The 62,830-nt window shown below is 42.7% G+C and overlaps 3 protein-coding genes across 7 annotated transcripts; 2 read left to right on the top strand and 1 right to left on the bottom strand.

The window, feature by feature from the left end:
• The first annotated feature begins 2,126 nt into the window (after positions 1 to 2,126).
• si:dkey-206d17.12 (uncharacterized protein LOC563108 homolog) lies at positions 2,127 to 10,572 on the top strand. Its single transcript, XM_041054107.1, has 6 exons — positions 2,127 to 2,255; positions 3,328 to 3,908; positions 6,679 to 6,818; positions 7,890 to 8,124; positions 8,273 to 8,373; positions 8,593 to 10,572. The coding sequence occupies exons 2-6, from the start codon at positions 3,373 to 3,375 to the stop codon at positions 9,588 to 9,590; spliced, it is 2,010 nt and encodes a 669-aa protein (XP_040910041.1). The 5' UTR covers positions 2,127 to 2,255; positions 3,328 to 3,372; the 3' UTR covers positions 9,591 to 10,572.
• Positions 10,573 to 14,089: 3,517 nt separating this feature from the next.
• On the top strand, positions 14,090 to 18,236 carry smim13 (small integral membrane protein 13). Its single transcript, XM_041054041.1, has 2 exons — positions 14,090 to 14,584; positions 16,907 to 18,236. The coding sequence occupies exons 1-2, from the start codon at positions 14,509 to 14,511 to the stop codon at positions 17,095 to 17,097; spliced, it is 267 nt and encodes an 88-aa protein (XP_040909975.1). The 5' UTR covers positions 14,090 to 14,508; the 3' UTR covers positions 17,098 to 18,236.
• A 7,301-nt stretch (positions 18,237 to 25,537) lies between these two features.
• On the bottom strand, positions 25,538 to 54,736 carry nedd9 (neural precursor cell expressed, developmentally down-regulated 9). Of its 5 annotated transcripts, none has more exons than XM_041053634.1 (7): positions 54,631 to 54,736; positions 39,616 to 40,017; positions 30,454 to 30,552; positions 29,571 to 29,708; positions 26,979 to 28,154; positions 26,611 to 26,700; positions 25,538 to 26,503 (listed from the first exon to the last, which is right to left on the bottom strand). In XM_041053634.1, exons 2-7 carry the CDS (start codon positions 40,009 to 40,011, stop codon positions 25,967 to 25,969), a joined length of 2,436 nt encoding a protein of 811 aa, XP_040909568.1. In that variant the 5' UTR covers positions 40,012 to 40,017; positions 54,631 to 54,736; the 3' UTR covers positions 25,538 to 25,966. The 5 variants fall into 5 exon arrangements, with proteins under 5 accessions (XP_040909568.1, XP_040909564.1, XP_040909567.1 ...); XM_041053630.1 differs by lacking the exon at positions 54,631 to 54,736 and adding an exon at positions 52,599 to 52,833; XM_041053633.1 differs by lacking the exon at positions 54,631 to 54,736 and adding an exon at positions 47,969 to 48,155.
• Between the last annotated feature and the right edge of the window lie 8,094 nt (positions 54,737 to 62,830).

Below are 62,830 nucleotides of genomic sequence, written 5' to 3'. Positions count from 1 at the left end.
CATCTGAGTCACAAACCACAAACAAAGATAAGCACTCACCTGAGTCAACAGAGCACAGCCCAAAATTGATAAATCCACCAGACACCATGCCTACAGGAGTGCCTGAGTCACATCCAGCTGTTATCCCTAAAATCCCTCTTCGAATACAGCACAAGCCAAAAGTACAGTGGAGACGGCGTAATTGTCATAGAGGGTAAATGCAGTTCTAAATGATATTAACCAATATTTTGGAGAGCAAATATGTCAAATGGTGTTTTGTCCTGAAAACAGAAATAAACAATAGGACAAGACAGAACATTTATTTGTTATCCAGTTTTCTAATTTTTTCTTAATATTCACTTGCATTGTTAGCAACTACTGCAACAGTAGTTAATCTATTGGGAATTGGTTTCTGCAAAAGCACATAATTGTGTTTAAAGAGATATAGTGACAAATAAATACTCACTGAAGACAGCAAAAAAGATAACAGCAGTCATCTTTTTAAAAACAAACCCTCAGATCACACTCTTCTGCAAGCAATCATATCTCGGGCAGTATACAGTTAATAGATCCTGCTTCATATCTCACCTGTCATTTATGTTTGGCCCTTGATAGTCCACTTGACAAAACACAGTCCCCCTTACAGACACACTGGATAAAAAAAAGATAGTGACGACTCTTCTTAAATCCAACTACAAAACCAGTAATCTATGGCTGGTTTTAAAAAATGACACAAGCATACTGGTACTTAGACTTTTTAAAATTTCACACAGTAAAAAACAAAATAAGCCAAATGCAAACTGCATAAACCTGAATACGCTACATAAGAGGAGCAGGGTTGTGAGGAAAAAATGATTTGTGAGATTCATCTGAGAGTGCTGATTTTACTCTCAGATTTCTGTGGTCAACTTTAGACATTTTAGACCAGAAAATTGTTTGAATTCTGAGAATAAAGTCAACAGACAGAATTTTAAGAATGAAGTCAGTATTTGGAGGTGAAGATTGAGGAAAATGGGCAAGGATTCAAATCCAGGTCATTTCTGAGAATTTTAATGTAAAGGTTGGGACCCATTAAGAGCTCCTATGTGGGGGCCACCTGATGATAAAAGGGATAGTGCTACACATTTTTTTTTCTAAATTTCATTACTCGGTAAAGCAGGTATGTGCTGCTGTGCCCCAGATCCAACGTGTGATAGTTTGCGGTAAGATAAATAACTTAAAATTTGCTTGTTAATACTTAATGCAGCACAGTATTACTCAGCTGAAATGATACTGAAGTGAAGACTCCAAGACAAGAAATGGTCCCGTAAAATAATGTTATTTTACATTCCAGCTTTTATTTAGATTAAACAAACAAGATATGACGTGTAAATCGCTGAGTCTCATCTGACTCTTGACAAGACAACTAATAACTGTATTTCCCAAAATTCGATAGCCTTTATTATTTAGTGTATATTGTGTTTACATGGTTTAATTTACTCATTAAATTGGTGCCTCCTGAAGACCCTACAATCCTAATACTAGTACTAATGAGTGAGAGGAAGGTGAGGACCCATGGTCACTTCTTGCCCTGGGGCCCCCTTGTGGTTTAATCTGGCCCTGGCTGATCATAAAATAAATTAAATAATAGATAAAATATATTCAGTACATTATACTCATTGTACCATACATATGACAGATGTGGGTTTACAAAGACTTTTATTTATTTATTTATTTATTTAGAGCTGTTTTGACGCAGAAAGTGCATCAAAAATCTGCCTGTTAAGTTATTTAAAATGTATTTAATAATAATTCCTCATGATGCTACTACTTAACTATTAAAATTTGGTTGAAAATAGGTCAGGTTTGAATTTATTGCATTATGACTCTCGCAGTATTTTATCGTCAGCGGAGGCCAACTTCTAAGAAGTTGATGCTTTTCCATTTTGACGCGTGTATCTGCTCATTTCTAATCATTTCTCCGCGCTTAATCAATAACAGTGACACAGGCCAGCGCGGGTGGAGTCAGGTTGTACTCTGAAGTCACCTTCTGCAAAAGTATTTTTACTGGAATCCCAGCATGTGACTCGCCTGGACCTCCTCGTTGGTCGCCAGCCGGTTGTTTGCTGATGTCAAGAAAAAGGAAAAAACCCTACTTCCTTGTACCGGCTCGCAACTCTAAAGGAAGCGTCTCGTCAGCAGAGACGGACTCTGCGCATGAAAACCTAAGCGAAAAGACACGTTTTGGAGCTACTTCTGTGGGTTTTTTTTTTTTTAAAGACTCATCTGACGCACAGGTAAGTTTATCTGCCTTGTTATGCGAAGCTGAAGTTGAGGCGGAAACGGCAGCATCGACAGAATAACAATTCTGCCCTGTGATATACCACAAAACGAGAAACGCGGCAGTTTCACTATTATTTCATAAATTTAGAGAAAAAAGAATGGCACCGGAACCTTTGTTCTGGTCATTTATGTCCCCTCTCAGTTCTCCTTTTGTATTATATGACTTTCTTTTGTCCAATTTCTAAGATAAAATATTAATCAGGCAGTGGCTTGTGTTCTAATATTTCTCCTATTTGCACTAATACTAATAATAAAGTGAGTTGTGGATGAAATCTGCACGTTTTCAGTAGACTGATGTGATGTCTGTAAGACTGTAAGACTTACGCTTGTAGGGGACAGTGATGACAATCCAACAGCAGTAAAACTGTTTAATTTCCAGTTTACAGATCCAGTTTACAGTGAAGCAAAGGTAGAGCACAGGACCGAAACACTTACTTTCAGTCATTTCTCAAGAAAAAATGGCAAAAATCCTCCAATTCCAGTCTCTCAAATGTGAGGATTTGCTGCTTTTCTCAGTTTTGCATCACTTTCACTGAATCTTTCATTAGTCAAACGAAAGAAGACGTCTGACCTTTAGCTATAGAAAGCTGTGATGGGCTGAGATTGAAGAAACTGACAACTATATTCGTTGGTCTGATGGTTGTTTTTGGTTTGTCTTGTAACTTCAGTTTTCCAGAGTTCAGTGTGACTTCTTCAGATTGCTTCACGCATCTGTGAAGAACCCAAAGATTTTCACTTTTCTGTTACAGGAGGCTCAGAAAACAAACAAATATTCTGTGGAAAGTATAACAACTAAATAAATTTACTCAAATGTTGTATTTAAGTACAACTTTAAGGTACTTTATTTGAGAAAACAGTTTAGAAACCTATGATAACATTAACATAATGACATATTAGAGATTGCTATACAGTAAATTAAGCCACTCAACAGTATATGATGAATTCATTAATTTTTTCAGCTGTAAAAGGAACAAAAAGATTTTAGCAAGTGAGTGCAGTATCATAAGAAGCTACACTCTCTTTCAGGACTGCAGGCTGGACACAGAAACAATTACAATGAGTGGAAAATGAATGGGCCGCACCAAGGAAGAAGAGATGAATGCTGATGTTGCTGTTTTTCCATCCATTCACCCGTGGACTAAAATCCCCACCTCAACCTGCCTGAACCTCACAGCCTCTGACACTCCTGCATGGATCTTCCCTTCCCCTCTTCCTGTTCAGAACTCCTCCCGTCCTTCTTGTGAGAAAATGTATACCGGTGAACCTGACCCATCCCTGGACCCCCAGTACTCGGAGGCCCAGATGGACTTCTTCCACAAGCTCGGTTACTCCACGACTCAGGTTAGGGCTGTTCAGCAGAAGTTCGGCCCCAACACGGACACAGATAAGGTTCTGGGGGAGCTGGTGAGGATTTGCCCCACTCGGGAAGCCGTGCAGGGGGTGGTTACCACAATGTCGGTGCTGGTGCCCAGAGGGGACAGCCAGGCTGTGGGCCCCACCCTGCAGCTGCCCGTTACTGTATCATCTCTTCAGAGCAGAGAGGAGAACTGTGAGGATGAAGACGCCCTGAGACCCATCGTTATAGATGGCAGCAACGTGGCCATGAGGTGAGAAACTCACTGAGCTGAAACAATTAAATGATTGCTTTGTTGATTGACAGAAAATGTATAATTTCAGTCATTTTTCAGTCAAAAATGCCCAAAATTTGCCAAATATTTGTGGCTATTTGTCTGATAGGCAACAATGGTACTTATATGGTACTTACGTCGCAACGTAATCCTGCTAACATGCTCACAGCGACAACACTAACATGCTAATGTTTAGCAAATAACTTTTAATTATAAACAAATTTTGATTAAATAATAAAATGAATATAAAAGTGAAAGTCAAAATTTTGCATAAAAAGCACCAAACTGCTGATAGTAGCTGTTTTACTACGGTATCAGTTTTCCTTGTTTTAAAGTATCAATTAAATTTGGGGGCGCAGCAAGTTAAGAGTGCGGCTTTGGACTTTGGACCGGCCTGAGATCAGAGGGTCGTGAGATCGATCCCTCAACCAAGCGCAAAAAAAAAGGGATACGGTGGTGGTGAAGGAGACGCATCTCCCCTGCCTCTGCGACCATGGCTGTGGTGCCCCTGAGCAAGGCACCGATCCACCCCAGCTCCCCGGGCTCCTCACTAGGCATTTGTAGCAAAACTAACATACTTCACAGTACAGTTAACCATTCTGTTAAATACGTAGCTATTTAGCATTTGAGCTAAATGCTAACATAAGCACGGTAACAATAAAAATGCTAGCATGTTGATATTTACCAGGTTCACCACCTTAGTGTAGTGGAATTACCAGTCAACACAGCGTACAGATGAGACTCACAGGAATGTCATTGGTCTTGCTGGTACTTGACAACAACAACAAAAACAAAAACAATTCTACTTTCACAGGCTCTAAACCTAAATGACAGATTGCGATGACACACTGAGAGTTTCTCAGGAGTTACAGTACATATTTGCTGTCGGCTCTGTGTTTGCAATGTGCTTCACCTGAGGGATTAACATCAGTGACTGTCATTTTACTCAGTGGACAATACACTTCTGCAAACACAATTAAAGCGTCCACCAACTGCTGTTTGTAATGTGGTTGGCGGAAAAGGTCAAATGCACTGGATTCATTGAGATAGTTAAAAGAGAAACAGGAACTCTCTTTTAACCAATCAGGGCAAATTATCTGCACCTCTTTGGCTGATATATCACCAGTGATTTAGGGAACTCTGCCTGTGGGTGCGCTCAACCTTTTCCCTCATTCACCTTCTCATACCGAGACATGCACACACAGTTGGAGGAACAGAGGGAGACAGAAAATGGGTGGGAGAGTTAGGGAAAAAAAATACAGTGCATAAACTCTGTGTGTGCAGAGTATACACACCCCGCTGTCCTTTTGCCTCTCCCAGCCAGGCACGCCCGTTCAGGCACGCTGTAAACGAGCTGCTCGAGTATGCAAATCAGAAACATGTACATATATGCGTCTTCTTGTTTCCTTGAATGCTTATAGAGAAAGACATGATTTCAGTGAGAACAGGCCTGGCTGCATTTTACACTGCAGCGCTCTTAAATTCTATCATCTTTCCTTGATCTCTGACTTCACACTTGACACATCTATTGAGCCCCTGAGGCCTCCAAACACAACAGTCATACTTAAACAGAAAAGCTTTTCAAAATAAACATCCGGGGACAGTATCATGTATTAAGATTTGTCACTAATCCTCAGGTTAGATTCTCTGATATCACTGTTTACTGCTGATACTGATATGTGGATACTAAGTGGATGATAATTAAACATTTGCCAAGACAAACAACCAGCTTAGTTCAAACCACAATAAAAAATAGAATCGACAGTTTGTGGGTTACAGCACTGATTTAAAACCTGAGGTTCAGGACAAGAAGAATCTGAAGAGTCAAAAGGTGAATAACCAGAAAGGACAGAGAAACTTTATTTTAAAGTTTAGCATTTATAAACACGTAATAATGTCCTTATAGCTGCTTACAACTACACTATAGTGTGTTTCAAACCGTCACTAGATGCTTGTAGCTGTTACCATTGCATTCTTTTCAAATTGAAATTATGAATTTTTTTCTGATCAAATACTGAAATACAGAGTATTGTTATTATTATTGTTTATGCTTTTTACAAATTATGGCTTTCTCAAATTTTATTACTGTGGGGAAGTCATCAGAGTAGATTCTGTCTTTTAACCTTATCAACAGACATTAGAGCTGAAGCTATCAGTTATTTTATTGGTCTATAAACAGTAAACTAATCACCAACAGTTGTAATAACTGATTAAGTGCTTTCCAATTATTGTCTGAAATTCACTTTCACTTTTCACTTTTTCTGTGAATTGAGTATCTTTGAATTTTGGACAAATCAAAGCGTTTGAAGACGTCGCTTTGGGCTTTGAGGACTTATGGACTTTTTTTTTTTTTTTTTTTTTACAATTTTCCTATACAGTACATGTCAGGTAATTGAGAAAATAATCACCTACAATGATGATAAGAATGATCTATAATGAAAATAGGCGTTCTTTGTATGCTTAGCAGTCACAGTTTCCATGACAAAATCATAAAGCTGAACCTGTTTGAGACACTTGGGCTTGTTCTATTGTGATCCTCTGATTTACATAGCAAATGCAGTGATAGAGAGCATTGATAAGAGCTGTGATATAGTTTGAACATCAAAGAGTGGCATTATAAAGGACTCTTTGAGTCATCGTTGTGAACTGGCCCAGTCAATCTTCCATTCACACACACTTTTTTTTTTATTTTTAATGTGTGAACATTTTCTAGTTTCTAATTTTTCCTGGTTTCCATTTATTCATTCAGCCATGGGAACAAGGAAGTTTTCTCGTGTCTGGGAATCCAGTTGGCTGTGAACTTCTTCCTGGACAGAGGCCACACTGAAGTCACTGTGTTTGTTCCCTCATGGAGGAAGGAGCAGCCCCGGCCAGATGTTCCTATCACAGGTAAGACGTTGGGAATTCACGTTCCTTTTAAAGCTCTGTACTTCCTTCTTCATGTGGGGCTGTCGAACACTGCACTTATTGTTAAATGAAATCAAGGCGTGGTGGGGTTGCTGTCAGCTACTTACTATGCTCATTTTGTGATTTAAAGATTTGCTTCTTTTTTGTCATGTTTGAAATTAGAGCTGAAGCTATTTTTTTTATTTATTTATTGGTTTACTGAGAGAATTTTCATTCAAATACAGGTTTCAGTCTGTCAAATGTGAGAATTTGGTATTTCTCAATCACTGTGATCTAAGTATCGGTTTTTAGACTGGTGGTTGCAGGAATCCCTCACTCATAATGCAATGATATATTATAGCCTGAACAATTAATGGAGAAACTAATGGTCAGAAATAATCAGTAACAAAAATAATTGTTGTTTTCAGCTGCATTCATAGTGGTTTTTGTTTTGACCTATAAATCCAGAGCCCAAATTTAGAAACAGTTGCATTAAAAGAGCAGGACATAATTCGCCCTGATGCAGCTGCTGATTCTCACAGTGGGAGGCATTGCTCTAAATGGGAAATACCCCATGTAGGGTTTTTTTTCCCAAATACTAAGTAAATGAGCTTTGTCTGTAACCTACGTAGCTGTAACTCAAAAGATAAAAATGTAGGTTTTTTCCAATGCTTTGTGAACCCTTTGAAGTCACCATCAGTGATTGTAACAGCCTTCGGTGGCCTACATTTGGAAGTGGCTGCTGACTCTGAACCGCTTGTTTGCTTTATGCAGATGAACAGATGTCCCATGCTGATAAATTGTTTTGTGACAGTATGTACTTTTCAGGCCCTTAGTTAATATTTAACCAGGTTAAATGTGCCTGCTGAGAAAGGAAAAAAAATCGAAAAACTACTGTAGCCTCTGGAAAAATTATAATTAAGGTTGTGTATGAAATGTAATGTGCCTTTATTGATGGCTGTAATCGTAATTTTTGGACACAGCAGGCAACTTCTAAAAGCCTACGGTACCTGCTCTGCACCAAACAGCAGACAGACAACGATGACCTCGTGCGACTTTACATGTGGTTTACAGATCAGCACATTCTGCGAGACCTGGAGAGGAGGAAGATCCTGGTGTTCACACCGTCACGGCGCGTCGCGGGCAAACGGGTGGTCTGCAACGACGACTGCTTCATTGTCAAGCTGGGCTTCGAGTCTGACGGCATCATCGTGTCCAACGACATGTACCGGGACCTTCAGGGAGAGAAGCCGGAGTGGAAGCGCTTCATCGAGGAGAGGCTGCTCATGTACTCCTTCGTTAACAACAAGTGAGTTCCACCTCCTTGGCACAGGGCTTCCCTCGCTGCTTTCATACTTGAACATATAAACAAATGATAAGAGATAAATAATAATTGACTCAGACAGGAAGAAGACATGTGAAACTACTACTAATGTTTGAATTTCACTCTCATGCAGGTTTATGCCTCCTGATGATCCTCTGGGCCGCCATGGACCGACCCTGGAGAACTTCCTGCGGAGGTTTCCAAAGACTCAGAAAAAACCGCCGTGCCCGTATGGTGAGAAGACTTCCATAACACATCACTGGTCCTGTCTGGCATTGTTTTTAAATGAGATATGACACAGATGGCATTGTTTTTATGTTTAATGTTACAGGCGACAGGGTTCTGTCTAAACTACATTTGGGCCGATCTGGCAGTGCTGCACCAGAGTGGTTGCAGACTGGCTGTAAAATGATGTCAAACAGAACGGTGTTAGACTTTTCATTCTTCTTTCAGGAAAGAAATGTACATATGGAATCAAGTGTAAATTCCACCATCCTGAGCGAGCCAAACAGTCCAATCGCTTAGTTGCCGATGAGCTTCGGGAGAACGCTAAGCACCCGCCGACTGCTCAGAAACAACCTTCAGCTTGCTCCAGTCCTGTGCCTGGACAGAGCCTCCTGCTGGTGGAGGATATGGCCAAGAAACTGACTCTGGGACATGAGAGTGGGTCTGTAAAGAAAGATCATAGAAATGAACATGTAGCTCAGGTGAAGACGAGTCACCGTTCCAACAAGAGGGCCACATCTAGAAAGGAGAAGACCGGCCAACACTCGCCATCTGATCGCGGCTCAACGCGTGACGGTGGCTCTCATGAGCAGCTGGACTCTGGTTTAGGTTCTATAGATGGTCCGCCAATGGAGGCTCCCTGGAGTCTATGTGATCACCAGTATGGGGCGACATACAGGAGCTGCCAGCATGCGCACAACAGTACTGTACGACAACAGTACTGCCCTCCAAAAAGTGCACCGTGCAGCTGCTGCTCACATGGTCCTCCCTCTCAGGGTACCGCACCAGCTTTCCAGCACCACAGTCAGCATCAGAGCATCGGGCCAGTCAGCAACCACAGCTCTGATATGATCCCTTATAGTCCGCCCCATTTCCCCAGCTACAGTGCATACCAGGTCAGCATGCTTGCGTACAGTCAGCCGACAGACTTCCAGCACAGCAGAGTCCACAATCACCAGCAGCAGACGTACTGGTCTGATCCGTTCGGGGGTCACCCCCCGGCTGTCCTCAGCCTACCAGGGGAGCACTCAAAGTGGGAGCCGCCTCAGGGTACACAACTGAGTCCCAGCAGGGAGGAGAGAGAGGTCGTCCGGAAGAAGCTTCTCGCTATCTTCAGTGCCCGCTTGGTGGACACGGCCATGGACATGTTTCCTCAGATGATGGATCCACAGATGCTCGTCGCTAAGATCCTCATGCTGCAGAGTCAGAACCGGTCGCTGAGATGAGACGAGCCCAGCCTGAACCCACGTCTTTCAGTGGAAAGACTGCAGAAATTGTGATAACCATGAGTTAGTGTATTTTTGTATTGTGGTATCCACCTTACTGTAAATTTTATTTGAATGCCTTTGTGAACTGGATGAAATAAGAGGCAGTATGTGGTTGATGCAAATTGTATCTTTATTTAAGTGTAAAAAGAAAAGCTGATTTTTATGCCACTTAACTGGGTTGTGTCATATTGGCACTGTGCACCATTTATGTTCTCATAGCCAACTACTGTAAAGGATTGGGCAATAATTAGCCTGTGCCAACCCTTCATAAGGTGTCATGATAAAATAACAATGTTGAGTTATTGTGATTCACAATTAATAAAGCAACGCTTGCGGTGAATAGTAATTCACCTCACAGATTTGAAACTGAAAACTGGATTTATAATGCTTTATATTCCCGGTTTTGATTATTTAATTTCACGTTTTCGTGTTGGTTTTTACAACAGTTTGTATTGCTCAGGATAGTTTAACCAAGGTGTACCTGTGTGTAATTTATAGCTATGTTAATACACGATTACTGATGATTGACTTAACATGCCAAACAATCCCTGCTGGGAAACTGCTTTGTTACAATTGTTCAACTCTCACTTAGAAAAGAGGAAAAAGTATATATTAGTATAAAAATAAAAATAATGATAAAAACTACTATAAAATAGTAACAGTAATAAATATACAATAAGTGAACAGAAAAATGTACAAAGACAAATATGTAAAAAGTAATGTCTGAGATAGAATCACAGTATGAACAAAAGTTCAAAGTACATTAACACTGTTAATTTCACAGGAAATTAGTTTGACAGCAGTTTAACAGCAGAGCACTGATAGAGATTTACAGAAAGAGGAGGAACTGTATATCTGGATGAACAGTGGTGTTCGGTGGGGCTGTTAGTTGATATGAATTTCGCTGTTATGAAATGAAAATAAACATTCAGTTCTGAAGTTAAGACCAATTGAGGACCAATCCTTCATTTTTTGACACTATAAACTTTGTGTGTTTGTCGAGTCTTGTCTGCACAAGTAAATACTTTTCATGGTCTTTGGCACAACACATCTTTGGCACAACTCTTATCTTCACACCTAGAGTCTTATTTAGAAACGCTCTTGCAAAATATTTCCATGCTAGAAGCTTTGTGACTCTGGGCTGCAGCTAACTTATTGGTTTCATTGTAAATCTGTTTCCTGATTATTTGGTTAATTGTTTGGTTTATAAAATTTCAGATAATAGTGAAAAACACTTCGTCACAATTTCCATTTCTGACATTTTCAAATTGCTTTTTGACCACCAATCCAAAAACCAAAGGTGAGAGGAGAATTTTTTTCTTGAAAGATGTCTTAAATGATTAACTGACTGTCAAAATAGTTGCAAATAATTTTTTGCTTGATCAAATAATCGATTCAGTGACAAATTGTTGCAACTATTTTGTGTCATTAAAGCGAATAAATGTCTTCACCTCACTACATCAGGTAATAAGAAGGCACGCCTGCATTTTGCACAAACAAGTTTGTTTGCATGGTTGTGTCAATGATTTCATATACTGTGTGAAGTTTATTCTATGTATTGGTGGAGTATGTGGGGCACACATACACAGATAAGCAGCAACACTGCAAGATAACCATATTGCATTACAAGTAAAAGTCCTTCACTGGAATGCAATGCAGTGAGAAACCAAAGTAGGCTAGGTTGCTCTGATTAAATTAGGTCAAATGGGTTTGCAGTACAGGATTAGATAATGATCTGTTGGTGTGTACATATCAGGAAACATCATATGCAGAGGAGAAAGAAATTTCCCTTTAAATCATTTACTGACAGCTGACAAAAAAGCTTCTCATACGTTTTTTTATTGGTTTAATGGGTTTAATGGTTATTTTCTTTCAACATGAAACTAACGTCCGTCTGCAGTGTCTGGCATGAGGCAGGTGTTGAATTTAATGAGCAGTGCAGTCTGTTGCTTCACATATTGTTACACAACAAACTCAATGAGCAAATACAGGCAATGAGGTGCTGGAGGGGAAAACACCTCTGACAACGGGTTCAAAGATTTATGACTCATTCACGGAAACAGTTTTCCAACAATGTGCTCTTACTGTGTGTGTGTTACTTTTGTGCTTTCCCTGGTTACGCGGCAATTTGAGATTGAATAAATACAGCACATATTAACGTGCGCTCAAATGCATATGAAATTACCAACACTTTAGTCAAAATGTGCGACAAGGGAATGTTCTCGTCCGATTTCAGCACACAATGTGAGATGGAATAAAACTTTACTGGTCATCCTGTGTATGATGAGCCTTTAAAAACCTAACACTAACCCTAACCCATGAAAAGATCAACACCTCTCTCATGAAGCTACAGCTGACATATGGTCAAACTTGACTAAGCAACAAACTAAGCTAAACAACGGGAACAGCTTGCCTGGTTATGGCCAAAGTAAAAACAAGAGTTTGCTGTTTTTCAGGCTGTTGCTTCACAACCGCTCTCAACAAAGAAGCTTTCTGGTACACAGTCCCAGGTAAAACAATGAGTCGTTGTTTTCATGCTTTCATCTGATTAAATAAACAAGTTACAACTAATCAGTGAGCTTCAGTGGTGCTGCCAGGTGATTTTTTTTTTAAACTTTGGACAGAATCAAGCTAGCTGCTGTGCCTGGTTCCCGTCTTTATGCCAAGCTAAGCTAAGCTAACCAGTTTAATGAGCAGTCACTTTAGTGATATCAATCTTCTCATCCAGCTCTTACTAAGAAAGCTAATAAACATATTTTCCAACATGCCAAGATTCAACTAATAAGGACGGTAAGTCTCCCGTGAATCAGTGTGCGTCTTACATTTCATCTTTCCCTTCCAAATGTTCTTTGAAAGCGTCCCTACAGGCACCCATACTAAGTCTTAAAAAACATCTATACATGTGGAGACAAGTATGTGCTGCAATTTCAGCATCATGAAAAAAAAAACATACACAGAAAACAGTGTTTTCTCAGAAATTAACTAGGTGCAGTTCTTGGGAAAAAAAAAGAGCACCGACACCAAACCTGCACTTTACTGCATCAGATAGGCACTTGTTGGAATCAGGTCTGCTCTGTTTTGTTTGTTTGTTTTTTTTTCTTTTTTTTTACATTTGGAGGAAGTGGAAACAAGCTGCAAACACAACATACAGACACATTTTAAGTTGATATGGTGAACAGATGCCTATTTACACATCCAACAGAGCAGAGTTCAGTTGTGTTGATGTCCACCTGAAGAATGTATGTCCAATGTTCCCTCTCTTTTTGTTCTGCTTTTGGTCTCAACCAACTCCTGCTTAAACTAAAGCTGAATCTGCTGAATCTATTGTTTGCAGATTCACGTGTTCTATAAAGATTGATTATAGTTATTTTAAACTTTGAAATGAATAATCCAAAACCTGAGAATAATAATTTAGAAGGTGAAAAACCCTTGTGTGAAACATGCTAAAAGATTCCCCGGGGCTTTCAGTAACATGAGAGGGACTCGTATACCTTGACACTGTTCACCTCACACATGTTTAAAATGCCATCCTTAAGCATGACTCATTCTGTCCTATCATAACATGCAAATACCGTGGCTGGTTTATATGAGAGGATTCCCTCCACTGCAAGTGTGAGCAAGTCAAGACATGACATGACTTGCTGTTTGGACAGACAGAGAGGATGACAGGTGTAGACGGAGCTGCCTGCACTGTGTTCACATTTTCTGATACATCATGTCACACCCTTGAGTGGATTACAGGCCTCCTCCCTTCCTCTAACACCTCAGCAGTTTTATTGTCTTGGAAAGTGAGTGTACAGTGGAAAACGTGACATCCATGACCTGCTTTCTGCTACCACTGAAATACATGTAACTCAAACATTTGATAATGACTCCTCCTGCTGGATTAACGAAGAAATGCAATATTGCTTTCATGCATGGTGGATTAAGTTACAGAAAAGAAATTAAATGTCAAGTCCGGACAGGTTGGATTTTATTTATATAACCAAAAATCACAAATATCCCTCAAGGGGCTTTACAATACCCTCCCCATAAATTGTTTTATGGGGGAAAAATGGAAGAAATGTGGGTGTTTCAATATAACAAAATATAAAGATGACTAAACGTAAAGATTGACTCATTTTGTAAAACTCAAATAGAATGATTACTACTTGGTTTTTACTGCAGTTACTCTGCTTTGTTAGTGTCTCGTTGCTTTGGGGAACTTGTTTCTTTTTCTGAAGACATTGTGTTTTTCTTAGTTCATTCTAACAACAGCCTTTTTGTCTGTTAGGGAAAAGCACCACGGCTGTAAATTAAAAAAAAAACCAAACAGCATTCTGAACTTCAGACTATTTCTTAACTGACGTGAAATGTGTTGTATGTGCCCCAGAACCAGTTCTGTAGCAGAGAAGCGCCCAATTTCAAATCAACTACATTACCCAGAAGTCAGCTGCACCCCGCGCAGTCGCAGCTCGAGTCTGTTTCATGACGCTGACTTTGTTGTCTTAACCCAGTTACTGTACTGCTCTGTGTCGCCAGCGAAGGCTAACAAATATATGTTGCAGTGATGTAGCACGCAGAAGAGGGACTTTACCCCGCGGTGACCGGCTATCGTCAGCTAATGTTACAGTCCTCGTCGGGCTTGAGGACCGTTTGTGAAACTACTGCGGCCCCGTTCAGCAACCTGCTAGCTAGCTAGCCACACGCTGGCGTGAGTTCGCGATGTGCTGCTGTTTGTTTCTCTCTCTCTCTCTCGTCTCGGCTAGCTAAGTAACCCAGCTGGATAACCCAGGCGGATAACATTTTTTTCTGTGTGGGTGTGTGGTGTGGAGCAGAAAAATACACCGCCACCCCTGTGTTTAATGCTGTTGCTGCTGTCAAGAGTCGAGCTAAGATGTGGCAAAGTGTCGGGCTCACGCTGCTGGTCATTGTGGCCACACTTATCTGTGCGCTGCTCTTCATGCTGTTTGGTGAGTTTAAAGACAATAACCTTCGCAAATGAGTCACATAATCTGTTCTGTGACAGATTTAACTCATGGGATTGATGTTACAGTAAGGCCGCAGCCACAACAGCTGCTAGCTAATAAAAGGCTGCGGTAACAGAAAATTAAATAAAGGTTGACTCTCAGAAGGGAATAATTGTCCAGCTATCCCCCAAAAATGTCGAACTATTCCTTTAATCTTGTCTTAAGCCAGGTTGGAATGTCTTTGACTGACAAGTTTAGATTTCAGTAAGGAGTTTCTATTTTTATCATGTGAGGAGGAGGAGGAGCCAGATCATGGCTGCTCCTTTACCACTCTTTCCCTCCTTCCCTTTACAAACTGATATGATCTTCAGACACTGGGGAAGGAATGAACTGGTTTCTGTGTTAGTCCACAGAAACTGCCCTTTTGTAAGTCTCCGTCCAGCCTGAGACATACAAGTCAGAAGGTTTGTGGTTCTGTGGAAACGTTTCAGGCACTGAAAGTAAAGTGAGAACTGCTTTTGAAAACTATGGCTTGAATAGTTTTTATTAATCAGTTAACTTCACTGAAGATGGTTCTTTATGACCCAGACGCCGAATTTCTGTATCTATCTAATGTTTTGTTGAAAACTATGAACGCAGTATTTTGTATTAAAATAGGGAAGAAAGATCAATATTGACAAATATTGCATGTAATTGAATTTTTCCGCTCTGCTCTGATGTTTTACAGAAAAAGCCATAGAGCAGTGGACAGAATATACACTGCTCAAAAAAATAAAGGGAACACTTAAACAATGTAACTCCAAGTCAGTCACACTTCTGTGAAATCAACCTGTCCAGTTAGGAAGCAACACTGATTGTGAATCAATTTGCCTGCTGTTATGCAAATGGAACAGACAACAGGTGGAGATGAGGGGTAATTAGCAAGACAACCCCTATAAAGGAGTGGTTCTCTATTCTCATCCGTTCTGGCTGATGTTTTTGGGTACTTTTGCATTTCGCCAGTGCTCTCATCCCCAGAGGTAGCATGAGGCGGTGTCTATGACCCACAGAAGTTGCTCAGGTAGTGCAGCTCATCCAGGATGGCACATCAATGCGAGCTGTGGCAAGAAGGTTTGCTGTGTCTGTCAGCACAGTGTCCAGAGCATGGAGGAGATACCAGGAGACAGGCCAGTACACCAGGAGATGTGGAGGGGGCCGTAGGAGGGCAACAACCCAGCAGCAGGACCGCTGCCTCCTCCTTTGTGCAAGGAGGAACAGGAGGAGCACTGCCAGAGCCCTGCAAAATGACCTCCAGCAGGCCACTAATTTGCATGTTTCTGCTCAAACTGTCAGAAACAGACTCCATGAGGGTATGAGGGCCCGACTTCCACAAGTGGGGCTTGTGCTTACAGCCCAACACCGAGCAGGGCGATTGGCATTTGCCAGAGAACACCAAGATGGGCAGATTCACCAGTCTGGAGATTCACCAGTGGAGAATGTTCTGCTGCCTGCAACATCCTCCAGCATGACCAGTGTGGCGGTGGGTCAGTAATGGTGTGGGGATGCATTTCTCGATGTGCTAGCCAGAGGTACCCTGACTACCATTAGGTAACGGGATGAGATCCTCAGACCCATCGTGAGACCATATGCTGGTGCAGTGGTCCCTGGGTTCCTCCTGATACACGACAGTGCTAGGCCTCATGTGGCTGAAGTGTGTCGGCAGTTTCTGCATGATGAAGGCCTTGATGCTATGGACTGGCCTGCCCGTTCCCCAGACCTGAATCCAATCGAGCGCATCTGGGACATCATGTTTCGTTCCATCCACCAACACCACGTTGCACCACAGACTGTCCAGGAGTTGACTGATGCTTTAATCCAGGTCTGGGAGGAGATCCCTCAGGAGAACATCCGCCACCTCATCAGGAGCATGCCCAGGCGTTGTAGGGAGGTCATACAGGCTCGTGGAGGCCACACACACTACTGAGCTCATTTTGACCTGTCTTGAGGAATTTCCACTCAAGTTGAATCAGCCTGTAATGTAATTTTCCACTTTTGAGTATGATTGTTCCCTGTGTTCCCTTTATTTTTTTTTTGAGCAGTGTATTTTCATCCTAAAGGTGAAAAGAGTCTGGAAGTACCTTAAAAACTGTGTTTTTAAATGGCCTTGGTGGGCATTTATTTGATTATAAGAGAAATGGATTCTTAGCTCTGTGGGTTGAATGTGATCCTGATAAATGAGAGGGACAAAGACGCACTAGTCCTCTCCAGAGTCAGGAGTGAGCACCACTGGGTTTAAGAGCCTTTATTGTTTATCTGTAAACAGTTTTCCCTTCTCTCCGGCCTCAGGTTGGTATGTAGTCTGGCAGCTCTTCCTGTCGAAGTTCAAGTTCCTGCGTGAACTTGTCGGGGACGCTGGCACTCCGCAGGCTGAAACTCAACCGTCCGAAGCCAAGAATGAACGTACAGCTAGCGCCCCAGCTCGAAATCGGCCCAGGACTGCACGCCAAAGACTTGCCTCTCCAGAAGGCACTTCATAGATCATCCACTCAGCCACTGTGCTTCTTCACATGAAACCTGTCACACCATGACTGCTCGTCAGCCCTCTACAAGCGTCAAGTGTTATCATCACAGACACTTCCCACTGTGGACACTCAGTAGTCAGCCCTCCCTCTCACCAGGACACTTTAAACTGACCAGGCAGATCTCCTGGTTTCAAAGGGAAAAGCCATTAACGTACATTGCTGTCCATTTCTTTATGTCTTCTGTTCATATGTTTAATTATGTACAGACATATGTACTGTGCAGTAAGTCTGGGGCTCCACTCACGGTCCTCCAGTTATCCTGCAATAGTGAAGGCCAGCTTCCATGAGCGGCCGAGCTGCTTCCTGCCACCTCCGTGGAGTATAAAGATGCTCCGACACACTAAGAGACGCGTTAATTCTCTTATGTACATGTTGTAATCGTGTATTTTTAGCAGAAATCGGCAGATAACTGTTAACAGTGAGCACGTCTGCGTCTTTTCACCAAGAACAACTGAAGACAAAGTCACAACTGAAACGATTTGTACAACTGACAACTTTATTTTCTTTCAAACCTAACAAAGTGCAATGAAAGGAATGTTCATGCTGTCATTTTGTTGTTTCTTGCACAGTGTATTACTCTACGTATTATGGACTACAGTGTGTGAGGTGGAAAGTGTTTCGCCTAGTAGATAACGCCCAAAGCCTCCAATGAAGATGACAGATGACAGGGCTTCATTCCAGCTGTGTAAAATGTGACCTTTTTTCTTGCAACTTCTCCTTCACCCTTTTTTATAGATTTATACTTGAAGAGTCAGGGGACAGTTTCAAGGAAATGACCGTCGTTGGTGTTCAGAAGCAGCTGCACACACAGTCAGCGACTAACCGAGGCTCCCCGTTCCCTGTGCCTCTGTCTGTACCAGTGCCTGTCTAGATGGCATCCACTGTTTGTTACCCGGCCTCCTTTTGTATAGCCAACAGTAGCTTCATGTCCATTACAGGGCAAATCAAAGCTGACCAGGGCCTAGTCAATATTTATGTAAAACAGTTTCCCTCCAGGTACAATTCATCTAACTCTTGCACCTTTTTATCAGCAATGATTTTTTTTTTCCCCTCGGAGGAGCAGTAGCTTCAAATAAATAATGCCATGAAAACACTGAGCCCTGTCCTGTTTTTGAGGAAGTGTCATTCTGCTGGACATGTGATTGATCACTTGAAGTCTTTCTTCATCACTTAGCTATTGTTATAATTTCAGCTTTTCCTTCTCATACAGGTGTGTTCAAGCCTTCGCCGTTACCTGAGGTGGAGATGTTGTCATGCATGTGAAAAATAATGTTTTGTTGTTTGTTCCTGCAGATGAATTCCTGCTGGGTTTTATCTTCAACAACAGCCTCATAAACAGAAGTGAAACTCTGCATGTTCTTGTACTTCACAGGTTTCAGCTTCCTGACGTCGTTCTGCAGTTTGAACACAAGGTGGCAGCATCACACGCCAGTAATAAAAAACAACATCCAAAAAACTAGATGCTTCTCTGAGCAGAGTAATGCATGTTTAATCACTTTGGCCAACAGTGAGTTGTAACTCCAACTAGTTGTAATTATTTAACGCTCATCTAGCTAAAATGTTAAAATTTATTAATTTGGATTAATTTAATAATCATTTTAATATTATAAGAACATTTTGCTGCTGAAACTTATACTCAAGTGAAATCATGTATGCAGGTCTTATGCTTGATGGAGTACAACATCAATACTTCCTCCACCTCTAGTGAGTGTAAAGTCATGTACTATCTTTTGATTAAAGATGAATTACATGACTCATTTGAAAAAAAAAAAAAAAAAAAAAAAAGCACACTAGGGATTTGAGGGAGGACAAAGCAGCCTGTGTTGGTGTTTGTTAATGCGATTCAGAGATCTGTAGAACAAAACCAGACAGCTATAAAAGAAAAATACTTGTTTTATTTTGCGTTTGATCAGAGTTTGTTTTGTTTTTTAACTCAGGAACAAACAGTGCAGCTGTTTTGTTTTTGAGTGGAATTCAGATGCTAAAATTTACCAAAATAAAATACTAAAAATAAAACAAACACTAACACAAAAACACATGCCCTGACTCCAGTGAAATCCCTCTGCTAACCTCTCTGTGCCCATTTAGACTGTGCTGGCTGATTTCAAACTGCAGCCATAAATTACTGTCCCAGACCTCAATGCAGTGAATTAATCTACTGTATGTATAATCTATACTGAGCCTGTCTAACTGTAAAAGACCATTTTAGTCTCTGACAATGCTTAATCCATTTCAGCTCCAAGGGTCATTAGCTTATTCTTTAACTGCTCCTACTTAATGCACTGGAAGGAGACAATGATTGTGACTGCAAACATGCAGCAGCACGAGATCGAAAATGCTAACAATGGAGCTACAAATGAGCCCTTCTGTTTTCATAAAGATTATACTGTATTATTTCATATTGGAGAGTAAAGTGAAAGGTTGAATGTACTGCTGACTTTTTTTTTTAAGTTCAGATGTATTGAATTTCCCCAGAGCTTGTGCTTTTTAGACCCTTTTGTGTGTCAGTCAGCTCTTTTGAAACTAAAATTCGCATTTCATACACGACTGTGACATAAATTTTTCCTCTATCTGCAGTTATGACTTTTTATGTTTGCTGTTTGAGAACCAAAGAAAGCACCAAGGACACAGGGGTAAAAAACTAGCTAAATACAGATCCTTGTCTCTCTGCAGACATTTTGTGTTATTTTTGGTCATTTTATGTCTATTTGTAGTTGTTTTTACGTCTTTTTCTTGTCCATTTTTTTGTCTCTGTGGTCGTTATGTGTCTCTTTGTACTCGTTTTGTGTCCCTTTGCAGTTGTTTTGTGCTCTTTTGTGGTTATCATGTGTCCCTTTTTGGTTGTTTGCGTCTCTGCGTTAGTTTTTTATGCCTTTTTGGTCCTTTTTCCATCGCTTTTTGGTAATTTTTCCGTCTCTTTATTGTCATTTTGCATCTCTTTGTGGTCGTTTTTTGTCTTTTAACTGAGCTTTATGACTTAAAAAAAAGAAATGTTAACAGTCACCTCTTACAGAAGCTGTGACCCAGGAGGCCCCTGCCCTCTTGGGCCCCAGGACCTGTGCCCTGTTGTCCCGTTTGGTAACTCATTCATTTTTCTACACTGTGGCTTTGCTACTTTCACATACATGAAAGATCGGCGTACTTTACAGACCACCGCAAGAACACAATCAAATGTAATTAAATGTAAATAAGAAATAGATCTGTGTTATTTTGAGCGCAGTAATTGAAACATTTCACTGTGGTATGACTCACATGTTGAGAATCCGCTCGTCCAGAATATCCTGCATCCATCTTTCACTGGGAACAGATGCATAAAATTAAGAAACCACCCTCACAGTAAATTGACTACGAGACAAACCTTAGCTCAAAGTTTTATTCATACTAATGATGCCACCTCTCCCTCAGATCTGGCTGACTACACTTCTGCCTGCAGCTGCACGGGGGCCTTTTTCAGAAAAGGAGGCCCCGCTGAGCTACGAAGCTGTAATTTCAGAGCCTGCAAATACTTTACAGGAAATGATTGTGGTAAGCCAAGGAAATGACATAGATTCTCCAGTGCTCCTCTAACTCTCTGTCTCTATATGTATACAGCGAGAGCCTAGCTTTGCTCTCTGTTGCTGGCTGTAGGTATGGCACATTATCTCTCTGATGACCTTTCACTGTGTTTGTTCACTCGACTGACAGGTGAGCAGCTGACTTTTTGATTGCTGTTGCTCTCGTGTATCACCGCAAATTTCCATCTCAGCAGTCCAACACCTGTTTGCTGTTTCTCGCCTCGACTAGACAGTATCTCATCGGGGAGCGTGGAGACAACTGCTCCGGGGGACTGAACAAAACGCAGCCTCAGCTCTCTTGTCTCTGCAGCACCTTGCGTAGCTGTGGAATTGTGGTAAACCAAAGACAGTCATTAATGAGATGTTTGGCTCGGTGCACCCAGTGACAGATATACACTGAAGAGTCCAGTACTGTGTGTCCTGCCCAGAGTGGATGTGTTACAGCTGCCAGGACTAAAATAACTCATTGATTCACCAATGTCTCCCCAGGTCTCAAGCATTAACATCAGCCAAAAGCCATTCTTCTCACTAGTTTAGAGCCATAAAATGTCCTGAGATGCCTTTATTATTACCCTACAAAAGCAAAACAGCGGCTAAACAAGGAGAAATGAAAGCTAGCTATTGAGATGGCGATGGATAGCTTTAGCCAAAGATAAAACAAAATGTACTCACTGTTTTTTCCCAAGCTCTTATGCATAATTGAAAAGTATAAATTTAGAAGAAAGATATCTTGGGTTATTCAGTTATTCCACAAAACTAAAGGAGGTTTAAATCCAGTCAGAAAAAAACCCCCAAAAAACTCCTAAACTCCTGCTAACGGTAACTAGCTAACAGAGCTGTCCTTGCAGCTTTTGACTCTATGAAATTCATTTGGTTTGGTATCCTTTTAAATCACACATTTGAATATATTAAATTATAAATTTAATATATTCAAGTGAGTGGTCATTTTGCATCTCTTTGTAGTTGTTTGCATTCCTTTGTGGTAACTTTCTGTGTCTTTGAGGTCGTTATGTGTTTCTTTGTACTCGTTTTGTGTAGTTTTGTGGCGCTTTATGATCTAAAGATATAGATCACCTTTTTTACCCATTCTGATGCTCGGTTTGAACTTTGGCAGGTCGTCTTCACCATGTCTACATGTCTAAATGCATCGAGTGGTTGGCTGATTAGATATTTGTGTTAACGAGCAGTTGAACAGGTGTGCCTAATAACATGGCCGGTGAGTGTAGTTTGCAATCCAGCCTGAAAACCTTAAACCCCTTTTTCTCTCAGCTGCCGTGCTTCTGCTCTCTGCCTTTGTAGAGCAGATTAACGGAGAATATGTCTAAGACAGACTTTTAAGGTGGATCTGACATCTCCTGATTTACCGTGTCTGCCTGCGAAATGGGAACCCTTTTTAAAAGTCTTTCCATTCCAAATTCCTTTCTGTCTCATTTCCCCGGAGAGCACTGAGAGGAATGCAGTGAATAATAAAAACACTTAGATTGCTTGTAAGTGCCAGCTTGTGTGAACTCATAGGACTTTTAATGAGATTTTCTGATTGGGAGCTGATGGGGGGGCGGACGTCTCACTGTGGTCATGGGCATCTCTTCTTCAGGCAGTCCCATCTATCTATCTATAGAGCAGCTTCTCCACAGGGAGAAACTATAATTCACTCAGATCGTAATGAAAGGGAGGAAAGAGGGGCAGGTGAAGATGAGGAAAGAAGAGAAGAAAACACAATGGTTGTTTTTAGTTGTATCCTACAGCCGGTTGCTGTAGTTGTGCACACCCAAAACCTCTGACTTACTGTTGCCAAGAGGCCGTCGCAGAAGACGCCCAGTCATCCTATAGATTTTATCTATTCACTACACTTTCAACCAGAGAAAATGTGTTGCAGCTGATAGGGTCGCTCTGAAAAACATGTTTCTCACGGTCCAGGGAACATGTGTTGCAGCGTCTCGTCCTTTACTTGCCCCTCATTATTCTCTGTGTGTCATATCTAATGTTCTGTGAGCAAAGTGAAGAATTATTTGGCACGGCCATCTTCTCCAGCCGCTCTGTCCTGCTTAATGTGAAATCCTTTCAGCCCCATCTTTAACTGAGCCCCTTTTAAGATTAGAGGGTACAAATGACTCTGATCAGATATGACTTGAAATAAAAAAAAACATCCTGCAGGGGTCCACGAGGAGGTGATTGGGTTAGACAGGACTTTGGGACTACAGTGACAATGATATTTTATTTGCAAATGCATCTCTTTACTAACTGCCAAGTCATGCTTTGGCTAAATTAGCTCTTCTTGCAAATTATGCTTCCTGCCAATGAAATGGTGCTGTTGGTCCCACTATCTTAAACTGCTACTGAACTACACATTGTTTATGTGCGTGTGAATGTTCATTCTTTACATTCTTTACTTTACAAACAGCAGTTTGGGGCGTTGAAACCCAAAATAATATACAATGAAAAAATAAATAAAAATTCAGTCCCCGAGTTCTATTTCTGCTCTAATTTGAGACCCTGCCACTCGCACCTGTGTGCCATTCCCGTCAGCAGAAGCACCTGACCTGCTCCTCCTCCCCACTCACCTGCTCACCTGTTCCACATTCCCTCATTAGCTCCCTAGTTTATATATACTGGTCCATTTGTACTTGCTCTCTGCCAGATTGCTTTTGTGCCATGTGCTTTCCAGTGCTCTGTTCTTTGCCTTCCTGTTTTGATCCAGATTGTGTTTTTGACCTTGCCTGTTTTTTTTTTTTTTGCCTCTAAAGACTCTTTACTTTTACATCTGTCTCCTGAGTCATGCTCTTTGTCCCTTTTCTTAGAACTGTGACACATGCAGCTACTGCAGTGACTCAAGCAGTGAACTGATTTTTTTTTCTATTAGTAAAATTTCTTTTTGAAGCCCAGTAAAATGAGTTGCAGTAGTCTGCTGCAATAAATGCTTGTAATAAAAGCTTGTATCTGCATTTCATCTGATTAAAAGTTCAGCTAAAAGTTGTATAATTTTGGCAATGTTCCAAAGATGCAGAAATGTTACTGTGCCCTTATTAAAATTAACTTTTACTCATCCAAATCTTTACATTGGTGAAAGAAAGTATTAAGAACTGGGGTTATTGGGGTGATTAAAATGTTGCCCAGAAGGAACGTATACAAAGAAAACAGATTAGGATCTAATACGTCCCTAAAGAACACCACATTCAGCATCAACCTAAACTGACAAATTTTCCTCCTGACAAGTCTGAGTCAAACCAGTTGAACACCACATTGGGGACACAAACCCATTTCTCGAGTCGATGGGTTAATTTGATCAAATGTATGAAACTCAGCACTCAAATCTAACAGAATGAAGAAAACCACGTTGTTTGAATCAGCTGAAATTCTCAGGCGCTAGTCGGGTTACTAAAGATTGGAACTTTAGTAAAATATTACTCACGTTTGAAATTGGCCTGAAATTATCAGGTCACCAATGTCCAAATCTGGCATCTTAGCATATTAGGGAACTCTGGGGAAACACCTCACTGCTCCTGAACATAGCCCTTGCCTTGTGGCTTCCTCTTGCTCTTGCCATGTGCTGTGGTTGCAGGTCTCCTCATTGCACAGGTATATAGCCTGACTCTTTGTTTGCTTTAGGAAGAAGCTACATTGTGATGGGATCACTAACAGTGGGCACTGTTTTAGCTTCTTTACCAGGGTATTCCAGTGAGGCTTCCTGGTTGTAACCCTTTTCATATCACAGTCATTCCCACCTGTTGTTGTATTTGTTGTTTGTTTTTTTGTTTTTTTTTAAAGCTGTTTGACGTGTTTAAACTTCTTGTAACCATTTTAAAATACTGTTGAGACTCCCCACCACCACCCCAAACAGTCATTAGCATAGCCTACAGTCCCATTCACCAGCCTCAGGCCACTGAGGTTTGCTTTTTTTTGATTGTTTCTCTTGAATATTTGAAGTACATTATTATGGGTTAGGGTAAGGGGCTGTCTGTGTGCCTTGTTTTGTTTGAATGTGGATTTCAAGTAATTGGTATTTGGCAGTAGCTGCTTCCTAGTTCTACTTATTTCCTGGGGCGTAATTCCCCAGGTGGAATAGTTGGTTTCTTTTCTAATGCGCCCATTTAAAAACAAAATAGCTCACTCTCATCTGCCTGAACCACTCCACATTCAGGAGAGATTTTATCATGGATGTTTTAAAAGCAGTAGGGAAAATACCTATGGGTGTTAATTATTCTTGTTTCCTGGGAGAGGAACTGGAACCTGGAGTTTGGTTGAAATGGGGTCTAGTGCACACAATTGTCTTACTACTGTATGCCACTGTAGGTGGAGGCTCACTGACCAGGAGATCCATTTATAAATCTTTTCTTTGAAAATGATGCAGATATCTGCCATTGAAGGAATGAGGCCTGATCACGTAAATAAGAGCTAAAATGTGCATGTGTCCTACGACACAGGGGAACAATATATCTTAAAGTTATGATTACTTTTGTTTGTATGTTTAGCTTGATAAAGATTAGCTAGGCTTCTTTTAAAAGTCCAAATTCAAAACATTCACTAAAATGTCCACTTAATACTGCTGACACTAATTCAGATAGGAGGTGTTGTTCTTGAATGTATTGCACATAATTTTTCACCTCCAATATATTGGGGTGGCATCAGAAATATCAGACACGTCTCAACTTAGGAAACAAAAACCATCTGCATGACTAGACACCACTAGAAACAAGTGAGAAGATGTTTTCAGAGTTGGGGTAAAATGCCCCCTTAAAATGACTTTACTGTTACCAAACCATTCAGCTCTCTGGGGAATTTCCTCTTTTACTATAACAAAGCTGCTTTGTCAGAGAAATGAAAAGACAAGTCACATGTTTAAGGACAATCCTTTACTTTGTGGAGATCTCCACACACATCAACATTAACGTGATTTACAAGGAGATTTACTGCCACACCCATCAGTAACACACAACAGCATTTTACAGGTGAAGATGAAAAAAAAAAAACAGGCCAATCTCATAAGGTGCTTTGTAATATGCAACGGGAATGTTATGAAAAATGTCCACATAATCCTAAAGAGACACCAATACTGCATCTACATATACGTTCATACCATAATATAAAACAATCTACACAAAAATAGAGCAAATATTTACAGAACATAGACTATTTACAACATCCAAAACAGGCTTAAAAGATGAGCAATATTTATATATATATATATATGTACTGTAAATATATATATTTGTGCTAGATTAATGTACACATGGAGTCTGTGGTGAAAAGTATGGGAGCAACATGGTTGAAAATCACGACTTAGCCATTTGCAGCAACTGTTCTTTGAACTGCTGTGAGTGGTGTGAGAGATCAGTGACTCTGTCCACCATCTCCTGGATGGCAGCTGTGTTTGGGTAGTTCAGGGCGGCCGTTTTGGTCGCAGCCACCACCGTCTTTAACAAGTCACACAGCACATTACTGGAGTTCATCACCCTGTTTGCTACCTCAGGGGCAGAGGCCTGCCTGGACAGGGTGTCTCCAATGAAGACCAGTTTGTGGGCGCTGAGGATGACGAATTTGCTGTGCGCCACGAAGATGCGTGGGGGCTGCCCGGCGCTGACGCAGCAGAAGAAAGCGTCGACGGCGCTGAGGAGCGTGACAAAGTGCTGCTCGCACTGCTCGGAGTAGAAGCCAAGCAGCTGGCGGTCCCGAGCGCACACGTGAGTGGAGGAGGACAGGGTGGAGGAAGAGTCCGAGGGGGGGGCAGAGTGTTGGTGTGGCGTCCACTGTGTGATGTCGTTCTCCACGGGTTTGATCACTTCCTGCTCCAGCTTCTTGAACTGATTGATCTGTGAAGGGAGACAGTGTTATTATTACGAATACGAATACAAATCCTAGCAGCTCCTTCATCAGTATAGCAACCTTTGTGACTGTAAAAAGAAACAGAAAGCCTCACCTGTTCCTGGCCCAGCTGGACCTGGCTCTGCTTGATAATGTTTTCTTTCTCCAACAACTCCTTCTGCTGACGTTCAAAGTCCTCTTTGCCCTGCAGGCAGAAGACGAATAAGTGAGAATAGGTATTCAAACGTACTCACACAGCCCAGGTTCGACCTTTGATACACGCTACGTGAATCAGACAACATATTCCTGAGTTATAAAGTAATTAGGAATAAAGCTAAATAAAGTGATAAGAGTAGACCATGAGCCTTAAAATCTGCTGTTGGATTGTATACTTACAATAAGGCTCTACACATACGGGCTTGAACTTGATGTTTTTGAAATACCCTGTTCTTAAGCCATGTCTTGTAGCGGTTTAGCATTTACCTGCAGATGTACGTAATCATAGTCCTCCATCCAGCTTTTCACACACTTCTCACTGTTGTTTATGTTGTCCTTGTCTTGGCTGGAGGGCACAGGGAACGGCTTGGTCTGGTCCCCGAAGTTGTCGTTATCTGAGGAGGGGGAGGTGAGCGGGTGGATCATGTTCTCGTCAGGTGTGCTCCCGTTAGAGAAAGACCCGTCCATGTGCGTCCGCCTGAACAGCAGCTCAGCACTGCTGCCTATCGTGGAGGCCAGCTGCTTGGCGTCGTCGGGAACAGTCCTGGAGACCATGACGAAGCGGTCCAGGTCGTCACTTTTGTTGTGGTGCTTTCCAGAGGAGGCCAGTGTGTTCAGGGCCCAGCTGCAGTTCTCCAGGACTTGGTAGATCTGCAGGAGGATTTGCTGTGAGTCCTCCAGGCGTCCCAGTTGCCGTCTCAGCTTACTGTGCAGGCTGGAGTCTGACAGAGATGTCGCGTTCGCTGCAGCCCCTCGACCAAACACAATGAAGTCTCCCAGAGCGGCCCGGACCCTGTCCAGCACTGTGCGGACGTCGTTAGCATGGCGCTCCATGAAGGGAAAAGTCCTCCACTGAGGGGAAGCTGCCATTGAATGCAAAGCCCAGACTGAAGCCTCCAAGGTCTGCTGCAGGCGGTATAACCTCTGGACAGCAGCGTCCACATCCAGAGCGAGGCGGCTCTCAGAGCTGGAGCCCGTGGAGGACGAGGAGGTGGACATGCTGCTGCGTGTACTGCCGGTGCTGGAGAACGACAGACGGTTCACGCCGTCCGTCACGTCTCCCATTGCTCGAGCATCCTGAGCTGGGATATCGTAGATGCCTTTGCTTGCGTCTCTGTCAGCAGGCGAGGTTCTATGCTGGGAGGGCTGCTTGCCCCGAGGGATGTCGTATATGTCCCGCTGAGACCCCGCCCCTGAATGAAGGGCCGGTGGAGGCACGTCGTAAATGCCTTCGTTGCCGTTGGTGCTAGGGTGTTGGTGATGGGCAGCAGGCTCTGCGTTGGGGGGGAAATCATAATGTGACTGGGGGCTCTGTGTGGGCTTGGTGAGGACAGGTGGTGGGACGTCATAGATGCCCTCCTGCTTGTGTTTGAGAGGCTGCGGGAAGTCGTAGTTCCCCTCCTGGAGGGCAGGGTTTGTCCTGCAGGGAGGCACCGAGTAGACCTGTGGGTGACGACAATCATTAGGTTTATTTCCAGTGCAAATTCACAACCATGCAGCACAATGGTTGTGTTCATCTTTATTTATTTACTGTGTTATCCACACACAGGTGCCCATTCTACACGGACTTAAAGGACCCCAAAAAAGGCTCTACAAATAAAGTCTGCCACACAAACAAAGTTCCCCTTGGCAGCTCAAGTTTCTTACAGCCATTCATCCTTTTTATTTACTGTAGTAGCCCTTACATTACATAATTAGCAATGCAACATGAAATGGACTTAAGTTTAACCTAAATCATATTCTTTTATTTTTCATCAGATAACAGTAAGCAGATCTCTCCTCTACTGCGACCCTTTTTCAGAAGCATGGTGTTCTTATTTTAACTGTAGCAGCGACAGAAACCACGGCGGAGCTTGTCTGAATTTAAGGAACTGTCAACAGACTTATTTTGCCCTAGTTTCAGTTTGGGTCTGATATATATATATATATATTTTTATATGAGAACATGTCTGCATTCTCCAGGAGAAAACTGGCTAAGGACACAAGCTTGCCGTGATTACAGAAACCATTTTTCTCATATATATGACAATGAAGAAATCAGTTTACAGGAAACAGTCGACTGTGACCTGGTAAATACACTGAAAGTGGATTTTCACCGGATACAGTTTGTGCAGCGACAGTGCAGTTAGAGATTGAGGAAGTGAAACGGCTTCTGGCCTGTGCAGATACTATATTTGCAACCTCAAAGTTTCTGTCTTTGATTCCTTCCCCTAATGCAGCATCAGAATAAAACAAGGCTTTATCCTCCCACTGACTTGACAGAGCAGAGCGTGTGCCCTGACGTACATGGCACAAAGCATGATGGGAGCGCAGTGGGGTGAGTAAAATGGTGGCCTGTAAGTGATTTCCATCAGCCTCGAAATGCACTCTTTACAGCTAGACAGGCCTGCCCAAACTGTAATTAGGACCGACGCAAATAACAGGTCCCAGCATATTTCAGGTTATTACAAACAAACTGATGGCTCTCTGCCTGGTCGGGTCTGGAAGTCTGGTGAAATCTTAGAGGGTCTGGAAAGAAAAGAGTTATGTCCTTGACTTTTTTTTTTTCCCTTGCTGGAGAGTTCAGACACAGAACCATACTCATGGAGTTTTGGTTAAACTCTATTGGCAGGCAAAGCTTTCATTTAGCGCAGCCGCAAGAATGTCATAAATATGACATTTGACGTATTATTCATTTATTGCAGACAATTAAGAGAAATACTAGGAACTGTATCAATAAACATAAAATAATATTTTCTGGACATAAGCGGCTACCACTTCCTTAATTCAACTTTATTTGACTGAAATAAATGGTGTGCCTGAATGATGTGCCCCTTCATTGTGGTGGACGATGGAGCGGTTGTTTAAATTTTCTCTTACCCCTTGTGAAGAGGGAGGTATGTCGTAAACGCCTTGTGTCCTGTGGTCCATTTGAGGCGGGGGAACATCATAGACTCCCTGGTTTCTGGCAGCGCCGTGCTGACCAGGGAACATCTGACCAGGTGGGATATCATACACCTGAAAGAAGAGAATAAGGTCAGATAAACACCAAATAAGGGCCAAAAACTTTAAATTATACTTACTAGATACACACTAGTTTAGTTCTTAGTTTATTTTATTAGACTATGGTAAATTGCAGCCTTTGTTGCATCAAAGCTCCACTAGTTTTGCATTAAATCTTCAATAACTCATGTTTTTAGTCACTTGGGGGTCAAAGGGAACAAGCTGTGGACAAAGCAACACAACGTATTATCACCTTTTATGTTGTATATGTTTCTACCTGAGTCAGTGGCCTGAATCTTCACTACAAAGTTTTGTAAACCCGAGGGGAGCTGCATCCCTTTTCATGTCGTTGGCACATTGTCATTCAATTTGTTATCATGAAAATATCAATTATAGACCCTTTAAATGATGCAATGTACCAAAAACTAGTTTCAGGCAGTGGGTGAAACTAACATCAGCACGGCACGGCAGATTTTATCAGCTAAAAACAAGATGACAGGACAAAACTAAAACGAGGATCCTTTCTGAGAAAGCATGGCCAGAGGACATGTGGTAGATTCACATGCGGAACATACTGAAGATCAAAGAAGCAGCTTTCTGGTTCTGACAGATGCAGAGCTCCTGCTGTATTTGCCTCAAACAACTCTTACTGTGTTGAGAGATTGTATATAATAATATATTGTATCACAAGCTCTTTTTTAAGTAGACGGAACAGGTCTTGCTGTTGTACTGTACATGCTGTGGAACATGAGACACCTACCCCCTGTGATCTACTGGGTGGGACGTCATAGAGGTCCTGCTGGTTGTGTTGTCCTGGGCTGTAGGTGTAGGTCTGTCCCACTCTGGTCGGGGTCACCACCTGTCCAATCACAGCAGGGGAAGAGACAAACAATCAGAGCTGCTGTCTTAAAAAAAAAGCCACCTGGAGAACAGCAGTGCTCATGACAAATGCTGAGAATCACAAATTACAAACACTCCTCTTGACTTCTGTACGTGTCCTTGCTCTCTGTTGTTCTGTCTGTTTCTCATTCTAAGTCCCCAAATGACCCCGGGACAGTAAGTGATTACAGTGGAGGCAGACGTGTTCTAAGACAGACCAACATCCTCCCTGTCTCAGGATATTTGGATATTTGTGAAGAGCCCAGGAAACCAAGTGATAAACAGAAACCTGGAACTGCAGGGCAAAGATTGTGTGGAGTCAGTCGCTTGAAAGACAACAACAAGAGCATCCTGGTAGTTTGGGGGTTTAACACTCAAACCATGTTGCAATGCCCCTGGTTCGAGTCTAACCCGGGACCATTTACTGTCAGCTCTATCTAGCAAAGGCAAAAAACACTGAACAAATACTTTTTGAAAATAGTAAGGAACTTTAAAGCCATTATTTTTATACAGCATAGCCTTCATCTAAATGCAAGATGCTTTTATGATTAAAAAGGTATTTGAGAAGGGGTTTTATCACAGTACTGGCTGGGTTGTGAGTTTTTTAAATCTCAAAAATCTGGTGAAGTAATCACTGAGTCATTGGTACAGATGAACAACCCTGTTAAAGCCCAGGCATTTTGTGCTCTAGGATTTAATACACCTTTAAAATATTTTATACTGTGGTACAGACAGGCTACAGAATAATGGGGTGGTTATTGCTTGGAAAAAAAAAACAAAACACAAACACACACTGCTGGCTTCACCTACAACACACTTGTGACATTTTTGCCCTTGTTGATTTTCATTGTCCCTCCGCCTTTTCCCATTAGTGCTGATCAGTCCCTCTACACCTTCTAATCCCAGCTCTTCCATCCCCCTTCCCCCATGCTGTCGTCTTGTATCCCCTAAAAGCAGAGCTGCAGACCTCCTTGCTGCGTCAGACAGACAGAGGAATGCTGGGAATGTCCTTCCCCCAGTCCAGTACTCCTCTTCTGCCCCCACGCACCACTATCGCCACAGTGGAACGAACAGGGTTCATTAACAGGGCTCGAAAATAGGAACCATACGCATGGCTTCCTGGCAGAGGGGAAAGTCTCCAGGGAGGTATAAGACTTTAGTCCCTGTATCCAGTCATGAGTCGCTGTACAGCCCAGTTAATATCCTAATACCATCTCTCGTACTGTGGACACATTTATCGGAGCGTGAGCAGTAGGAGCTCTAACCTCAGCCAACTCTGAATGGGATTAATGTTTCTGAGGAAGGAGCAGAGAGGGAGAGGAGGAAGGGGTTTGTAAAAGAGATTTATGAAAAAAGGTAACAGAGGTGGAAGAGGGGGGGGGGGGGGGAGTGAGAGGAACGGAAAATGAGAGTACGTCTCCTAGTATGGAAAGGAATGCCATTCATCTGAGCTGGAGTCTGACTAACAGTAGTCCATATGGTTCTCATAAGTCCAATCTGAACAAGCCCATGGTGATTTAAGGTGTTCATTGTTGGCATTCCTGTCTGTGCATACATCATCCCAACAGGGCCTGTGGGGTCAGAGCTGAAACGTACACCATGAGCTCTGAACGCATCAACCCACGCTCTGAAATAAACCAGCAGAGGAATAAATAGCCTGGGTGCTTTCGACTCCTCTCACGCACTGTCACCCACACACTTCAAACCTTTACAGTATATACAATACAGTGGTGGAAACCATGTGAATAGTGCACATGAAAAAGTTAATATTAATGGACCGTGCAACTTTAAACTTTAAATGTGTTGTGGATGTGACTTTAAAAGGAGCAGGCTGTTTAAACCTCCCTGAGCGTGTAACCAGACGCAGCAGACAGGGAGCTAGCCTTTCACTAAGTATCACCAAACTGATGCTTGGTAAAAGGTCACTTCAGCCCGGCTGCTGTCCCTGTGGGTTGAGCCTGTGTGCTGACGATAAGGAGAAGTCTGGACTCAGCTGCCACACGCAGATGGCAGCGAGGTGTCTGTCAAAGACCTCGGTGACCTTTTCCACAGGTACATGTCGTTGCTTTGAGCAGCGCTCTTGCCGTCGGCGGTCCCTCTCAGCCGCTGCCAGATGCACACTGCTCATTTATTTCCCATCTCCGCCTTCTGTTTACCCAGCAGGCTGTTGCTCTGAGGCCGCTCGGCGCTGCCATAATTGCTGCTGGGTAAATATTTACCTCATCCAATGAGGCTGGCGCTTGCATGGCAGCAGTGGCGGTCCTTTTAGAGAGTGATGACATCATGAGGAGCTGGGGCGACTGAGCAAACATTTGTTCCCACTCAGGTGATAGGCCCTTAGGATTCCTTCATGGAGGAGGGAGAGCAAACTAAAGAGGCTAAAGAGGGATCAGGTTCAAACTAGTGCCCTGAGGAGCCAAATAGATGCCCTGTTAACACTCCTCCGCTTTACGGTGAGTGACTCACGGCTCTTTCAGCAACACTTTGTTTACTTAGCGTCCTGGCAGGCTCAGGTTTTGGCAGCTACGCCTTTTCAGGTTTACTTCTGAGGCGTTTGAGAGGTGTCGTCATAATGTCAACAACTACCTCATGAGTTTGTAATATACTCTATTAGATTTTATGTACTGATGGGCACCTCAACATATGTGGGCCTGGGAGATAAACCAGTCACTGGAATCATTTTAAAGAAAGCAATCTAAATATGTCAACTTGGGCTCTGGGAAATTATGATGTGCATTCTTTTTTTTTTTTTTACCACACTTGGCCAAACAAATAATCAGTTAATTAAATCTATAATGAAAATAATCGTTAGCTGAAGCCTCCCATTAAAGTGGAACACAGTTAATTGCTTTAAACACCAATTTGCATATTTTATAGATCTTTTTTGCAGATCTTTCACGTGTCATGATACGTGGTCAGATGGCAAATTAAGGAGAAACCTCAATAAATCACTGGAGAAAGCACAGTAACACATGCAGATTTTTTCCATACACTGCATGGTTTCAAAAGTATTATCTGTTTTGGCCCTTGCAGTCACCATATCTCAACCAAGCTGAACACCAGTGGGAGGCTTTGGACACAACACTCTCCACCACCATCATCAAAACACCAAATGAGGGGATAGCTCTTGGAAGAATGGTGTTTAATCCCTCTGGTAGAGTCTCGGAGACATGGAGAATCTAAGCCAATTGAAGCTCTTAATGGAGGCTCGAGGCGACCCAACACTTTACCAATTAACTGCATGCTGGCTTTTCCTGTATCATTACATTTTCCACCATGTTGCCTGGCCCTAGCATGGTTCATTTCTGCACGACTGCCAGTGGGTGAATTATGGCGCCGCTGTGTGGCACGATTTTACAGGAAATCATCATTTCACACCTTTTCATTGGTTAAATACACACACACACACAATCACTTCCCCCCTGCTAATGACCTGCTGACACACATCAACAACCCTAAAAAAGGCTTTTCACCAGACTTCAGGTTATAAAAGATGGTGACAATGACACGACAATGACGATGTGGCAACTACACTCTATAGAATTTCATCCATCCATCTCCTTATTCACACCTCCTCATCTCTTTTCTTGTACTCTTATCTATCTATCTATCTATCTATCTGGATGACCTCTGCCTGTTTCTACCTTCCGCTCTGTCAGCACAGCGCACTAGGTTCACCTTTTAATGAGGTTCACCCAAGGACACAGGGAAAATGAAATCTGAACCACCAGCTGCAGCAAACTCACCGTGCAATCACTCATATGTTAGGCAACAGTGATATTTTGTATGTGACTGCGTCTCCTGAATGTGTGTTTCTGCTCTGCAGTAACCTGCCCCTTTCTGCTTTGCTGAATCACGACACAAAGATGTCTCTTGCAGTGTTGTGGGCCAGTTTCCTCGCTCCTCAGAACTGCTCGATAATGTTCCCCCTCCGCCGCTCAGAGCTGCACCAGCCTATTAAAGTGCCAAACTAATTAATGCAGGTAATTAAGTCTTGAATCCTGTGAGGCCTTCAACCGTCTCCGTAACACGTCCAAGTGGCTAAACCCAAACAGACAGCGGGCTTAATGAGAAGCATTAAAAGAGAGCACACTGATTTTAGCACTAATAAGGATCATCGCTCATCCGCTAAGATCAAAGCAGCCTCTTAATCTGGCAGCATGATTATCTGAAGAGAAGCAATGTTAAAAGATGAGTTTGACATTTGGTGTTTACGTTCTAAGAAAACAATATCATGAGACAATCCTCGAAGAAAAGAAAAGAGGATCATGTGAAATGAGAAACGTCTTGAATGACCTTTTAGCATTAATCTGAACAGGGGACAAGACTAAGAATCCACAGTAGCTCTGTGAGGATGAACTTAGACACGGGGGTGCTTTCAGCGAAACACTAGCGCGGCAACATGATGACAAAGAAAATGCTAAAACGTTGATGTTTAGCAGGTGTAACGTTTACTATGTTATGTTATCCAGAGTTAAAATTCATGGAAATCCATCTGATAGTTATTTTAGCTTGAACCATAGTGGTGGACAGACCAACAGGCAGACCGACATTGCCATCCATAAAGCTGCTCGTGTGGCTAAAAATGGCAAAGAATTCACTTGCTTTGGCTTTTCGATGTGCATTTTTCCTGGTTTTCATTGTCCTCTGTTATATGAAACCAAATCTCTTTGGGTTTTAGGGCAGATGGTTGGATTAAAGAGGCAATCTGAATATGTAAATCCTCGAGCAGTGTGAGTAGCACAGCTAAAAATATTAAGTGTCAGCAAAGAATTTCCTGTCTTCTCTCCGCCTATCTCTCTCATTTCATCATGTTCTCCATTTTAAACTTTCAAGGGGAGAAAGTCCTCCCTGTGTGCACACCACAGAGCAGACTACTCACGGCAGAACTGATTTATGACCTTGCCCTCTCGGTCAAATCGCATGGGCCAGCGATTCATCACAACTGCGACAATGGCGAGCAGACAAGCATCTGAAGGAGCTGGCCCGCTCCAGGAAGAAATAACTCACTTATCTGGTGCTGAGATCGTCATTTGCATGATTAGGCAGAGAAAATACGGCCGAGACAAACAAACAAGACGTTCATTACACAAAACCTGGTTACTTCCAAAAGGGGAGTTTTATCAAGGTGGATGGCACACCCTCGTAGCCCATAAACAGTTATCAGAGTACTTCCTTGAGTTGTGTGGGAGTTTATTAATCCTTTTGTTGCACCTCTGCCTCTTTATGGTACCAATGAGCAGATTGGATCTGTGGGTATGACACAGTGAATGGAGGAAATGCCCATACAAGGAGAAGACCTAATGAAAGCAGGAAGTGAGGAATGAAAAGGCCGTCTGGTAGGAGTTGATAAGACGCCCGGCGGAGATCTCTGAACTCTGAACCCAACCCATCTTTGAACAGCCTGACCTCATTGCCTGAGTCAGAGGGGGAAGCACAGAGGAAGCAGCAACACTGAGGAGAAACTGATAGAGTGAAACAGACACACCTTTCAGAGCTGGAGAAGAGAGAGGAAATAACGAGCGGCAGGCTGAAATGAAAAATGGGGCCTCTAAGAGCAGAATGATAAAAGGCGGCAACAGGGCTTCTCCTGGCTTCCATGTGAGGAGACTCTTTGTGTGGCCCGAGAGCTCCAGGCATCTGTCTCACATGGGCCCAGTTCGGAGGCCTTAAAGGAGTGTGGGGTGGGGGGGCAGCTGTGTAGCTCTCAGGAGGGTCACCCAAGGACAAGGCCGCAGCAACAAACCAAACAGCCAGAGAGGAAGAGAGCGCCAAAACCTCAGTGTGCCTTTATATACCAGAGCCCCACACCACATGAAGAGAAAATAACCAGTCGCCAATCTGGATTTGCGCTGCAGGGTTGGCATGCAAACCCGAGGACGCATTCTGGAGGATACGTGCAGCAGACAGGAGTGCATGCGTGCATGCATGACTTGCATGGCGAAGGACACACAGGAACCTTTCTCTTGAAGGCTTTGGAGTCATTTGAGAGGGGATTATCAGTCTAGGAAGCGTGCATCAGTCTCCATAATCATTGGTAAAAGCCAGGATGTATGTGTGTGTTCACATGCACATTTGCACTTGACATCAAGAAAATGGATGTTTTCCTTCAGCTCCATTGACTCTTAGCACGTTACACCGCATGCAGCATGAGTCAACGCTCACAGCCTGTCATCAATACTGCTCCCACAGAGACGAGCAGTAGTAAACAAGACTGAGTTTGGTGTTTTGAGGAGCAAAGGTCAGGGTTTGGATTTCACGTCAACAAACATTATCTCCATAAATACTATGACGCAGGATAGTGTTCTTATGAAGTGGAAGGAGCTGCTGGTTCATTCAAGTTTTCCTTTTAATAATATCCTCCACATAGAAACACAAGTCTCCTGGATAATTCTAACCTTACTATACCTTTATATTATGGCCATCAGTTTGAATTATTTTGGCTTTGTGAAACCTTGTTTTGTCTATAATTTTGGTCAGATGAATGGCTCTAAATAGTGAGCCTTAGCTGCTGTTGCTATGGAGAGGCTGCTACAACAAACTGCAAACGTTGCCTCCTAGCTGTCGAGCCTCCTCTAAGATTTTAGAGGAAAAGAAAAGGTGCTGAAAGAGTCAGCCTGTTTACCCGTTCAAGAGTTAAGATGAAATACTGTATTTTGAACTGAACCAAGACAAGATCGTCATTTTAAGGATGATGAGCTTGTGTTGAATGTATGTATCTTTGACTTTTTACCAGTGACCTAAATTAATCTACAGACAATTCAACCAGGAGAGTTTCAGGTCATACCGAGCCATAAAGGTGCCCCACCTGCCAGTCACCTAGCACCATCTGTGCAGAAAATGAAGGGGACTTCTACTTTTTGAACCCTGGGCGCCTGAAATAACTTCTTCCACTACCAACAATACTTCTCTTGAAATAGTTTTTTTTTTTTAACAGTTTTACTACAGATACCGCTGTTTGGCTTTACCAGAACTGACTGTGGCCACAGAGACTGATGGTGCGTCTGTCCAAAAGTCAGACGTCACTGGGAAACAGCAGAGCCTTGTCCGGACTCCTGCAGTACACGGACACACTCACAAGCGTCAGTGTAACACACTGTGAAAATCTTTCTATTTAACAGACAGGAACAACTGCTGAAAATTGCACCACTTTGATAACCACAGATTGGAGGGAAAGTTAAACGTCCAAGACTTAATTTAATCTCTCCAATAACATGATTACAGCTCAAAACGCACTCTCATTAGAAGCACATTTAATTTTCCATGTTATCACCAAAGCCTTTTTAATACCATTCCTCTGCTAAGCCTTGAGGCCTGTTAGCGGAAAAGAGACGTGTTGGTTGACAGGGCTGCCGTGTGCATGTATGTGTGTGAATATACACGTGTGTGTGAGTGTTCAGGTTGATTGACAGGCCTCTCCTCTCAGCCCCCTGGCTCTGGCTGACTTTATCACACTCACTCCTGTGCAGTGAACCACACGAAGTCCTCTAAGCTCCTGGCGCCGGCTGCCTATTTACCTACTAAAATGCACACCTTAGCTCATTTGATGGCCGGAGTTAATTTGTTTGAAATAAAGGAAAAAAAAAAAACACCCTTAGGGTATCTAAAGCTCATGCAGCATATAATTGCTATCCGTCTCCTGGAGGGATGATCTGGTCTGAGGTGCTGGAACTAGTTAAGCAGTTGAATAAGCAGGAAAAATTTCCCTCATGTATCAGCACACACCTGCCATTGACTTCCATTTAGTGAAGGATCACTCCTCTCACTCTTGTTTAAATGGTGTGCTCTAAGCGAGATCGTGTTTTGCTGGAAATGGCAACCGTGGCCACAAATAACAGTCAAATGTAGAACTCACCAAGAAACTGGCCGTGCTTCTTTGCTATTACAGGCTTTGTTTTCTGGGGCAGTTTAAGATCTACGCTTTAACTGATCTAGCCAATAAAACAACAAATGGGCACACTCTGTTCGGAGGATTGTATATAAAGCAATACTGTAGATGACCAAGCCATATGTAATGGGTTAGTCAGTGACTGTGTACAGCATTTAAATAGAGAAAAAAAAAAACTAAATTCAGGCAGCTGGGCTCCACCAAAATCCAAAAAACAGCTCTGTGCTGTTTGCTTTTCCAAAAGTTGTTCCCACATTCACTGCCCTTCTGTGGCTTAGGCTGGCTCTGCTACACACAATGTGCCAATATACAAGTAATATGGGAGCCCTGCACAAAAACACTACCCTGCTCTGTGGCGAGCGCCAGGCCCGGCACACCCTGTCCACATTTCACATCACAGACCCACAATCTCTCCGGCCTCGCTGCTTTCTGTGTGTGCAATCACACTGATGAGAGTCGTGGCAGACTGCAGGATAACAGGTCACGATGTAAACGCATAAATGCCATGTCCTATCACATCTCATACCCATACTCATCTAATACCCATACTCCTACCAGCACAGGACACACCCACCAGAGCTGATGTCAAGTTTTAAATCCTCTCTGATCCTGAGAACTGTTTCCAGGGGTAAGGGAATGAGCCAGTCTCCATTTTCTGTCTCTCTATAAACCCACTTCATTCCCTTATTTTCTGCCCCTCTATTTTGCTATTCTCTCCCACGGTATCTAAAGAATATTACTTGTGTAGATCAGTGGTAATGAGAGTTGGGGCCTCCTGCGAGAACATTTTCATTTTTTAAATCCTTCTGCCACTTTTTTTCTGTGAGGTTTGCTCATACTGATTCACCAGGCTCTTGGTTTTTTATTATTATTTTTTCATTTTTAATTGACTAAAGAAGAGATGGGGAATCTTGGGCCATAGAGAGTCAACAGTCCACAGGTGTTCCTTCCAGCCAGTCACCTCAGCAGGTGGTTTCACTGACGCGCTTAAGGAATCAGTGAAATCAGCTGGTGGAGCCTTTGATTGTGATGAAAGCCTGCACCGTGTTGGCTCTCCGTGGAGTAATCAGAAAATGATTCACCGATAATGAAAATAGTCATTAGCTGTGCTCCTCAGGGGAATGTAAACTGTCCTCCCTCTTCCCTGTTTCTCACCTTGCTCGGTGTGTTTTCTGCTGCGAGAGTACTCCTCGGTGGGACTTGGTACACATCCTGTCCAGGAGGAACCTGGTAGATGCTCTGCTGTTGCGGACTCTGGAGGGATGGGGGCACCTGGTAGAGCCCCTGAGACCCCGAGCCAGCCTTCTGCTGATAGCTCTGAGGAGGAGACTGGGCAACGCCGGCGGCAGCGGGCGACTGAGCGTCGAACATTGGTCCGATCAGCAGTTTCAGGCGGTTGCCAGGGGCGATGCCTTGGCGGCCATGCAGGGAGCAGAGCCACCAGCCCTCGAGGCCGCCCGTGTTCTGCTCAATCACGGTCAGGATGTCCCCTTTACGGAAGGCCAGCTCCTCGGGGGACTCCGGCACGTTGTCGTACAATGCTTTGGCCATCAGGTTCTGTGGGAAGAAAGAGAACATGTTCTTAGGACATCTTAGGTATCAATGTTCTTATCAATCACAATAAAATACAAATATTTCCCATAATGCCAACTATTCCTTTAAAACACCATTTACCATGCTTTTAACGCTGGTGAACTTTTTCTGTTCTTCAAATCACAGTGCAGGATTGCCATTAGCCTGCGGCTCCACACCAGATGTCTTTCAAACCAAATCTGAACTTGATGGGATTTTCTCAGCTTGCGCCCTGCTCCGGGGCACAGTTATCTAAAGGGCTAGTGAGGGCTGAGGGATAATGACTCAAAACCACAGATTCTGGAGATAGAAAAAGCCCCAGAGTGTGCCACTTCTGTGTCTGAGAGAGGCATTTAAGACTAATTGCCTCAGTCTTTTCCCTTTAGCCTTTATTCATCCAGGGAAGGAGTTAACTGAGCATGAATGCTCCTTTTCAGCAGCTTGATGCTCGCACTTTAACTCCTGGGAGCTGCCCAGCACATCAGCAGTCCTGTAAGCGCCTCGTGTAAGAGAACCTTAACACTAGGTGCTGTAGGAGAGGTGCGGTTTTTGTTCAGTTATCCCAGCTTGTCTTTGTTTCATACACAGAATCACTACTCAGTCTGATGAGCCTGAAAAAAAAAACTAACACAGTTTCTGTTTGTTCAGTTATTGCCTCTGGTTTTGCAATAAAATGGCTAAAAAAAAAAAAAAAGTGTTATAATGAAGAGACAACTACAGAGGGACTGAATTTGGACGTTACATTGAGTCTGTTAAACACTGATAAGAAATGTTTAAAGAGGAAATTTAAGTATACGTCATCAGCACCTTATCTTTTTATATTTTTTCATTTGTTTTTATTTATTAGCTTAACTCCCTCATTTATATGATTACATTGCTTATTATTACAATCTATCCATTTGCCTTTTGTACTACTTTTTATTTTATAGTTTTTCTTTAATGTTTAAAGTCTTAATTGAACTCTCTGTTTTTTATACTTTACCGATGTACATTTCTTCTAAGTAATAACAATAAAATGGATATCTATTGTCACGTCACCCATGTTCTGGGTAATCCAGCATGTTCTAGATAAAGTTTGAAGCTGCAGGATTTAACCTTCACTGCTGCTGCCTTTAAATCTTCGTGCACTCTCATCTTGGTGCATAGTGAGCTGGATTAAAATCACTCAAATCAGATGGAATGAGCTGAGCAGAAGACAGGATTGGATTCCTAATCGGACAGCACACTACATGCACATTTGGATCAAAAGGAAATATTTCTACAGACTGAGAAGTGTCATAAACATAAACAAAAGACTGAAATGCAAATCCAGATTTGCAAAGGATAAGTCAGTCAGTTTCAGTTATCTTTCTAGTACCTTTTTTTGGTCCATGTAATACGCACCTCACCCTTCAGTAGCTCAGTGTGGGAATCAGGAAGCCCACGCTGGTTTGAGGCTTTCTTGAACCTTCCTTGGCCTTCCTCTTTCTTACCCGGCCTGGTTCAGACAGTTCCTGAGTGAAACTCTCTCTCTGCTACTGACACCGTTATCTCCCACTGCGAGGCCTGGCCTCTCTGGCTATTGTCCAAGTACACTGTCGCGGCCATTAGCCAGAAACACCCGTCGCACAATCACAACCCCCCACCGCCAGCCAACCAACCGACCAACCAGCTGCAACAAGTTCGATTGCGACCCCGGAGGTTAATGTTGCCCAAAGGCAGCGGACTCGGATGTTTTATTCGTTCGGGGCTGACAGAAGCATCCATGAGGAAACAAAACGTCGATTACTGGTGTTTGTGTATATGAGGACAGATGTCTGTCCAATCAATATCTTTTAAATTAGAGCTGACACATTAGTCAGTTAATCGATTAGTCCATCATCAGAGAACTAATCGGAAACTATTTGATCATCATCATTAAATGTCAACATGACATTTAAAAACAAAAATTCACTGCTCCCACCATTTGGGATGTGTGTATTTGCTGGTTTCTTAGCCTTGTATGATAGTAAACTGAAAATATTTGGGTTTTAAACTGTCAGTCCAGTAATTTGGGCTCTGGGAGACTGTGATGGAAATCTGATGAAACAATTCATCAACTGTTTTATGGTTTTAAGTTCATTCATATTTTACTTAAATTGTTTCCTGTCATCACAGCTGCACAGTACTGTGACAGAAACTAAGAGTGAGTGGTCTGACATGAGGTAAAAACATTTTAATCAAACCAGTTTGTCTGAGTGTTTTTTGCACGAGGCTCGTTGTCATGCTGTGGTTACCTGCTCTCGTGTTCACAGACACGAGAGCAGCGCCGATCATGCTCCTCTGTGTTCTCCCTTTGTCTCTGCTAATTACAGTGATCGCTGCCACCAGCTGCCCATTTCACCAACCACATGTTCACACAGGCGCAAACCAACGCGTGTTCTCAAACACATATTAAGGTACTGAAAACTGCTTGCATTCGAGCAGACCCAGTGATTTCAGCCCGGCTATGCAGAGATGTGAGCGTGTGGAAGAAAAGGTGTCAGAACAAACTGTGGCCTAGCATCTGCCCCTGAAACCACGCTGAGACGATTGTTTCTGCTAACAGCTCATCAGCTCAGCAACAGATTCACACAAACATTTCAACAAGCCCGAGTGCAGATTTTAGACTAATCTTAGCTCTTAGGACAAAAAGTACCTTTACTCTAATTTTTTATTTGGGTTCCTGGGGACACAGAACCCCCCAACAACTTAACATTGTACATCATTTTCATTACTCTCCCTAATTTTATGAGAATTTAGATTTTTAATGTGTAAGAAGTTTCTACGATGTCTACCTGCCCAGATGGAAATATGCTGGTCTCTAAACCTGGAACTAAACTGAATTTAGTACATGGTCCCTGACAAATAATGTAATAAACTAAAGTGCTGTTTGGGGTCTCAAAAATGTCAGAAAATAGTGAAACATAAGTGGAAAATCTTAATATTTGAGAGGCTGCAAACAACTATTATTTGAACATTCAATGATTAATCAATTAATCAAAATAATTGCCAATACTTGTTTTCTGAAAATTGACTAATCGCTGTAGCTCTGGTTAATATTAGGATTTAAATGCAGCAGCAAACTGCCCTAACAGTTTATGAAAAAATAAAATCTGTCGTGAGTCTGTGGGACCACAAAAGGTCCCAAAAAGGAAAAGCGACACATTTTCACACACATACACCTTGTTCTCACTGCGGTTTAGCTTTTATTCGGGCTGACCTTGTGGTTGGGTGAACGTTTCGACAATGTCAATTTATATCACCTCGACCTATAAAGTGTGAGTCACAGATGAACCAGAGTGGAATTCAAACATAATGACTGATATTACAAATCCGAACGGTCATGCGAAACGCAAAACGTCACCTCTAATCATACTGAACAAACAGGTTGTTAGCTATAATGGCTAACAGCTACATGCAGGTCTTTTTGAAGTGATGCAGAGGGGGAAGACTCAGCTCTTGTTTTTGTTTGCTTCAGCCAGCTGCACCACTGTAATCGGAGCAGGTGAAACTGACTATTAAACCGGGCGTCAGATCTCCGGCATAAACACTGGTTAGTCACAACACGGCAACTCCATCACTTGCCATTGATCCTCCTATAAACACATGTGTTTGTCATTTGTCAGTGGGCAGGCAGGCGGGCAGGCATGGGTGGGTGGGGCTCTTCTGCATCACCCACACATGAGTGCGATCTTCCAGGAAGTGATCTGTCATAAGTCAGCGAGGCGGAAGGCGTTCTGCTGCTTCCTAAAGTAAATATGAAGCGTTTCTGGTCCTGACCTCGAATCTTGATGTGGTGTTTAGAGTGAGTTAGACAGGAAAAACAATGTCTTATATCAAGATGACATTTAAGGTCTTTTGCGCTTTGCTGTATTTCTGTTATGAATCATACAGTTTCTTTTGCTTGTTCCAGACAAATACTAAAAACTAAGGGGGGCAGAGACTTTGTTAGCAGGACCCAAGCTGTGGAAATAAGGCTGTCCAACTCACTTTTAAAATAAACTGGTCAGATCAGGAAGTCATTTAACCTGTATGTTTGACATAAAACTCTCAAACACACATGGACGTTTTCCTTGGGGGTCTCCGAGGTCTCATACTGCCCCTGGCAACATCTGTCCTCGAGAATCTCTCACGGCTTCTTATGTTTTTGTCATTAGAAAAGCGAAGAATCGTGCAAAGCTGAGCTGTCCACATTCGCACCTGGAGCACGACATCCAGCCTGAGGACCCAGCTGTCTGAGCCCCACCCCCTCACTTTAAAACCCCTCTCTATGACTCACACGTCTCTACATCAACAAGGCATTTTTTTCCACCAGTGTCTCGCCTGAACACAAACAGTACAAACGTCTTCTCATTTGTGTGGAGAGCCGGCGATGACCAGGCCAAAAAATAAAAAAACGCGCCCTTACGTAACTTCACCGCCCGCTGAATGGACCCCACCTTCGCTTTCAGTAAGAGCTCTCTGGGTGGTTTGGGCTCTGCCTCTCTCGGGTACACATCAATCTAATAATAATGAAGGTGGCTTTGGCTAAACAAGCTCACAAATACCCAAATTCCCCTGCCACTGGGGCCAAAAACCCAACCACACCACATGGCAGAAACCCACGTCCCCATAGCAACGGGAGCAGTCCTGTTTTCAAAGGATGTTTTCGACCCAAACAAACTCAACCTGCTCCCAAAAAAGTGGTACGCTCCGACTGTGAGACCATCACCAAGTACCTCTGCAGCGGGGCCGGTGTGAAAATTAGGGCCGTACCACTGTAACACGTGTCCCGGGGTGGTTCATACACACTCATTTGGCCTCATTTCACATGGCTAAATATAGAAAATAATTATAGTAATGACGGTAATGAGGACCTGATGACTTTTACGAGTCATTCCTCAGAGTGAGGCCTGCTGCGGGTGAGAGCCAGTTCAAATAAATGGGCCGTGTGAAGGGTTCTGGGTAGGAAAGACTCATGGGAAGCGGTTCAGAGCTCAGAGTACATGGTAATTTCTTCATTTGGACAGTTTTCAGGAAGGCTGACCCTCTGATTACAGCCTCTTCATAAGCCCTGCCGGTGGCCGTGTATTAACATAATTACACAGCAGGCTCGGTGAAATTTCACCTCCTCCGTTTCTGAAAAAGTCGTGTGGAAAAAAGGTCCATGTCACAAGTTTCGAGCTTTCATTTTAAACCTCAGCACCCAGGGAATGCACTGCTGCTTCACATGACTTACATAAGCTGTTGTAGATCAATACCTAGTTACGACACAGATCCAGCTGCATGGAGACGGTTGTAACTAGCTGAAATCAATCAGTAGCTCATTTTCACCTTTTGATCCGTTGTTATTTCATAGTTACAGTCAAACAGAGATCGCAGGGTTCAGTTGCTTGTTTGTTCTTGTTTTGTGACTAATTGTTGTTTCATTACACATATTTCTTTTATTTCTTTTCCTTCAACCACAAATACCAAGACACAGCAAACCAGGCTCCTCTGAACTGATAGAAAAGGCTCCATTCATTCTGTGGCAATGTATAAAAGACTATTGTGTCCTCAGTGTAAATATGACACCCACCACCTTCCCCTCTCTCATTTGTGATTCACGAGCTACAGCACTGCAAGAAAAAAAAACACGCACACACCCTTAAACAGCAACAGCATGGCAAATGTCTCTTCAACAGGATATGACGTGCCGTGTTGCGTCTAACCACAATGCAAGCTGTGACAAACCACAGCTGCTCAAAACATCTCAGTTTGAGAGATGTAATATTTGTTTAGTCAGTGAATGTTCGTGACTAAAACTGTGTCGTAGTCAAAGGATTTTCCCCGACCAAAAAAACAAAAGAGCTCTTTTTAATGATGGGTTGCTGAGGCAAATGTAGATTAATCGATTAATCAAATGCCTCAACTGTGAGACTTTGCTCTTTTTCCTTGATAGAAAACCGAATATTTTTGGATTTTGAACTGATGGTCAGACAAAATTAAGTGGTTTGCTACCGTCACTTTGGCCTCGAGGACATAATAATGGCCACATTTTAATGGTCACATTAAAATGTCCAACCCTATTCACTTCATTCCTGTCAGATTCAGTGTTCCCATCATTCTGACTGTGGACTTTGGTTTTGTTGAACCACATGCGCTAAAGTTTATCAACCTTGGTCAATTACAGCTGTAAAACTCATGATGAAATACAACGTGGGCTGGACACAACTCCGGCGCTGTCAGCCACCTTTGGATTAACTGACAGGAAGTGATCTGAGTGACTTCTCGGGTAAAATGACTGTCCTCCTTCAGCTCCTCCTCACTCTGACCACTCATCACAGTTGTTTTATTTCTTTACTGTCACATAAACTACAAGGTAACTTGACATGACGCCCTCCTCCGTTTCCTTCCCACTCCTTAGCCTGCAGCATTTCCTGCCTCCTGCAGAAACCCAAAGAGATCCAGGCTACGACCGACCTAGTCTTATCATTTCACATCTTGGACTCCCTCGCTCTGGTCCTGAACGCCAAGTACAACCTATAATTAGACGTGAAAGCCACACTGGAGATATTCTCTCAAAAGTGTATCGAATTCTGTGAACTGGAAGGGCTGCTGGGGAAGTGTGTTGTGCAACGTTGCCTCTCATATTCTGCTAAGTCATTCTGGACTAGTGTGAGGAGGCATGAAGAGACACCATCCTTCAAACTGAAGACCTGTGTTGGCATGTGTCCTCGCCGCTCGGTGGGCTTCCTTTAGTTGCTGACCACCGACTTAAAAAGAAAATCTACTGCACAAAAAAAACACAACAGCATGGCTGGCATTCACAGGACCCAGCCAAAAAGCGCTCAGTTTTGGCTGAGAAGAAGCGATGTGGATTATTTCCAAGCCTGGTGCTGATGCCAAGCGAGGGTACATGAGTGCATCGTGGTAACCCCCAGAGACGAGAGCTAATCCCTCCGAGGGGCATTAGCCGAGATGTGAAATATGTTTCATGGTATCTCTGCGGGGCCACATTGATTGGTTTTACATATAGGAATAGCCAATGAGATGGAGATTCACTCCAACGTCCTCCCGATTTCACGCTACGAAAAGATCTCACAGGCGCCAAAAGACGAACAACTGAGGCTGCCATCTTCTCCCTTTGAAACATGAAGGCTATCTGGGATAAAAGGAGACTCTTTTGTTTATTAGAAGGAAAGATTCACCCGTTTTAAAAATGTAATGTTGAAAAAAACAATCTAACAACGATGGAGTCTGCTTCTAGAGTTTGTAATTTCTAAATTAAGAGGTGATTAGGGCTGCAAGTAATGAGTACTTTCAGTATCATTTTCTTTGGTGACTATTTTAATAAATTAACAGATTAATCACTTGCTCTATAAATTGTCAGAAAAATGCCAGACAAATTCCCCAGAAACTGAGGCGATGCATTCAAATGTTTTGTTTTCTCTGACAAAAAGTCCAAAACCCGAAGATTTTCAACTTTCAGCAGAGTAAAACAGAGAAAAACAAATAATCTTGACATTTGAGAAGTTGAAACCACAGACTGCTTTTTTTTTTCTTGCATAAAAAAGTAACTGAAATGATTCGATAATCAAAACACTTGCCAGATAAAGGTCAGTCAGAAACTAATCTTTTTATTTTTGGCCTATTTTGCACTGACTTCCAACAATCATACACAGAAGTCTTAAACAGAAAAGGATCAGGTTCCAATTTCTTCATCAAGAGAAGCCTCAATAAACCACAATGTTGTTCTCACTCTTTGCACCTGCACAAATAACCGACAGGTGAATGCACCACAAAGTTCACACCTGTTCTCTTGAAAATCAGCAACAGAAAGCAAAAACAAGAGAGTGGACAAAGCAAAAATATAGAATCAGTGTAGTTAATCACTTTCAAAATAAGCCAGAGATATTTAGTACTAAGATATTAAGTTTACTATCATATGTGACAAAGAATAGCAGCAAATACTCACATTTGAGAAGCTGCAACCAGAAAATATTTGGCATTTTTGCTGGAAAAATGACTAAAACAACTGATTATCTAACAGCTGCCGTGGTTCCAACTATTCACATCGTGGTCCAGCTGAAGCATCTCTGCAGTAATCTGCCTTTGGCTTTATTGGCCGACAGTCCTCCAAACACATTTTCAGAGGGTCACACCAGGCTGACAGTGGCTCACTACTACGACTTCAGAGATGACCCTGCAAAATAGCTGGCATTCCTTGAAGGGAGGGACGGGTGGGAGGGTGGCGAGAATTATTTCCGCCAAAGGTCAAACATGGAAATGATTATATGCATTGTTGCTGACGCTGGGTTTGAGTTGGGTCTCTCTCTCTCTCTCTCTCTCTCTCTCTCTCTTTCTCTCTCTGGCTGAAATGAACACACAATGTAGTCTGTCTCCCCGCTGACCGTTTTTCATATGTTAATGTCTGGCTCGCGGTGCGAGGCCGCAGCGGGGGGTGGAGGGAGCGCAGGGGAACGCTATTCATTCTCGCTGGGGGAGAAGCTCTTCACGCTCACTGGAAATCTTGCACAGGAGCAACATCGGGGGCAAAGGGACTAAAATGTACAGAAAAAAACTTAAAACTACTCGACGTCACAGCACGGTAATGCTGTGGCTTTTTAGCGGGCAGTGGAATAATAAAGGGTCTGTGCTGAATTCAGTCTAAAACATTACAAGATAGAAAGTCGGTGGATTGGAAAGAGAGCCATGGAAAAGCCATTTCACTGCTTAAATGTGTAAAACTCTGAGTAAACTTTATTTCGAGGGGGCGGCGGTAGGATACAAATGTCTCTTTCTGCACAATGCCACAACCAAACATGCACACAAACAAAGAAAAGAAAGGATCCGGTGTGCCCCGCTGCCAGACTCATTACCAATGTAAAGGGGCACCTTGAAACAATCATGTGCATCTTCTGAACAACCTTCCCATGCACGATCTGCCTGGATTGCTCTCATTCTCACGGAGCGCTCCTCGACCTCCCAACTCCTATCCCCTCCCCCCCAACCCCACAATACACCCAACCCTGTTTGCCCTCTCGTTCCCCCCACAACTTCCTCTCTCTTTCATTTTCTGCAAGCCCTTTCAGCATCAGAGATCCTCCACCTCCTCCTCCTCCCTCTCAGAACAATGTCTGCTCCACTCTCCTCCAGCTCCCTTTGCTTTTGGACCAGTGCCTGGAACCTGAACCCATAAAAAAGAAACGCTGAGGAAAACACACACACACACACACATATATTGGCCAGAGTATGGGTTCACCTAATCACTCCTCACTGTGGTTGTGAAGCTATTTCTGCAACAGTTACGTCAGCTACGAAGGAATGACTTAAAAGGCTGTGGAAGTCTCTGGGCGAGAATCTACGTAAGAGGCTTTTTTTTTTTTTTTTTTTAAAGTTATTTTTCCCCCCGAAAAGTTGTGTCACAACACTTTCAAGGAACAGTTTGAAATTATTGGCCTATCAGTGTATATACTGCCTGCTAAGTCCCAAGAAATGTCAAATTAGGTTTGAGGCATATAAGTTTGCCAACCAGACAACACCGAGCAGCTGGTTTTTATTCAACACGTATTTTAGTCACAATTCTTTAACAAAAGAAATATAAGGGATCTATATTAAGACTATTGTCTGTGTTGTGAGTTTAAAAGAAAAAAGTTTAGATTGATACCATTCTCAGCCAGCGGCATGTTAGCCTAGCTTAGCATAAAGACTGGAAACAAAGGGAAACTGCTAGCTTGGCGCTGGCTGTAGCCTTTAATAAGCCGACAACGCAATAAAAATGGAAAATTAGTTTTTTGACATTTCAGTTTTAGTACAGATTAAACAAACAAAATGTATAATTAGGTGGATTGTTATGTTTGGATAGAGGTGGGCTGTTTCCCCCTGCTTATCAAACCTTCTCATCTAACTCTCTACCAGAAAACAAGTAGGATGTTTATCAAAATGTCAAACTATTCCTTTAACCCACCTCAGAAATCCCCTCTTTCTGTCTTTATCTGTCATGCTCTGTCTCCTCAGAATTTCCTGGGCCTCACTAACGCTGTAAGAGGTCCATCTGTATGCAGACCCATCAGGGGGATTATACGCATTAGGTGACCTATGGAAGACAAGCCTTTCCTTCACACCTGAACACCTGTTGGAAACTATCTCTGATGTCAGTGAGGAGGAGGTCAGCGTCTGGTCCGACTGCAGCGTCTCACCTCAGGACATGTGACTGTGGCGGCCACCGCCGGGGCGACCTCGTTAAGCTTCTGCTGAAACGTTAGCACTGTGCGAGGAAAGGAGCGCTTATTATAGCTGTGAATAACTCATCACGGCCGAGGCCAAGAGAAAAAGCAGAGGGGACATCGTAAACTCTGACGCTCCAAACTTTAACAGCTCTGAACAAGTGTAAGTGGCAAGAAACTTGATCAGCCCAGTTGTGACCATCTAACCGGGACGAGGCCTTGTTCGCTGCCTGATTTTTGACCTTCTCTCTCTCTCCCCCCCCACCGTCCTTTTCTCTGGTGGTGTTGCATAATGCAGATATGTTTATCATAAGCAAAGAGCACAGGCTGCATGTGTTCTGTGCTCTCCCTATCGCACCTGAATGTGGTAAAGACAAAGGAGTGTAAACGCAGTTCTGCGTCAGAGAGGTTGTAGACTGTACAGATCTCCTCCCTACACACAGATAACAGCCTGGAAACACTTGTGTTGATCACATTTATTAACAGCCACCGATCAATCGTCGTGTTTAGGATGAATGCAGTGATCATGGAGATCTAGCCAAATTTGCCTCCTTCCAGAAAATCCCTGCTACGCTGACTGGCATCGTGCCTACACTGTCTCCATCAGCCTCGACTGTCCCGGCTCTGTGAACTGTGTACCAGGACAATGAGTCAGTTAGGGCCATGACGCAGATACACAGTGTGCACGCCCTCCGATCACAACCAAACCCTGCCACAGAGTGACACCAGGCCCAGTGGGCGCTGAGGAGGAGAAACCCAAATTACACAGCTCGCAGCTTGAGCTGTGTCAAGTCCAGAGTCTGAGCCAAAACTCTGACAAACAGCAACTTCACACTTCAGAAAACAGACAGTTAAAAAAAAAAAAAAAAGTGAAGCCGCTTCCCTCAAACCCCCTGAATCATCCAAACACTTTGCAAACCTTTGCATGAGCGGGAACAGTTTTGGCTTCCCTAATATGGTGAGGCACGATTCAGACCAAAGTGAATGAAGCTAATGATGACAACTTGGTAATTGTGGCATAAATTTTCTTGGCAAATGTTCCCAAAACAGTTGCTGTGAAATGCTGAGAAGCACTGACAAAACCAGGGTCCACAGAGGTAAATGAGCAAGTTCAGTCACATCCAACATCAACTCAAAACTTTTCTCTACATGGGATGAAGTTGCCACCAAGTTGTAGTGACTCAAATGGGCTGTCAATCCCAAAATAAACCCCAAAATAAACAGTGACGGATATATCAGAGCTGCTGATTGGCTACGTGCTGAGGTAAACAGCGATCTCAGAGCTCTAGAAGTTCAATCAAGACCATCAAGGCGACAATCAATGTGGTTCTGTGAAGATATGATTCATTTTCAAGTGACAGTGTCAGATGATCTCAGCTGGAAGTGGAAAATGTGACAATGCAGATTATGCTAGGGAAATTTAAATGTGCTATTTATACTTTCCCTTTCTAGTTGGGCTGGGCCGCATAGTTGCATCAATGAGATTAAGCACAGAGCTGAAGCGATTAATCGGTTAATAAATCAGCATCATTTTGATGGCTTATTAATTGTTTCACGTATTTTTTTATGCAGAGATGGTAAATGATCTGTTACGATGCAGTTGTTTTGGTTTGGTTAAATTCTGACATGAAGCGACCTACAAATAACCAGAGCTGCAGCAGACTAGTCGATTAATCGATCAGTGGAGCAACAGAAAAACTGATTGGCAACTATTTTGATGACAGATTTATTGTTTGAACACTTTCTCAGATGTGAAGATTTTATAATACATCTATTATGTATGTATGTGTGTGTGTGTCTGTGTGTGTGTGTTATAATAACCTGAATAGCTTTTGACTAGTGATCAGACAAAACAATTACTTGACTATTCTAAGAAATAATAAAAAACAACAATAAAAAATAACCCTTAGCTGCAGCCTAAGATGAAAGGAACATTAGAAACAGCATGTGTATTTTTCCACGCCTGTTCCTCTTTCTGCTTCTTTTAAGGGGGTGGGGGGAGCACAGGGGCAGGGTTTTGGTAGCATTTTTACTCTATTTACGCCCCTGTGATGGCATTTAATGCATCCTACACATAGAGATGATAGGCTCGCTCAAACCCACATTCACACATACATCAACTGGAAAGCGTCAGCATCCTCTTCTATCCCCTCTGATCAGTGCAGTTTCCTCCTTCCTTTTTTTTTTTTTTTAAACAAGTTCATATTTAAAACAAACCCGGATGCATTCATTTAAAGAAGTTCATCAACGCCACAAAAAAACAGTGGAAAAAAGTTTCCAAAGCACAGCAGCCACATCGACGTGTCTGTCATCTTTCCAGCAAAACATTATGACCCCAGAGACGGAGACTAGAGATCCAACCTGAGCCGCTTCACTTACTTTGTATTTCATCTTGCTGCTCTTCTCTGTGACTCCGGGAAAAAGTGAGAAATATCCGCTTTATCGCACCAAAGAGCGACACATCCGAGGAACCGGGGGACTGGGGTGTTTTTCTGTGCGGTTAACCGGCCATCCAGAGCTCCGCAGACGGAGAAACACGCAAGGCAGGAATCACTCTGGGACCGGACCGCTGATTTCTACTCCTCCACATCGGATCGCTGCTCACCACATTGACCGACCGCGGTTCATTTGCATACGCAGTCGCTGATTGGTGTAAAGGAACACTCTGTCTCCGCCCCCGTCCCCCCATTCACCCGCCCCCTTCTTTCCTGCAAAGTGACGTCATTGTCACAATACAACAGTAGGCTAAATGTGATAAGATGTGATAAAATAAAGCTGTTTTCTTTCAACAGTGATTCAGTGGAGGCAAAAAAAAAAATCTAATAGTGAAACATGAACGTTAATATTTATTGATTTTGAAACTGCCCAGGGCCCAAAGTGCAAAATGTGTCTGAAAGAGGTTTAAAATGACCACAAAGAGACACTAAATGGCTGGAAAGAAACTCAGAACCAATTAAAGTATTGTACATAATCACGGCCATGATTCTCAGTCATATTTAATGTTGCTCCCACAGATCCTGTTTCACATTTTAAAGGTTTTAAACAAAAAACAAAGTTAAGATTTTAAAGAAATTTTAAACAAAACGGTTTTGCTGGCTGAAGTTCAACCTTCACTTCCTGCGATGATATTGCTCTACTAGCTGACCACTAGTTCACAGTGGAGTGAGGTTTTGTATCATGGATGCAGTAAGATGCTGCTCCAGATTTTACTGGATGAATTCATGCAACCACTTCCAACAGGGTTTGGTTTGTGCTTCATTAGTCAAAGATATATTCCTTAAAATGCTTCTTAGGTTTAATTCAACCACTCACTATTTAAAAAACTTTACAAGCAGGAGTTTATTTCATTAGTTTACACAATTAGTTTTTTTTTTTGTTGTTGTTTCTTCAATCACATTGGTCCCCCAGACCAGTTTTATTGTTGTTATCATGTGCAGATTGTTATATCACAAAAATGTTGGATTTACTGGGACTGCCAGATACTTTAGCTACACTATTTCTTTTCTTAATACAGTTTCGCTGAATATGTATCAGGAAGTTCTTCTTGCTTTATGTGATGGAGAAAAAAAAGTGCCGATTGTTTTTCTGAGAAATGGAGTAACCTCGAGGGTGAAGGAAGTGTGATTACATAGCATTTTCTTCTGCACGGAAATGGTTCTGTCGGTTCAGAAGAAAATGGCAGTGTACACTAACACAGCTTTTTCACAAACCTTCTAACAACGTCATCCTGCTCCTTCTATGAATAAATAAATAAATCAAATAAAAATGGGGATCTTTTTCTCAGAGGTGAAACCTGTCCTGAACACTTGTTTTGCACATATCAGGTGACACAAACGTAAACTTACACAACAGTAACCACAGCTTTAGTTTGCACGAATGGCACGTTATTCAGCAGGATTTGCTCTCTAGTGAAATCAGGTTTAGGCATACTGGGTGAAAGGATGCAGGTAATAAGGAAAAAGGTGTGTCTCCACCTCTTCCTGTCATGTTTCTCATGGCAGCTTTGTCTTTTCAAAGTCTATAGAGATTGAATTTACACTGTAAAACACAGAGATGTGACAAATCCTGCTTTAAAAGTTGGTTTGTAAAACTCACACATCATGTAAAACTGTTGTCCATAGGCACTCAGGCACTGTAGGCAGTATATTGTTACTTTCTCCTACTGCATACTCAGGAAGGAAGAGGTTTGTTTGTTTTTGAAAACATAGACGTGCTGCAGCACATATGTTGGCATTTCATGTTTGCCAACATAAAGATAAGTTAAACGTGTTACTTCTCTGTTTGATTTTTGAAAATGACGAGTGGCTCTTCCCCAAGAAAGCAAACCATTTATAAAAAAAAACTCCTAACACTTAACAACACATCTTAAAAACATTACAGATTAAAGATAAAGGTAATGTTTAGTACTCACCCTGACTGAGTGAAGACAGCACAGATGATAGCTGAGGTGTCACCTCCGCACACTCAGTTAAGTATCTAACACAGAGGTGACAAGAAAACACCCAGGCTCATCTCTGATAAGCCAACACACTGGCAGGAAAGTCTTCCTCTCTCTGCATCACCCTGCTCACACCTTTGATGCGCACAGCTCGTCTCCGCAGAGTTATAATTATCGCACTCTGATCTCAGAACTAAAATCTGACATCTCATCTCACATGTCACATCAGGCCTTATTAATGTAATTTCTGCACAGGTCCAGGGTGGTCCCGAGAGGTCAGTCGGGACCAGAGCCTCTGTTTAAAGTTACTGTCAATATTTCTTCTTCAGTTCACACTTCAGTTCACAACAAAATCTATTTCTCGTTTGAAAGTCACAGAGCTTAAAGCTTTACAGACACAAAATGATCTGAGAGACACAAAATGACCACAAACAGCACAACCATGTCCTTTCATTCTGGGAGGGACAGGGGGGCATTTCTGTTTGTGCCCAGGGGCCGATTTTCACATAATGGGCACCCCATCCATGGGGTCTGACTGTTTGTTGCAGAGGCTGTTTTCTGTGCCCGTGTCTGCTATCGCAGCTGCTTAAAAGGGGGCAAAAATCTCCTGTAATTAGCCTGCCTCTTATGTGTTTCCGAATGTTCTAATTTGTGTAAGCTCATTTATCACAATCACAGGGACCCTATCGGCCCTCATTGTCCCCCTGTGAACAGTCATATCCTCAGATGAATGCCTCTTGTAAGGGCACTCAAAACACTCGTTTGTGTAATATACACCATGCCCAGCTGGAGCCCATTCTCTGAGCCACAAGTGGGTACAGGGGGCTATTCTTTTCTGTGTATGGCATGTGATTATGTGCATGCGAGCACCTGTTTCCTCTGACAAACACGACTCATTTTCCCATCTGTTTATATCAGCGCTTTGGAAGAAAACAGCCTGGAATAAGCCAAAAAGGTTGTTTATCCCCTTTTCACAACATTTGGCTGGATTGAATGAGTCCATTAGTCTTCAATCTCAGTGGCGTGTCATTTCAGTTGGTCTCAGCCCGACATGCGTTATCAGCTCGTCGTGACTTTAAATCTTTAAATGACAGATTTAGAGAGCCTCTTGTAAAATCGTCCTTGTCAGTTTGAGTCCCGGGCCAAAATCCTCCCCTTGAATCTCAGCGGAGAAGTCAAACAATCGCTGGCCAGGGGAGGATTTGTATTGGCATCTGGGCTCGAGCTCGGCGGGTCCCGGTCGCCATGGCAACTGCCACCATGGCCACAGTATTACATGAGCAGAGAAGGCCTCCAGTCTTTGCGGGCGCAGAGGTCTCTAGGTGTTATTATGGCACATTTCAGCGCGGAAATAGCCGGTAACAGTGCGAGTGAAAAATGAGCTGCCCGCCTTTCATCTCCGCCAGGTGTCTGTGATGTTTGGGTTACATAAGTGCCCCTGCAGATCTGACCCCAGGTTTAACAGAGGGCAGAGCAGCCATACATCTTCCATAAGTGGAGATCACAGGGCTCTGTTGCCTGAAGCAGGGGATCTTCACTGCAGATTTCAGTGGACGGACAGAAGCAGGAGGTGGAGGTGGTGGTGTTGGTGGTGGAAGAGAAGAAGACTCACAAAAGCTCCTCTGTGCAGGCCGGGTCTAAGCGGCCCCCTCACTGCTCCCTGTGAAAGTCTGTCCCTCAAACTCTCGCAAACCTGCTCAGGCAGATTTATGGGACCATCACCCCTCCAACCCCCTATACCACCACCCTACTTGTTGCCTAACACCACGGCCTGCCCTAAGAGAGGTGAGCCCCCCGCCCCCCCCTCCTCAGTGTCTTCCTCTTTGTGCCCCGTGACCTTGTGCAGCCTTGTGGCTGGGCAGCAGCAGAGAGGAATGTACAAAACACACAAGACAGAGAGGACTCAGAAAATACGAGTCTGTCACACACAGTTTGGGGTCTTGACGCTTTTCTGCCATTTGTACCCTAAACTGTGAATAGATGTGCCTTAAAGGGTCATTTCCCCTAATACCACGAAAAACAGTTTCTCATTAACTCTAGTCAGTAGCAGCAACAGTATTTACTGTTGTAAAGCTGTAGTTACAGCAAAAGACAGTCTGTTGCAACATGGAATTAGAATAAAAATAAAACTCTAGATGTTTCATGAATAAGTCAAAAACTCCTAAAGTTATTACTTTAGAAACATTATACATCACAAGCATCTTAAAAGTGTATGACCTTTCTGATGACATTGTGTGGAGACAGAAGTTGCTGTTGTTGTTGATTTGTTAAAATGTCGTTTTTTTTTCAGCGGTCAGCACCACAAACCAGATCCCTGGGCTAGAAAAAGAAATCTCAAAATGCAGACACATAAAATCTAAATTCTCAACATAGCCATATGCCACTGACAGTAAAGGACAAAACACGTTTTTTTTTTTTTTATGGTAAACTCACTCCTTTTTTCTGGTACATAAATTCTGAATTATTTTGTATTTCTGGTTAAATCAAAGGGTGGACACATTCTCATCTACGTATCTGAAACAGAAAAAATAAAAACAACATTTGCTTTGGATTTACGCAACTGATTCCAGTCTGATCTTCCTTCAAGCTCTGAGCTGTTTACTTTTCCTCTTCTCATAAATTCTTAGCACTTCTGACAAAACACTGTTGCCCTCTGCTTTGAAACTGCAGACTTACCTCAGGCGTTTATTTTCTCATCTTGCTCTCTGGAAGAAGAGTAACCTCGAGGTGTGGCATGGAAAAATTCATCACCAGCTCAAAATCCTTAATACCGAAGTAAGTGAGTGTGAGTTACGTTAGTCACTGCCTGACTGGCAGAGTGTTACTTCACAAAAGACCGTTAAATCCACAGAAACAATCATGATGTGATAACTCTGCTGCAGACAGGTGGTTGCTGAGCTATGAACCCTCTACAGCAGCAACACTTAACTGAATCTGAGACTGGACTGAAAACTGTCAGAAAAAGAGGTCTTCATTATAAATGTCCAAATTATAGATATATTCAGTCTAATTGGGTCCAGGAAGGGTCCTGGAGGTCTCTGGTCTGATTGTCAGTGTCGATCAAGTGGATCTGAGCAGACTCACAGTCAGCTGCGATCACATGGGGTGTCATTATTACAGCATTATCACTGCAGGAGAACATGTTTTTTGCAGTGAAAACTGTGTGAGTGTGAACAGTGAAATGCAGGTAAACATGAGATCTGCTCTTTTAATGGTGATCTTAGTGCTGCATCATGCTGCTGCCAGCGTTGGTATTCACTCTCTGTTTGGGTCTCTAAGAGTTGGATCAGGTCTAATCATCCTGGGACTTATTTTGGATCCTTTCTGACTTTCCTAAGGTCCCTTTTGGATCAGCTCCCTGTTTTTTTTTTTTAAAGGTGAATTTATGTTTGTCTGGCTTGCGTAGGGTTTCTATGGGTCTACAAAAGAGACCTGTAGTAAAAAGTATCACCGTAACATTATGGAGTCATGACAGAGGACACTTAAAGCCACTTATGCTGTGTGTTTGAATGGTGATGTGATTGATCACCTTAAAGGAACAGTTTAACATGTGGGGAAATAGCTTATTCGCTTTTTCTCTGAAAGTTAGATGAGAAGGAGCTGGAGGTGGCAGGCGATAATCTATTAACAGCCAGTCTGGCTCTCTCTAAATGCCTAAATCTAAAGTTTCCTGATTTTTTTTTTTTTAACAGATTTAAGGGATTTGTGTTTTCTATCTCCAGAGTGAACATAGAGCCGAGACAATGAACCCAAACAGACATCAGGCTTTTCATATCATCACATTTCCAAGTGTCTCAGTGGTGAAAACTGTTCTCACAAACGTTGTGTGCTGTGCTTAATGTTCTCAGTCATACTGCTCAAACATTACAGTAGATTAATTCCCTTCTGCATCATTAGCTGAATTAACCACCGATCAGAGGAAACAGTCGTGGCACTATAGCTCTGCAGCCTTCAGCAACTGCTCCGAGGCTCCAGTTTGACCGGCCTCACTAACATGAAGGGTTTCATTTACGTCTGATTGTCACAGTTGTATTTCAATGACCTGAATAGCTCCTTGTACGCGGCTGAAGGCTTTGCTTTATTTGGCCTTCAACTTGGCAGTGATATAAGTGATCCACGGTCGCTGAAAAACAAGGCCATAAAAGTCTGTATTAGTCTTAGATTGTGCTGCGCACGTAAATGCCGACTGTGAACGTGAATTACTCTTAACTGGATGCCAAGGCCATCTTTTAAAACCCAGGGTTCAATGTTCAGTCTGTTTTTTATCCCTCTCACTTGTTCATTCATTGTACATTGCCCGGGCACACCTTCCCCAGTGAGTAATTTGCCTCTGGATTGGTCTTGTATTCTGCTGCAGAGCCAACTGTTCATCATTCTGTCACCAGCTACTGCAGGATAATGCCTCAGTGTCAAGAGCAGTTTTTAAAATTCAGACGACATACAGATCCCTGCATAAAACAGAGCTGTATTAATGGAAACAAGAGAGGTGAAAAATCCCTGTTTCTCGCTCTAAACCCAAGGACACTGAGGTCATACGCGTGATATTGACACCATATAGGCTCAGGTCTCGCTCCCAATCATCCACTCCAGTGAACAATAAGCCAGTATATATGTCGCTCAATCCACAGATGGGAGCAGACTTTTCAGCTTGAAGTCAGTAAACAGCGTCCTTCGACCTGATCTTCAGCTCACATGAACCATGCCCTCCGCTAACGTGAGCATTATTCCTGCTATGAGACGTCTGGCACAGATTCCCAACATGGGTGGGCTACTTCTAACCCAGGTAGGGATACATAGAAAGACTGTGGTGTAGCATTAGCTCAATACATTTTTTTTTTACATGGGAATTACACTGACAAATCAAGCACAACACAGGGAGAGCAGAAGAAAAGAGAAACACAAACAACACAGAACCATAACAGCAATGTAAATTACAATTGGTGTAGATGAAGGCACTTCAGTTCATCAGTCGGGGCTGTGGGGGTACGTCAGACAGAAAAGGTTGTGAGCCACTGGTCCAGGATTTAGAGTCTGGGCTGTGATTTGAGCGTGATGATGCCTGATAATGTGTCGACACTCACATTTGTGCTGTGAGATTCTCCGCCTGGTTGGAAGTGTGATAAGACCTCCAGTTGGCAAGGTGACAGACTGAGCGTATTGACCCCCTCTGCTCTCCGTCTGATTGGAAGGTTGTGTCGTGTGTGTGTGTGTGTGTGTCAGTGAACATGTGTGTTTACTGTATGTGGTGTGTGTTATGGGGATGTGTGAGCACATGCAGCTTTAATCAGGCCACTAATCCCAGGGCGCTTTAAAGCTGCAGCACTGTGGGGAGTGAAATGAGACACTTCAAGCCGAGCTTAAGATGATCAGCGTGTTTTTGTGTGTATGTGCCTGAGTCTTTGTGTGTCATTTAAAGAAGCGCTGCAATTAACCTTCATTGTTTGATGTATTGGTCAGTTATTCTTATGATTAAATGACTGATTATTCAGCGGTGTGGTTTTGGGCAAAGAGGAGTAGCACAAAACCAGTAGGAGGAGTTGAAATGTTTGACAAATGAATGACAAATCATTTTTTTCCAAATTTGTTTCTTTCGAATTTTTAAATACACCCCACCTGTAAATGCGGTATTTAATCAAAATAGCACTAAAAGTATTTAATAAAAACTCCATTGAGTCAATTGTTTGTTTTTTTATTAGTATTTTATTGGTAATTTGAGCGCATGTTTACTATTGTTGATATATTTATCTTATACTATGAACACAATATGAATCATTGTTTAGGGCAATGATAATTAGTTTTTTGTTTTTTTTTTCTTTTATTTGTTTATTTTTTCTAAATGTGTGTTTGCAATTGATAAATCCTTTATTGTCAAGAAGAAGAAGCTCAAACCAGCATTAATTCATTTTTTGGTTACTTGGGGCAGCAAACATAATATTGACAAATTACAGATCCAGCAGACATCGAGCAACAATATCAGCTCACTATTATGACTCGACCAAGTAATTTAAAGTGATGTGTTAGGTGATTAGACTCATTTCCTTTCACAGTAAAAAATAACTCTCCATTATATCAACACATTCAGACATTATTCTATATTTACAATCACAAGTGCATGCAAGTCAGTCTAATCTGATCATATTCAATTTCAGCTCAGTTTTCTTCTCTCTATTTATCAAATTCCATGCTTTTATTGTTCCCTTATTTAAATGTGCACCAAAGATTTATCTGCCCGTGTGATGGATCCAGCACATTTGGACAGGAGCTACTTTCTGGAGCGAGCTATCCGGGGCTTTGAAACAAAGCATGGAGAGAAAAACATAGTGGTTTTGGCTTTGCTCTGCTGGTTATTTATGGAGAGGATCCATCCATCCTTTTGTGCTCTGCGGGCAGGGGCGATGCGGGTGGGAATTCTGGGAAGTGAAGGATCTAAACGAGGCAACAACCCCCCCAACCCCAAACATGTTGGTGGACGGGAAAGGCCGCCAGTGCCTCTGGCTTTCGATACACGGTGCTTCAGAGTGCAACCAAAGCGCGCACACACACACTTTTAAAATATGCACACAGAGAAAACAAATGCGATTTTTAAGAGGGATTCCTGACCTTTGCCTCCACCTTCGGTCATGTTACTCACCATTTTGTTGCAAGACAAATGGCTTTCTGCCAAGTGACCTACTTTTAGCTTCTTCTGACTGCACTGTACATGCTAACCTTTTCTCCCTCCTGCTTTATTTAGCCAGCGCTTCTCATGTTCACCATGGCTTTGATCCCCTGTGGTCGTACCTGCATGCAAATGTTTTCTTAACTTAATCCTACAAAATCAGAACAAAGCGCAGTCGCACCAAAGGGTTTAAGCAAATATCTGAATGCGCAGGAAGAAAAGTCAATGATACAATGCAAGCCATCCGTGCTGGGGTCTTTGTGTGATTGTGTATTGGAAATGGGGTTCTGGTTTCCTGCATACCCTGCTGACTGAGATGAATGGGTGTAGTGTGGGTAGTTTCTTAATGAACTCATAGCAGGGTGTAGTCTGGGCTGGCGGATTGCTCAACACCAAGTCTGGAGCGAAAACGCTACAAATCTAATTGTGGCTCTTGAGAGCAGAGTCTGATTGCTTTCTGGTTGCTGTTGTCAGGACGCAGATCTCTGCCCGGGATCTGCGGCTGAAAAGTAAAGCGAGTGCTTGGCTTACATCTGGATTTACTGTTGGCCGTGGGTGGAGGAGGACATGATGGGACACGGTGAAATGAGGGACATCTCTGGCATTAATGATGCAGTGTTTTCCTCTATGTAAAATGGAAACAAACAGATTACACCAACAAGCTGTAGGCGTATGGGATTTGAAACCACACTGGGTACCACCCTGGAGGTGATAACCATGCTGGAATCAGTGGCGCTTTGAGCTTAATGCTAACTTTAGCATGCTAACATGCTCATAGTGACAATGTTAAAATGCTAATGTTTACAAGGTATAATATTTTCAGTGTTCACCACCTTAGCACACCATGATAACATGCTAAAGTTTGCTATTTAGGAGTAAACTTTTAAGTTGTCAAAGCATTTTACTAAAAACCATAGATAAAATGCAGTTAAGACACAGGACTTCACTTTTAATCAACATGAAGGGCACACTACTCAATTCAGTTCAGCTATTTTGAGTTTCTGAAAGTCTTGTTGGCTTCAGTAGTGGGTGTTTGAACCAGAAAACAAGCTAGCTAAATTGTTAATGTGGCAAAAAGGGACTGGATGTCGTTTGTCTGAGTTTTACTTAAGGAAGACATTTCATGCGTGTTCCCTCTCTGTTTTTGCTTGACGTTTTTTGTGCAAGTGGCTGCCATGAAAACGTTGAACTGCAAGCCACCAGCACGTTAGCTAGCACGCAAAACAGATGTTTACAACAAGGCAGTGATTGTTAGCACACAATAATCAATCTGATGTTCCGTGAGGAAACCTCAGCATCAGCAACTGCACAAAACATTTCAAGTCTTTTCAAGATGGCTGAGTTTTAATATGTAGAAACTCTTTCGGCTGCTCTCAGTCAGCTTTGCTCAGAGACCCCCAGTATTTCTACCCTCACCTAAAAGCCCTCCACTTGAAATAGCTTCTGTCTTTCTCTTTCTGACGCACACACACACTCACACACTTACACACACAAACACACACACGTACAAATAGA

The sequence above is a fragment of the Toxotes jaculatrix genome, chromosome 13 (genome assembly GCF_017976425.1).
Source record: "Toxotes jaculatrix isolate fToxJac2 chromosome 13, fToxJac2.pri, whole genome shotgun sequence".
Taxonomy (NCBI): Eukaryota; Metazoa; Chordata; class Actinopteri; family Toxotidae; genus Toxotes; species Toxotes jaculatrix.
Note: the sequence above shows the minus strand (reverse complement) of the source record. Positions and strands in the feature narration are given on the sequence as shown.

What these genes read in the sequence shown, in the direction of transcription:
- si:dkey-206d17.12 (XM_041054107.1), top strand. Translation starts at nt 3,373, where the DNA reads ATGGGCCGCACCAAGGAAGAAGAGATGAATGCTGATGTTGCTGTTTTT. An exon ending in GCCAGATGTTCCTATCACAG is followed by an intron (nt 6,819 to 7,889) that starts GTAAGACGTTGG and finishes TGTGGTTTACAG; the next exon opens with ATCAGCACATTCTGCGAGAC. An exon ending in AAAACCGCCGTGCCCGTATG is followed by an intron (nt 8,374 to 8,592) that starts GTGAGAAGACTT and finishes TTCTTCTTTCAG; the next exon opens with GAAAGAAATGTACATATGGA.
- smim13 (XM_041054041.1), top strand. Translation starts at nt 14,509, where the DNA reads ATGTGGCAAAGTGTCGGGCTCACGCTGCTGGTCATTGTGGCCACACTT. An exon ending in GCTGCTCTTCATGCTGTTTG is followed by an intron (nt 14,585 to 16,906) that starts GTGAGTTTAAAG and finishes CTCCGGCCTCAG; the next exon opens with GTTGGTATGTAGTCTGGCAG.
- nedd9 (XM_041053629.1), bottom strand. An exon ending in CACCCAGTAGATCACAGGGG is followed by an intron (nt 29,709 to 30,453) that starts GTAGGTGTCTCA and finishes CTCTTCTTTCAG; the next exon opens with GTGTATGATATCCCACCTGG. An exon ending in TCCAGCTGGGCCAGGAACAG is followed by an intron (nt 26,504 to 26,610) that starts GTGAGGCTTTCT and finishes CTCCCTTCACAG; the next exon opens with ATCAATCAGTTCAAGAAGCT.